The 72089-nt window shown below is 32.9% G+C and overlaps 1 long non-coding RNA gene across 1 annotated transcript; it reads right to left on the reverse strand.

Annotated features, from left to right (window-relative positions):
- Window positions 1-10766: 10766 nt before the first annotated feature.
- Window positions 10767-22392, reverse strand: LOC143080132 (uncharacterized). Its single transcript, XR_012979630.1, has 2 exons — window positions 22310-22392; window positions 10767-11145 (listed from the first exon to the last, which is right to left on the reverse strand). It is a non-coding gene; the product is annotated as an uncharacterized LOC143080132 (long non-coding RNA).
- Between the last annotated feature and the right edge of the window lie 49697 nt (window positions 22393-72089).

Consider the following 72089-nt stretch of genomic DNA (forward strand, 5'->3'; position numbering starts at 1 on the left):
TTTAAAACATGCTCCCCGTGTAACACGTGTCTGAATTATCCTTTCAAAGTGTTATGAATCTTTCAATCACTATTTTATGAAATATTTCTAGGTTTGCATATCAGTAGTCAAAGTGAATTAAACGTAGTTCTTAGTTGTGTTTTTTTTTTATATAGAATTAGAAGGTAAATCTACATAAGGGGGTCTCATTGGGGGGGGGGGGGATCCCACTTACTGTTTTGTCAGATTCCCATATCCCGCTTACACTATGTACATGAGCAATTTTCATTTTTTTGTCATTTCCGGGGTCCTGCAGAACCCCATTTCCCGTTTTCACGACAGACCTCATTTCCCGTTTTCATGACACAATAATTTGACTTTCACGTTTCACGCTTGCGAAAAATTGTCAATATTGGTCACGCTTAGACCCAATGAGAACCACACACTAGTCAGTATTTAACTTCACCCAAAAAGATGACTCAACTTCCCTCTATATTTAAAACCTGCATACTAATTTAACTAGCATTTGCTCCCCTTGAACACTATTTGGCCCCTTCCGTGTCATTTCCCTTTAAATTTGCTGAAAAGTCATACTTTAAGTCCATTTACAGTAACGGCTAATATTTGATTTTACCATCTTAATTTCAATTTTCATATTGAACACATTTGACCATTCAATATGAGTTCCCATGTATTTTTGTCATATATGAAGGAGGTTTTAGGTCATGTTTTCCTAAACTCCTTATTGCTATTTGTCTGTCTGGATTGTTAAAACCACAAAATCAAATATTGATGAATATGCAAGTTTTCAACAATCCCGGAACATTAACAAAGATGTGTGTGAGAGGGTGAAAATTACCCTTCTGATGTACTGATATTTTTAGCACCCCAAGTGAGAATCTAACTCAGGACTTTCAGCACTGTAGCCATCGGTCTTAGCCACAAGATCACGAACTCACATTTGATGAACTAATTTCTTCTATATTAACTGTACGTGCATAAATTCTGTATTATTTGATAACCAATCACATTCACGTTGCATGTTTGCATGATAATGGGTTCTGTATGAGTGAACTGTAGTGTATTGCAAAATTAATGCAAATTGTGACGTCAGTGCGCCTTCACGTGACATAATTATTTGTAACCAAACCGGCTTCTCATGTAATGTAACGGTTTATTTCGTCCTCTGTGATATTTTATCCTGAGGATAATTTGTCCCGGTAATTTTTTTCCAGGCATGGTATTTCATTTCACAGGTTGATTTTTCCCAGAGGAGTGAAAATCTATCAGATTTCTGTGTTATGCGGATAGTATGTACGGGTATATATTTGCCGTATTATATTTCACAGAACCGTGTGAAAAAGAGTCCCATTAACTACTATGTAAGTTACTCTCAATCAATATATACCTGACTATAATTATAAAATGTTTACAAAGGTAAGCAACTGTCTAGGGCCAGGTAAGGGAGGGGAAAAATTAGTATTAGTACTATTTCGCAGAACGATAAACAGATGCATAGACAGACCAAGGGGGTGGGGGAAATTTAGCTTATGACATATATGTAAGAAATCATTGAAGCTTGATGGGAGTGGGCAACCCTTTGGTCCATCAGAGCCCCCACACCTTTTTGAAAAGTTCTGGATCTGCCACTGAGATTTGCAGGTTTTCTTAGTAAAGATACCTTAAAATATCACAAACTGTGTGCTTTCCAGACCATAGTTTACATTTTTTTTCATATTTTGCCGTGTCAAAATGACCTAAATTTAAAGGACAGTATATAGACCCAAAAATGGTATATCACATTCTACACATCAAGATTTTAGCAGGAAAGACTGCCATTGGAGTTTTTAACCATTGTGACTTTTTAATTTGATCTACTCCACTAATTAAAGTCGTTGAAGTAGAATATTTAATGTAGGTTTGTCCACATTTTGGTATATATTAATACATGTTTAGAAATAATGTTGAGCCTGTTCCTAGATGCCTGTTATAGACTTCAATATTTATTGTTTATTGAAAATAAATGGAATCAATTCTTTCAGAAAAGTTTAATTCTATGGAAATGTATCCCCCCTTTTATAAGTTGAAAAGGCTACATAGAGGTCAATATACAGTCTCCAACAGAAAACCAAAAAAGGAAAAATAAAGTGAATTTTGGAGAATTATTAAATGTACATGCATTTGAAATATTTAAGATATATTGTTTCAATTTTTTTAGTTCTAGGTTCCACATAACTACCATTTTAGAAAACGATTTCAATGCTAAGTCTATTAGAGGGATATTTGATTTTCATTGGTTGTAAATATGGAATCTTATTCAGTGGCAAAGGAAATAGACACTGACAAGTCTTAGATAACATTTTATATAGTTTTGAATTTTTCTTCGTCAGTTGACTAAAATTAGATGGAGGTGTGTTCTAATTTCCAACAGAGGAGCAATCAACCTATATCAATATGTGCATGAAGCAAATTGATAGTTGCTAGATACTGAATGATTATATCCACAATAAAGGTTTAACCTGTGCATATATACTTAAAACAAGATAAAAAAGGCATGTCTTTTTCAGGACTTCTGAATCCAATCATGTAGTATGGAATGTTATTGAGATATGGTTTGGGTGGATGGATGGTCATGAAGGACCTGTAGTACAAAGTATATCACTGGATTTAGCTCTTTGTCTAAGTGTATTATTAAAGTACTTTGCTTTGAGCTCAGTTTATTGTTATGCAATTCATTCTTTGTGAAATTAAGATTTGACAGACAACTCTAATGGACAAGGATTTGTCAAAGTAGTATCATCTCTATGTACAATGTAAGTATTCAGGAGATAAAAGCATTCTATTTTGATTTGAACCATACATTTTATAAAAAAAAGTGGGAACAAATTTACCGGACAATGCTACTCCCACTACTAGCAATATGATGCTAGGTTGTTTTAATACATCTGTATTGCCTGCTGATGACTCGGCCCTGAGTGTAAACGGTCCTTCAATTAGGAGGGAAAAAAATTTTAAGGCCTATCCAGTCTAAGGGAGCTACCACTTGATTTTTATGGGGGGAGCTAGGATGAAATTTGAAAAAAAAGGCAGGACAGGATTTTGAGTAAAAAAAAAAGGCAGGATGAGTAACTTGGCCCAAAAAAAAAAGGCAGGATGACAATTGTTGTAAAAAAGTCAGGATAAGCTAAGAAAAAAAGAGGCAGGACCGAATAGACTGAAAAATAAAAAGGCAGGACAGAGATTACAACTAAAAAAAAAGGCAGGACAAAATTTTTCATCCTAGCCCCCCCCCCCCCCCCATAAAAATCAAATGGTAGCTCCCTAATCGATTTCTAAAACTATACTTCATTGTACATGTTCAACATTTTTATACAACCACAAAAAATTTGGGGTCGTAAATTGGTATCCTGTCCGAAAGATGGTTTCTGGATAATAACTTTATTATAAGTCAACAGAAATCAACAAAATTATAACACAACGTTTATAACCACAAAAGGAAGCTTGGGATTGATTTTGGGGGTTATGGTCCCTAAGGTTTAGGAATAAGGGGTACAAAGGTGCCCAAAACAAGCTTTAATCTAGTGTCGGTTTAAAAAGTTGTGTATAAGTATTTCAATTGTTCTGAAATTGTACCACAATGTTTAATACCATAAGTAGAAGGTTCGGATATATTGTGTGGGTTATGGGACAAACAGTCTAATAATTACGGACCAAAAACAAACATTTTTGTAAATTCAAGACCCTTAATTGGAGTTTGTCCAGAATGGTTCTTGAATTACCTAATACCAATGCTTTATGAAATCTTCTTTGAAAATTGGAGTTATCTTTCTTTGTTCAGTCAACTTAAATCAATTATACAATATACAATGCAATATTCACTTTATTACCAACTGATAAATTAAAGCAGTCATTAATAACCATTCAGTGATTGCAAGCACTTTCTAGGGTAATACTATGCCCTTTTACAAATGGAAAAATTATACATTTTTTTAGTTTCTGATCTCTTAACTGAAGTTTGTCTCCTCTAAATGTTTCTCATTTCAGAAATTAAAAAGAAAATTTCTTTAGATATTTTTGTTTGAAAGGATTAATATTCAGCAGCATAGTGAATTGCTCCTAACACAAAAGCAAAACAAATATTTAAGTTCATTAGACCACATTCATTCTGTGTCAGAAACCTAAGCTGTGTCATCTATTTAATCACAATTCAAACTCAGAGCTGTTTCCAGCTTGAATGTTGTGTCAATACTAGCCCCAACTGTTCAGGCTTCGACCTCTGCAGTCGTATAAAGCTGGGCTCTGCGGAGCATCTGGTCCATTCATTTGTTTATTTTTCAATTTGTGTGAATTAACATAGTTACAGTAAATGCCAATTACTGCACTTTCATACCACAACAAATATTGTATTGGTACATGTATCACTCAAATGTGTATCCATATAACAAAAAAAATGAAAAGGAATAATTTTGCATTACCTTTTGAATACTATGACTTTTTAGATATGTAGACATATTAAGACTCATTAGTAGATGTTGATAATATTGGCTTAAAATGCTTGAAATTCTATCAGATTACTTTTGGAGCAGTTATGAGTTTTGAAATTAGAAAGATCATATCATATGCAACAAGTGTAGTAAGTTTCAAGTTGATTGGAATTCAGCTTCATCAAAAACTACTTTGACCAAAAACTTTAACCTGAAACTCCCACTTCCATTTTCTATGTTCAATGGACCGTGAAATTGGGGTCAAAAGTCTAATTTGGCTTTAAAATTAGAAAGATCATATCATAATGAACATGTGTACTAAGTTTCGAGTTGATTGGACTTCAGCTTCATCAAAAACTACCTTGACCAAAAACTTTAACCTAAAGCGGGACAAACGAACGAACGGACCCACAGACCAGAAAACATAATGCCTATCTACTATTGTAGGTGGGGGCATAAAAAAATTAATAAATAACACTCATAATGCTCAGATTGGTTGTCATCGTGCAACATAGTTAATAACACCATATAGAAAAAACATAGAACTCATTTTGTCATAAGACACTGTCAAACATCCATACATACTATCCACACTTATCTGTGTCCACACTTGTTCTTTATAAATATATTTTTGACAAAATAGTTGACTTGGTGATTTGTCCTTTGTAGAAAAAGAAAAAGATTTAGTATGATTGTAAATGAGGTAACTCTTCTTCTGAGAGACCATATGTACAATTTGTTTAAAAACTGAATAGAGGAGTTTAGAGATTGACATGTTGAATAAACACTTTAGGATTGTGTTTGAGTGACTGCCTACTGTTATTCGCTTGTGCAATGAAATTCTACGCTGTTTAGATGAATTTGGTGTCCTATTTATGTTTTCCCTTTATATATTTTAGATTTTCACGATATGAAATCAAGCACAACTGTCTAGAGACGAATTATAGAAATATTATTGTGTATCAATTTCATTACATTGTCTTGTAGATTTGTTTTTACTATAAAATGTAACTTACTTAAACATTATGATCAGTATCTGATTTTGTATATCATTTGAGAGTTAATATATATTCTATTTAAAGGTATTTTAGAAAGTCAATGCGTACAATTTCATTTTATTAACCGTGAAACAGGTATATATATCCGCTGGCATAGATGATCAGCTAACTGCATGATTTGTTGTGAAATTAAAGTTACTACACACGTTATGAATCCTGTATTCATCTTCAAACTTCATTCATAAGATTTGTCAGCTGCAAGTCTGTTTTCTACATATATTTGTGCATTACATCGACACTGGGAAAAAAAGAAGTCCGCTGTGGCTAGCGCTATATATATAGATGTTAGTTAAACATTGTTAAAGATTATTATTAAAGAGAACATTCACATTAAAACAAAAACAGTCATTGAGAAATCGATGGAAAATGAAATCTGCGTATATTAGCATCTGAAAAACCAAAAACAGTGACCGAATTAAAAGATCAGGTTGGGAAAGTTAAGTTCATCGGAAAATTGATTAATATTTCGTGGATAAGCAATTATGGACTGTTAATTTGAAGATAATTTTATTCAATTTTATTTATTGTCATTTAATATTTTCAATGACCAAAAAATATATAAAACAGAATACGAAAAGAAGAAAAAAAACATTATTAAAGTCACAAATTATCATCCCATTTCTTTCATTTAGCTTCTATCAAGATGATGCGATAATGCTATTATCTATATACCAAAAACACAAAGGAGACTTTAACATACTTTTAAAACACCTGGCGCTTTTTTGAATTCCTTCTATCCCAAAATTGACATGTCCAAAGGTATTTATACATGCCACACAGCATAACTATGCCCAATCCTGAATTTGATTCTCTGTGCACGATATTAGAACCGTGGTCATTTAGCACAGGCACTTGTCTCAGAAAAATTTTTCCTATATACCTTATTATAACAAGGTATATAGGTACAAGGTGTTATAATAAGGTATATAGGAAATTTTTTTCTGAGACAAGTGCCTGTGTCATTTAGAGTCCGTGTGGTAGTATGATATGGATGTAAACATGCGCCATAGCTTTTGATCAGACTTAAAGCGTTTGATCCAAGTGCGACTTTAAAGCATTGTTTTCAACAACTAAGGAATCTTAGTCTATAACTATGCTTTTTCCATCGGAAAATAATTAAATCATCTGTAATTATTTTATTTTTTTGTCATTTTTTGTTTAAAGGGTAAAGAATATTTGTAATTCTACTCCGTCACATTCACTTTGAAAACTTTCGACTGGTATATTCACTGAAATCATTTATTTTTCACTGTAGTAATAATCGATGAAATTTGTTTACATAATTATTTGCATTTAATTTATATACGTTTTTCATGAGAAAGCTCAAAAACCAATTGATGATCACCTAACTGTATGATCTGTGTAGCTTTTCTTGTTCACTGAGTTGACAAATTTCATTCACAAGATTTATGTTACATTGACGTTACATGACCTTGGCAAATCAAAATATAATTCATATAATTTGAATTTATAAGAAAAGTTTAACTACATATCCAGAGTATTGTATTGAACGAAAATAGTACTTTTTTTTTGTTAGAAATGAGTAATAATTTCATGTAAGCAGTTTTATCACTACAGGCTTTTCAATCTCTTCACTGAGAAACTCTTTGTTCACTGTGATATAGAGATTTTAAAACTAAATTAAAAATTATCAATCTTTCTGAATAGAGAGAGATAGGAGACAGCAGGCGGATCAATCATACATATATATGACATATGATAGAAAATGTTGATGAAAGGAAATAACAATTAAATGAGATCGAATGTTTCTTTTTTTACAAAAAAAAAATCCGTTTATACATGTATGTTGGCTTTTGATTTTGTTGCACTTCAGTGTACCTGTTGTTCCGTTTCTGATGTCTCTCGGTTTGTTGTTTTTACACGGATTAGTTTTCACTCAATTGGTTATTGAACATCGGTATACTACTGTTGCCTTTATTATTTTGATATACAGTGCTGTTCAATAATGAAATGTGATATTACTTTGTTCTACGAAAACGTCATATGAGTACTTGAAAGATAAATGTATGGGAACAAGTTTGAACTCGCATATGCTTCCTTGTTTGAGGAGTCACTACCACACTACTTTCTTTGTCAACAAAACATCGAATATAATGAAATAAGAACAATCTGACCGTACTTGACTTCCCATTTTTTTAGTCCACGGCTTCTGAGGACATATATCCTTTTTTTGTTCAATCATTTTCACATTGGTTCTATATTTCCTTCTACTAATTAAAAAAAAAAAAAAAAAAAAAAAAAAAAAAAAAAAAAAAAAACAGTTGTTGGCATGACACGGGTTATGTTCTTCTCATATATTTTATAACAGTATGATACTAAACCCCTAACGGGAGGGATTGTGCCTGATATTCATACATGTATGATGAAGACATTATCTTTCAATCAGTTTAACTGAGGTCTGGAGCTGGCATGTCAGTTTACTGCAAGTAGTCTGTTGGTATTTATGTATTATTGTCATTTTATTTATTTTCTTTTTTACATCTTTTGACATCGGACTCGGACTTCTCTTGAGCTGAATTTTAATTTGCGTATTGTTATGCGTTTAAATTTCTACATTGGCTAGAGGTATAGGGGAGGGTTGAGACCTCATAAACATGTTTAACCCCGCCGCATTTTGCGCCTGTCCCAAGTCAGGAGCCTCTGGCCTTTGTTAGTCTTGTATGATTTTTAATTTTAGTTTCTTGTGTATAATTCGGAGTTTAGTATGACGTCCATTATCACTGTACTAGTATACATATTTTTTAAGGGCCAGCTGAAGGACACCTACGGGTGCGGGAATTCTCGCTACATTGAAGACCCATTGGTGGCCTTTGGCTGTTGTCTGCTCTATGGTCGGGTTGTTGTCGCTTTGACAAATTCCCCATTTCCTTTCTCAATTTTATAAGCCTTATGATATGATCCACCATATGCACGTTTCGTCTACATAAAGTACATACGAATCGTCAATGACGTAAAGATGTGAACATTTTGATATTCATCAAATTATTTTAAATCTTGCTACTTGTGGAGGGTCTTGATCATGGATGATATTCGGATCTCAGTTCTTACAAAATTACAACAACAAAAAAATCGAATCTCCTGTAATTAGCTTAAGCGAATAAATGAAGAAAACAAAAACAACAATTAATCAAAACGGGTATCCACAAGTCGACATACGATCGTCAGTGGTATGCACGCTATAATGTCATAAGTTATGAAGTTAAGCGACTCGACAGCACGGAAAAAACTTATTTAAAAAAAACTGTAGAAAATCTTATATGAAGATCAAATTTCATAAATAGACAAAAAAGACCAACCAAAAGCCATTTACATTCAATATCGAAGCACTAAACTTTGGACTGGCAAGTGGCAACTTCCTTCTGGTGAGTTTTGAAATTGTGTTCTTGGTATCAACTCTCTTGGCGACGTTCATCTTTAAATCATTTTAACTAACAGTAAATTTATGTAGTGTTTCTCTATAGGACAAGACAAACATTATGCGATGAAAGGTAGATAACTGTAGTATTATTTATAAAAGGTTTTTGTCGTTGATACTGATTTATTTATAATGTAGTTATCATATATCATATATAACAAAAGAAGACTATAAAAATGATCTTATATAATAGTATCGGAAGTTCAACTGACTACAATCATATTACATTCAACTGTTAGGAAAAAGTCTCTTATATGCTGGATTGAATTCATGGTATGGAAAACTATTAACAGATTATAAGAACGCTTGTCGTACCAATTCAGTATAACCTGATAATTGTAAAGCAATACCAATCATATTGTACGCATTAGCAATTTCATTCAAATCAGCTATGAAAATTGTTCACCTATAACACGTTCTAGATCTTTGAGGGAATTCTGACATTGTCTGACATGATTAAGATGATAATGACATAGCCACTTAAGGAAATAAGCATATGGTCGGGAATAAGCAAAATATCCTCCATTTATTCTTTCTGAAGTCAATTCATCAGGTATGAGTTCGCATTTACCATCAAAATCGATAAAGTCTACGAATAATATTTTACAGAGATAAGCAATATTTTTATTCTGCAATGCCTTCATTTTGAGCAATTGATGATGAATATCAACCATATCTCTTGGGCGATACAGTTTTTCTGGACTGCATTTAGATATTGCATAAACAATAACGTGTAAAGCTTTATCGTATTGTTTTGTCTTATAAAAACACGACGCTAACATCAGCCATCCCGATACAGCGTCATGATAAATATTCCGTAGCGTTAAAGTAAGACAGAATGTGTACTGCCTGTATTGGTATTTATTTTTACTACTCGAGCTGACCAGTGGTATCGTCTGGGCAAGTAACGAGCAGAACATTGACATGTAGTACGATATGAAGTGTTTTATTGATGAATTATCGCTTGAAACAATCTGCTGAATTCCTCGTTTCATTAAAAACACACCCTTCATTGCAATTGTACACATGTAACTATTTACAAACGTAAATAAATTCGAATTAAGTATTTTTTCCACTTCATTTACACGGAATGTGTGTGGTGTGACATAAGAGTTAAACTTTGATAAACGAAAATTAGATACTTGATCTGAAAATAAGATACATCGCCAACCGTAACTACGCAAGGTATATAGTTTCTCTAAAAGTATTTCCCGAGCAGGCCCCTCTATCTTGTTTTCAAACATGTTGTTTTCTGGAATAAAGTAATGCTGGCAAACTGAATACTCAACACAGTACACCAGTCTGCTGAAACAATGCATAAAACACGGTATAAGATTTTCAGGTTCCCACTCGGATTTGGGTAGTTCCTCCGACACCCAAAAAATTATTGTTTTTAGAAAATATGAACAGAGCAAATCTTGACATTTGGAGAAGGAAGCTATTACATCTTTCATAAGGATTTTTAATAGAGCGTAACATAATAATTGGGTATGTCTAAATGTATGCATTAAAAGTTTTTCACCTACTGAAAAAGATATTCGCCATTCTATATCTTCCTTTGGAGCACAAGCTCCTTGAACACCGATTGGTACAAAAAGTACTCCGTGTTTTATTATCATTTGTTTGACATTATAGTTGGGCCATGAGTTATTCGATCTACTTATCCACTGTTTTGCAATTGATATCCATGATTTACAATGAAAACAAAAAGCATGGTCAAACCATCCATCATCGTCGGATATACACGGTCCATGGATTTTCATTTGTTGACATACCATGAGCGTTTCTTTATATAACGCACTCGAACAATAATATTTACCGTTTATTTTTTCACAGACATCAAACACAAACTGCAAACACGCATGTTTTAGGAGTAACTGAGTGAAACCAGGCTTGACATTGTCCGTTTCCATTGAAAAATATGTTATACTTGTATTCAAATTTGGTTGTACATCTTCATATACTTCGATTCTTTTATGAACAAACATTAAATCTAGATCACTGCCTTTCATATCGAGTCCTTCTCCAAAGCTTCCACTAGTTATTACTGCTGCACGATTGTCGCATAACAAATTGTCCCTGGCAGTGTTCATCAGTCTGATTGTGTTAACATGTTCTTCTGATCCTACTATATTATGACACATATACCGATACAGCGCTATTGATATGTCTTGTGTTAGAGTGGAGTCTGTAAATACAAAAATAGATTAGATTAAACTGTCAATTGTTCTTGAACAATTGAGAGGTCTTTCCTTTTGTAATGTAAAATACATGTTCCAACAGACGTAGAATGTATTGAAAAGGTCAACGTCAACCTTAAAACGCTCGAAAACACACTAAAAATCCTTTCTATAAGGTTAAAAACACTAAATTCGCTATCTGGGACATGACCTTGACCTTTGACCTTTTGACCTTTGTCAAGGTCATTAGTCCCCAATGCCATTACAGAAGACCCCAAGGGTCTAGGACCTTTGGTTATATAGTAAAAGCTGATTTTGTCTTTTCAGAAACCTAAAACAGGGGTTATGCCCCTTATAGAAAGGTCAAATCTCTTCGGTTAAAATGTAACAAAGTTGCGCCGTAATGACCCAAACATTTTCCACTATTTAAAACTTCTGTAAGTATAATGGTTTCTGAGATTATCCCATAACAAGGTGTTAGGTCAAAGGTCAAGGTCAACATACAAATTTGACCTTGAGGTATTTTTCAAAGATGCATGAATTGATGATGATTGGTGAAGATCCTAGGTGTCTACGACTTACGGTTTCTGAGTTTTGGTGACCAACCGACATCGGTTAATTTTCATAGGGGCATAACCCTACCAATGAGTCGTTGAATCTTTTCGATCCAAATGTAACGAAGAACCGGGGTCTGGTCCTTAACAGATTTCACCCTTTGTTTTTTTTCTTACCTATTACGGTTACGGTGTTGGAACGATAACAAGGTTTTTGGGTTTCGGAGGGATTACTCCGAACCGACAAAATATTTCGACTCACAGGGTGAGTTCCGGATAGGTATTCATGACACCGATACAAAGTGTGAACATGAAAGCGACACGTCTTACGGTTACGGAGGCTAACTTCGTCAAAGTTTGGCGGAACAAAAAGAATAATAATAATAATAATAATAATAATAATAATAATAATAATAATAATAATAATCAGAAGAAATACAGTAAGGTCTTTCCCTTTAGTAAAAGGAAAGACCTTAATAATTAAACTGTCAATTGTTCTTGAACAATTGAGAGGTCTTTCCTTTTGTAATGTAAAATACATGTTCAATTAAACTGTCAATTGTTCTTGAACAATTGAGAGGTCTTTCCTTTTTTAATGTAAAATACATGTTCCAACAGACGTAGAATGTATTGAAAAGGTCAAGGTCAACCTTAAAAAGCTCGAAAAAACACTAAAAATTCTTTAAATAAGGTTAAAAACACTAAATTCGCTATCTGGGACATGACCTTGACCTTTGACCTTTTGACCTTTGTCAAGGTCATTGGTCCCGAATGCCATTACTGAAGACCCCAAGGGTCTAGGACCTTTGGTTATATAGTAAAAGCTGATTTTGTCTTTTCAAAAACCTAAAACAGGGGTTATGCCCCTTATAGAAAGGTCAAATCTCTTTGGTCAAAATGTAACAAAGTTGCGCCATAATGACCCAAACATTTTCCACCATTTAAAACTTCTGTAAGTATAATGGTTTCTGAGATTATCCCATAACAAGGTGTTAGGTCAAAGGTCAAGGTCAACATACAAATTTGACCTTGAGGTATTTTTTAAAGATACATGAAATGATGATGATTGGTGAAGATCCTATGTGTCTACGACTTACGGTTTCTGAGTTTTGGTGGCCAACCGACACCGGTTAATTTTCATAGGGGCATAACCCTACCAATGAGTCGTTGAATCTTTTCGATCCAAAAGTAACGAAGAACCGGGGTCTGGTCCTGAACAAATTTCACCCTTCATTTTTTTTCTACCTATTACGGTTACGGTGTTGGAACGATAACAAGGTTTTTGGGTTTCGGAGGGATTACTCCGAACCGACAAAATATTTCGACTCGCAGGGTGAGTTCAGGATAGGTATTCATGACACCGATACAAAGTGTGAACATGAAAGCGACACGTCTTACGGTTACGGAGGGAAATTTTGTCAAAGTTTGGCGGAACAAGAAGAATAATAATAATAATAATAATAATAATAATCAGAAGAAATACAGTAAGGTCTTTCCCTTTAGTAAAAGGAAAGACCTTAAATAGACGTAGAATGTATTAAAAAGCTTTAAAACACACTGAAAAACCTTTAAATAAGGTTAAAAACACCAAATTCGCTATATGGGACATGACCTTGACCTTTGACCTTTTGACCTTTGTCAAGGTCATTAGTCCCCAATGTCATTGCCGAAGACCCCATGGGTCTAGGACCTTTGGTTATATAGTAAAAGATGATTTTGTCTTTCCAGAAACCTAAAACAGGTGTTATGCCCCTTAAAAAAAGGTCAAATCTCTTCGGTCAAAATATAACAAAGTTGCGCCGTAATGACCCAAACATTTTCCACTATTTAAAACTTCTGTAAGTATAATGGTTTTTGAGTTGTTCTGATAACAAGGTGTTAGGTCAAAGGTCAAGGTCAACATACACATTTGACCTTGAGGTATTTTTGAAAGTCTCATGAATTGTTGATGAATGGTGAAGATCCTAGGTCTCTACGATTTACGGTTTCTGAGTTTTGGTGGTCCACCGACACCGGTTAATTTTCAAAGGGGCATAACCCTACCAATGAGTCGTTGAATCTTTTCGAATCAAATGTAACGAAGAACCGGGGTCTGGTCCTGAACAAATTTCACCCTTCGTTTTTTTTCTATCTATTACGGTTACGGTGTTGGAACGATAACAAGGTTTTTTGGTTTCGGAGGGATTACTCCGAACCGACAAAATATTTCGACTAACAGGGTGAGTTCCGGATAGGTATTCATGACACCGATACAAAGTGAGAACATGAAAGCGACACGTCTTACGGTTTAGGCTGCTAACTTCGTCAAAGTTTGGCGGAAAAAGAATAATAATAAACAGAAGAAATACAGTAAGGTCTTTCCTTATAGAAAAAGGAAAGACCTTAATTAAACTGTCAATTGTTCTTGAACAATTGAGAGGTCTTTCCTTTTGCAATGTAAAATACATGTTCAAATAGACGTAGAATGTATTGAAAAGCTTTAAAACACACTGAAAATCCTTTAAATAAGGTTAAAAACACTAAATTCGCTATCTTGGACATGACCTTGACCTTTGACCTTTTGACCTTTGTCAAGGTCATTAGTCCCCAATGTCATTGCTGAAGACCCCATGGGTCTAGGACCTTCGGTTATGTAGTAAAAGCTGATTTTGTCTTTTCAGAAACGTAAAAGAGGCTTTATGCCCCTTAAAAAAAGGTCAAATCTCTGCGGTCAAAATGTAACAAAGTTGCGCCGTAATGACCCAAACATTTTCCACTATTTAAAATTTCTGTAAGTATAATGGTTTCTGAGATTATCCCATAACAAGGTGTTAGGTCAAAGGTCAAGGTCAACATACAAATTTGACCTTGAGGTATTTTTCAAAGATACATGAATTGATGATGATTGGTGAAGATCCTAGGTGTCTACGACTTACGGTTTCTGAGTTTTGGTGGCCAACCGACACCGGTTAATTTTCATAGGGGCATAACCCTACCAATGAGTCGTTGAATCTTTTCGATCCAAATGTAACAAAGAACCGGGGTCTGGTCCTGAACAAATTTCACCCTTCGTTTTTTTTCTACCTATTACGGTTACGGTGTTGGAACGATAACAAGGTTTTTGGGTTTCGGAGGGATTACTCCGAACCGACAAAATATTTCGACTCACAGGGTGAGTTCCGGATAGGTATTCATGACACCGATACAAAGTGTGAATATGAAAGCGACACGTCTTACGGTTACGGAGGGAAATTTTGTCAAAGTTTGGCGGAACAAAAAGAATAATAATAAACAGAAGAAATACAGTAAGGTCTTTCCCTTTAGTAAAAGGAAAGACCTTAATAATAATCAGAAGAAATACAGTAAGGTCTTTCCTTATAGAAAAAGGAAAGACCTTAATAATAAACAGAAGAAATACAGTAAGGTCTTTCCCTTTTGTAAAAGGAAAGACCTTAATAATAATAATAATAATCAGAAGAAATACAGTAAGGTCTTTCCTTATAGAAAAGGAAAGACCTTAAATATGTGATTTAAAAATGAAAAAATATTTAAAATCATTTAAAACCAATTCGGATATACTGTATTGCAGGTTTGATTCGATTCGAGAAAAGGGTTTAGAAAAAAAAACAGAATTCAAAATTCCGAAAGATTTTTCAAATACAGATAATCTATTACTGTGAAGGAAAATCCTTAGTGCTTTGAGTAATGCAGAATTTTATAAACAGTTAATTTATGATTATGACCATAGCAATGATAATACATGCCAACACAGAAGTGCCGACTACTGTCATTGGTTACCAAATATCTTTACAGCTATTTGGTACAAACTAGCATAAGTTAAAAACAATTAACCTTATACATGTAGTAACATTTAATGAAAGAGCTGAACCTTATGTCGACGTAGAAAAAAATAGGTTTATCGACTGAGAGCGACAGAATTTAATTTCTAAACCAATGACATTTCGATCTCTTATTATCGCCATTTTTAAAAATTTGATTTTAACTATTCTTAAAAGTTTATGGAATTGAATTACAGCGACTCTTTGGTTTATTTAATGCACTGCATCATACATTTGGCCCTATCTCACAATATTTTGCGGTCATTTAAAAAAAAATATTGAATTTTAAAATATTATATTCGCTCGAACATAAAGACTAATTTAACCAGCTTACAGAACAGTATTATTCAAATGAATATCCTAAAAAGAAAAAAAAACCAATACAAATTTCTGTCCTGAGAGTTCTGTTTATACAATATTTGTTTGACAAATTTATACCGAATTTAGCCATAATCTAGAAGATATAACAATCTTATATATTTGAAATGACACATCATTCTGCAATAAGTGCTGTTCATATTTGTGATTTTTTTTAAATCTCTGAATTCAAAGATTTTCAATAGTAAAAGTGTTTATTCTTCTAAACTGGCCAGAGTAAAATAGGACTTGATATGTTTTGAGTTCAAGAATCTTTTATATCAACCATTAACCAATGAATGAGTGTGTATAAGTGACTCAATAATAAAAATACAAACATCGCATACGAATGGCAGTGAAGAACTCTATAGTTCACCATGGTCATGTAAAACATTCCATTAATCTAGGAAAAAAAGGAAATGTATAAATAACATTAAAGTTCTATTATTTTGTGAAAATGTGTTCAAATAGACCACTTTTAAGTTCATCCGTCACCGGAAAAAAAACTCGTCAATTATACGCGCCTTTATGACGTCTTTTAACAGATAGAGGGGATCGCCTGTATCCCTGCTCTATTAACGTTCACCAAGCGTCTTAGTTATCGTCATTGTGCAGGATAAACTAGAAATAGTGGTTGTTCTGTAGGTACTTACTGACAATTCCTTAATGACAGCAGTGCTGATTGTCAATTTTGGGAATTCAATTTGCCGAATAATTCGTACAATATAGAATTATAGTTTTCCAACCACTCGCTCAACATTGGAATGGAAGTGACGACGCCCCTAAACGCACAAATGACGTTCACTGAAACCAGAGTTTTTGACGGAAATGCATCGAACTCGAAAGTTGTCTATTGTCTTATCACAATGTATCAGATCATTATTGTCATCCACTAATAGTTAAGTCTATCAAATGAAGCAACAATAAATATGCTTAATATCTTAATACTTCAAATATATTTTATCAAGCTCTGAACAACATATATCCAGCTTTAAACAACATTTCTTAGGTTATTAGATACGCAAAGGGGAATAATCCTTAAAAATGTATTTATTGTCTCCCACATTAACTTTCTCTTCCATGTGTATGCAATAACTATTCCTTGTTCTGTTGTGTTGTGTTATTTTTTATTATCATGTCATTGTCATAACAAAAATTATTGATATCATTGTATGAAATTTAAAACCTGCCAGGGTTCATACTTGGATTAATAAAATGTTCTATTATATTCATCAGAATTACGACAAAATATGATGCATAGATAATCTGATTTTATGGACAGTAATATCGAATGTTGTCATAGATGTCGGCGATAGAGCTGACAATTCACGATATAACGAAGCCGCTATTTTTCTTGGCGTACCATTTGATTTTTTTTCTCACTTCGTTATACATTTGTATACTTGGTTGTACTTCCAAATGTTTGATTGGAAGTTGTTGTGCCATATTATGACGTTACTGATAGCTTCACTTCAGGTCTAATAATAGTGATAAGATAATAAAACAGGGATTGGTCAGGGTGAAAAAGCACAGGGAAGTACAATAGGAAAAAAAAATACAATAACATGTTTTTAAATTATGAGACTTGAGCCTACAACAGAAATTGGACGTTTTTTTAACCAGATTAAATGATTTATATGACATAATTAATGGGAATTACTTGTTGAAAATGAATCAATAAAGTAATATTCTTTTTTTTTTTTTTTTTTTTTTTTACCAACAAATAAATATTCTTTATTCTTCAAATTGCTTGTTACATCTTTACTTCATTGTCCAAGCTTCAATAAAGTATCCCTGTGAAATACTTTCTGAGTATCCAGGAAAATACACAGAATATAATAAAATATAATAAAACATTATTTTTTTTTCCCATCAATTATATTAATCTTTTTAACTTTATGAAAAATACATTTTGAGATACTGTTTTATTCTCATTCATAAACCTTCGTAAATCCTTTATAAACATAGCATACACATCTAAAAATTTCAGTTTTTGCTCGGATACATAGTACGACTTGTAAATACAAAAACCTATAATTGTCAAGAAATAATTAAAACCGTTATACCCTTGATCTGATATTTTGTATCCAAATACTATATGTTTTGCTAATATCTTGTTTTGAAAATTAATTTTTGCTAGAAGATAATGTACTTTCTCCCAAAAATCTTTCAAAAATGAACATGTAATAAAGAAATGCAAATAATCTTCTTCTTTTGTTTTACAAAAATTGCATTTATCGTTCTCAGATATTTTCCACTTTAATAGTAGCTGCTTTGTAGGAATAATATATTGAAGCAGTTTCCATCTGAAAATTTTTAACTTATTTTCCTTTAAAATTTTAAATATAAAATCGTATACAAATGACATCTGTGGTATGTATTCTAATTTTAAATATTTTGTCCAAATGTTGATACCGATTGGCTTTATATATTTTTTATCTACTAAAGTTTTATAGAGTATTTTATTGCTGATATCTTTTGTTTCAATTTGTTTATTTTGCCATCTTAATTTAACCTTACATATATTGATTATACTCTTAACGGAGTTTTCTTTTTTTAAAACTTGCATCCATTCTTTTGGGATGCAGGATTTTAACATCTTAAACTCTACAATCCAATTTGTTTTATTAATTAACTTTTTTAAAATAAAACTTTCGGATAAATTTCCTTCACGATCGAATATGTCGTTAATGTAAACCAATCCACTTTTAACCCAGCTCGGGAAAAAACAAGCATTTGTTGCGACATTTAATATATTTATTTCCCCAAATAATCTGTTTTCTAATATTAGAAAAGTGATTAGAAAATGTTGATAAACCTCCTCCTGTTTTAACCCAACTTGAAATTACTTGTAAATAAAAATCGGGTATTTTTGCAAGTCCATCTATTGATTTAATATTATCTAAATTCATGTTAAAAACAAGAAAGTTTTTACCAAGATTGTTAAAATATTTAGTAGGAATAATCTTCCAGTTCGGCATATTGGTTGTTGTTAATTTTGAGACCCATGAGGCTTTCAGTGCTGTAAAATAACTGTCAAAATCGATCATTCTTAACCCCCCTTTTTGGTATTCGCCAATAAGTGTGTTTCTTTTTACTTTGTCATTTTTTCCTTCCCAAATATATTTGAAACAGCAGCTTTCAATTTCTTTCAAGTAAATATCTGGAACTTTGCACGAAGTAGCCAAAAATGTAAATTTTGGTAATATTAAAGATTTTATGATCAATATTTTCCCAACCATTGTTAATTTTCTTTTTTCCCATGTTTTAATTAATGATTTCATGTTATCTATTTTAGGTTCCCAATTTAACTTTTCACATTGAAGTCTATCGTGACCAAAATAAATGCCTAAAGCTTTGACAGGTTTGTCTGTCCAGCGTATGCCCTCAATCTTATCTACGCTGTTTTTAAGCGCCCCAATCCAAATTCCTTCTGTTTTATTACGGTTTAGCTTCAACCCTGAGAAAGAGCCAAATGTTTCAATTATATTCATAGATTTAGATATATCTGATTTTGAACTGCAAAACAGAGTTGTATCATCAGCTAATTGTGATATTTTGATGCTATGTGTTTTATTATCTATAGTAATACGAAAACCTTTAATGTCTGAGGTTTGCCTCAATCGCTCGGCCATAATTTCGACCTATAAAACAAAAAGTAGAGCCGATAAACGACACCCTTGACGGATTCTTCTAGAGTTTTCAAAAATTTCGGATACCCATCCATTATTTATTACACACGTCTGTATTCCCTTATATAATGTTTCCACCCATGATATGAATGATTCATTAAAACCAAAATGTTTTAGAACACCTAACATAAATTCCCATTCCAAAGAATCAAAAGCTTTTGTAAAATCAACAAATATTATAGCCCCATCTATTCCGTTTGATTCTGCATAGTCCATTATATCTTGAATTTGCCGTAAATTAAATCCAATAAATCGATTTTTTACATATCCAGTTTGATCTTCATTAATCAATTTAGGAAGAAATTTTTTTAGTCTCTGTGCTAAAACATGAGATAGTATTTTCAAATCTACATTTAATAATGATATTGGACGATAATTGTCTAAAGATAATGGATCATTTTTCTTGAATAATAAAGTAAGAACACCCGTTCGTTGTGTATATGAAAGAAGTTTTTCCTCATGTCCCTTATTTAGAACTTTTACTAACACTGTTTTTAATTTTTCCCAGAACGTCTTATAAAATTCTAATGTTAAACCATCTAGACCCGGTGATTTATTTAACTTCATCGTGTTAATAGCTTTAGTACATTCATCTATAGTAACCTCCCCATCACAAATTTTAAAGTCATTTACATTTATCTCCCTTTCCATAACAGTATCACCTACATATTTATGCAGTAGATCCTTATCTGGAGCCGTGGTTGTATATAATATTTTATAATAGTTTTTAATCATTTTTAAAATTTGTTCTTGATTTGTTGTTACCTCGTTATTTTCATTTTTGAGTTTGTTAATAGATTTTTTTACCTGTCGCTGTTTTTCTAATCCCAGAAAATAAGAATTATTCTTTTCCCCTAGCTCTATCCATTTCTCCCTTGATCTAATTTGAGCCCCCTTTGCTTTATATTCATAAATTGTGTCTAATTGTAATTCTAATTGTTTTACATTATTTGTAAGTGTTTCATCTTCGTTTAATTGTTCATCTCTGATTGTCGTTAAGTGTTCTAATTCGCTATCTAATTTTCTTGTAATATTCTTTACATCATGAATTTTAGTGTTGCATTATCCCACATCATATATCATTTATGATGGCAATATTCTAAACTTTAAACAAGAGGTTTCCATCAGCCTGAATCGCTCACCTGGTAAAATTAGGTCATTTTGATAATTAGTTTTACCTTGATGCAATCAGCTATATTTCTTACTTTGATGTCGTGTATGATCTTATTTTGCTGATCATTTCAACTTTTGAAACTGTCTTTTCACTAAAGTTTTCGAAAAAAATACAAATCATTGATATAAATCATTCACTGGAAATATGTAAGCAGTCGGTTGACCATTCTTGTAATTTCGTTTTCATGCAATGAAATTCTGTAAGTACTATTATGATTTATTTAAAGGGGCACTAGTTGTCAAATTCATGTTCACCAATTTAAATCAAATTCTCATATTTGATTTATAACAATGTTAAACATCTATCCAAACTATTAAAAGTCTAAAATAAGCAATAAACAGGGCACTGGCATGAAAATACGTAGCTTCGTTTCGTGTGTAATTTAGTCAAGACGCCATATAATTTACCATCGAATTGACCGCTTAAGTCATCTGATGACCATATAAGCGATGCAAACATAAATATAGATATAAATGGATTAGGTAGCAATACACAGTTAGGAGTTTAGTTTCGCATGTTGGTCCCTGTGGATTTTTCAAATAGGAAAGTTATTGTGTAATAAAATTCATTTTTAGACAGATAAGTGCTAATTTAGCCTTCAAAGATGGTTTATAAGTGCATCAAGATGATTTTTTACATGTTTTATGGGCTGTTTTTGTTTGACAATCCGTATTTTCATAGCTAGACCGGCCATCGGTCCAGAAATTAATGTACTGTTTACAAACACTCTTTTTCTACACGAAGTTTTTGACGCAATTTTTCAAAAGAATGAGACGAAAGACTATGATTTTCATTGGATTTGCTGAATGATATATGTACACAGTTTCAGAAAAGGTATTACTTCAAGCGATTGAAATTCTACTTTTAGCCAAATTTTGGGGAAATATGTGACATCTTCCCCCCCTCCTTTTTGCAATATTTTATAACAAATAAATGCAGATTGTTGCCATGGATACACCCAAAAGAAATTATATTTTACCATTTTATATACTGGATATAAAATCTATGGAAGATTCTGATTACATACATATGCCCATATATGACACAAACAGTTAGCTTGCTATTGCAAGAAAGCAATGAAAAGGGGATGGTAAAATTCATAAGGGCAAATTTTAGTATTTTTTCCTAACTGTTTATTGCTACCTTATGCAAACTCGTGCTGTTGGTATTCTGTTCCTTTGAATAACTTTACACATATAATTCGCGTGTTGTCCATTTCAAACTAAGGGGTTAAATTGAAGTTCACATGAATACGGATTCAATGAAGTAATTATTCACTTGCAAGTGAATAATTCATAATCAATGTATTTTGGGTTATTTTGACAAAATTGAACCATACTGGCTGCTTAAAGCGAATTATTAATTCACAATTTGACTTTTATTAATAATTGAGCAAAACTAATATATTCGATTTTTTATATATCTCGTAGCTAGTGCCCCTTTATAGAATTCAGTTTACATCGAATTATCCATAAACAAAACCTAGGAACAAATAATAATAAAAATGAACATATAATGTATCAAATTATACTAAACTAAAAGGATTAACTAAGAAATATCTATAAAATATGACATACCGGCCATATCTGTTGACTGTCCGTAAAATCAACATGATCTTCTTCCGTTTTTGATTTTAGTTTCGTATCGGATTGACGTATTTCCGTCCCTCTGCCTTTCCTCTATATATAATCCATTTTAATAGTTCCGGTACTTGTTTCACTTTTATTATATTCTGTACGTGAAATAATCATCATACCTTTAAAAAACTTGTAAATAACACATATAAGGGAAATAAAAACATCGAATGAGGAATTCGTGCACTAGCTATAGATATCCTGGAATTTGATTTCGGAATAACTTTTTTTCGATTTCGAAACAAATTGTGTTCAATAACACACAACTATGTTTGTATACGTCTAAGTTACAGATAGTAATTCTATAACACATATTTCAGCTATAGGATCAAACATTTTTTTAATCGAGACAGTTATGTATTTCCTTTTTTTAAATTTCCTTTTAACCTATGGTAGTACAAGTTTTGTCACTATCGGAAATGAATTATTTATTAAGAAATTCATAATCAAACAACTCATTTGAGTTTAATGTACTTTTTTAATTATAAAAGATTTCGGACATTGATGTTTATATTCATGCTACCTTTGATAATTTTTGTTGAGGGTGGATACAGTTACATGTTACTATTTTTTTTAATTTTTTTGGGGAAAATCTGTTTCCTTGAAAATTAACTTGGTTAAAGAAGATTTATACAAGTTTTACTATTATAATTTTTTTCCTAATTTGTGCAAAAACGAAAGCTTACCATTTAAGTCATTGAAGCATGTAACAGTCCGAAATGAAATAGGCAATGTTACGAGACGAGTGGTTAGTCCCAGAAGTAAAAGGTATAATTTGGGTCAACATTACTTTTAAGCATGTGTTATGTAATTGTTTGAATAATAATTCCTGCCAACCCTGATATCGAGTAACAAACTGATCATTATAGTAGCATAACTGGGTAAATGATTATGGCAGTGGTAGTGTACCAAACAAAGCAACCTACGCATTGGTTTCAATAAGTCGAACAAGAAACCTAACTTCAGTGTTTCTGATGTTCTGTTGTTTTTTCTTTCTTTTTATAGTTGATGTGTTTCCCTCTGTTTCAGTTTGTGGCCCGGATTGTTTTCTCTCGGTCAATTTGTTACTTTTCAACAGCGGTATATTCCTGATGCCGTTATTTACATTTCGATTAGCAAATATTTTACCACCTGTCGTATTTGAAGACCAGGAGATGGCCATTATTGTCTATCCTAGCAACTCCTTCGAGATGTTCATGAAAATGTAGTCTATTTTGATACTGCCCCACGTCTATGTAAGATATGTGTTATTGATTATCTTTAGTTTTACTCTATTATTATTTTTAATAAACAAATGGTGTCCTTAGTTTAAAAAAGAAGTGGTATAATTGCCAATAATACATTTGTTGTCCTTTATGTTCTTTCTGTTAAGTTGTAGATTTTCACGATTTGGTTTCAAGCACAATCGACATGCAACGAATTATTGAAACGGTTTTATGGTGTATTTCATTAAAGTGTCTTGTTTATTTGTTTGTACTATGACCTGTAAATAGCTTACTTGAACACTGCTGATGAGCGTCTGATTGTGTATATCATTTTAGGGTTAATATACATCCATTTGAAGGTATTTTGAAAAGTCAATGCGTACAATGTCATTGTTTTTATGTGAAATAGGTAAATACATCCGCTGGCAAAGATGATCTAACTTCCTGATTTGTTGTGAAATTTAATGAAGTACACACGTTTTGAATCCTGTATTCAACATCAAAACTTCATTTATAAGATTTGTCAGCTGAGAGTCAATTATGTACTTATGTATACTTTGGTGTTACACTAGGAAGCATTCAGTCTCCTGTAGCGATCGATATCGATATAGGTTATATATTGTTATAAAAGAGAACAAACACATTACAACAAATAGCATTCATAATGAAATAGATGGAAAATTTGTACAACCTTGTAAGGATCTGTAAACTTGATAAATGTTATATTTTAAGACATGGTGATCATGTTTTTTGGATGACAGGTTCATCGGGTACATTTAAAGATACTCTTTTTCAAATTGTGACTAAGTTTAATTGTATAGCCCAGTATATTACTTAGAGAAGCTTTTTGTTAAAAGTTAAATAAAAAATACTGAGCTCGGACGAAAATTTCAAACGGAAAGTCCATAATCAAATGCTACAATAAAAAACTAAAACATATTCAATGAATGGACAACAACTGTAAAAACGAATATGTCTCTAGTACACGGATGCCCCATCCGCACTATCATTTTCTATGTTCAATGGACCGTGCAAATGGGAGGAAATCTCTAAATTGGCATTTAAATTAGAAAGATCATATCATAGGGAACATGTGTACTAAGTTTCAAGTTGATTGGACTTCAACTTCATCAAAACTACCTCGACCAAAAACTTTAACCTGAAGCGCGACAGACGGACGGACGGACAGACGGACGAACGAACCGACGTAATACCAGAAAACATAATGTCCATAAATGGGGCATAAAAAACCAATTGCAATTATTTACGACAAATTGTGATAAATTAACCTTACAGGGAAATTACTCCTGACGCAGTCAATAGACAATTTTGATCATGATGACTTATTTGTAGAGCTTACTCTGCTAAACATTTTCGCTTTTTACAATTTATCTCTATCTTATACTATATTCATACAAGATAATGACCAAAACCTCAAAATTTCATTAAAATTACCAATTCAGGGGCAGCAACCCAACAACTAGTTATCTGATGCGTCTGACAATTTAAGGGCAGATTGATCTTGACTTGATGAACATTTTTAATCAGTCATATTGTTTCTAAATGCTTTGGTTTCACAAGTATCCCCCAAACTACATTTCACTCCCAAGTTCTATTTTAAGCCAAAGCGGCCAGCTTGGTTGTGATTGATGAGGTCATTGGAAACATCTTTTAAACTAGGAACCCTAAGATGATTCAGACCAAGTCTGGTTTAATTTGGCGCGGTAGTTTCAGAGGAGAGGATTTTTGTAAAAGTTAACGGACGACGACGATAGACGTCGACGACGGACGAGTGACACCACGTGATAACAAAGCTCACTTGGTCCCTGTGGGCCAGGTGAGATAAAACCCTCATCCGAATAAGTAGATAAACTTATCATATACACAAGGATTACAATTATATAACGCGTTACAGGAACAATCGATTGATGCTCAGCAGCTATGTACTGTGTATTTTGAATATAATGTTATAATGTTGGTTTATATCGAAGAATTAAACTGTAGATAGAAGAGTCTTTAACGGTACTCTTTTAAAAACATACTAGATCAGACTTGACATAGCAGCTTTAGTTCAAATCATCTAGTTTTCACTGTAGTAATAATCGATGAAATGTGTTAACATAATTATCTGCATGTAATTTATATACATTTTTTTAATGAGAAACCTAAAAAACCAATTGATGATCACCTAACTGTATGATCTGTATAGCGTTTCTTGTTCATTGAGTTGATAAATTTCATTCACAAAATTTATGGTACAATGACGCTATATAACATTGAAAAATCGAAATATAATTTATCTAAATTACATTTATTTGAAATACTTTATTAACCGAGTATTTTTTATGACAAAGGTAATATTTTGTTTGAGAGAAACGATTAATTAAGAATTAAATGCAAATATTTATTGCCGGATAAACATGATAAACTTTAAACAATAAGTTTAGGACATACAAAATAAGTAAACAATGTATGTTTTGCATTTTTTTGCGATTTTCAAAAACATATATAATGATTACATTAGATTCCATATCTTCTTAAAACAGATTGAATGTCTTATTGTTGGCAAACACTTAATGCTTAAGAAGGACTTGTAAAATAATCACCATTAAATCCATTAGGTCATTTAATTGAGACTTCGGAGTCGACGAGGCTCGGCTAAACCAAACGAAAATGAAATATCTGATAAGTCAAATCCATAAACAAGTTTTATAATGGTTCTTAGTACGGGGTTGAGATTTTTTCTTATTCACGAGAAATTAGGGTTATTGTCTTCCTTTCTACTGGATATGGCATGGTATTTTTACTCACCAGTTATGTCTTTATCAATGTCAACCGACCGAATTCCAAGAACGTGTTTAAATTCAGTATTTTTATATTCATTATCTAAATTATTTGTCAAAGCCAATTTATTGATCTTGTTACATGAACTTGTAGTAAACGAGTTCTCTATGGTAATTAACCTGACACATTTTTATGAAATGAAAAATATAAAAAAAAATGTGAAAAACAAAATGACGATAAAAAAATGAGTGGAAGAAAAACAATTTTAAGTCTTTTCAATGACATTAGTGATACAAAAACCCATTATGCAATCATGTTTGTATCAAGATATTGACCACATTGAAAAGTTTGCATCTTACTGAATAGAGAGCGAGAGATAGAAAACAATGGGCGAATGAACAGGGGCGTTTTTCTAACAATCTATCACTCATATGGCATGCCAATTAAACTGACGTTTTCGGGAGGATATGATTGTTAATCCCCTAGTTTCAATCACTTAGAAATGATTGTTACATTTCTTTTGTCAAGTTCCAATTTCTTTGCTGTCCATTTAACTTCATTCTAGTCGGCTCAACATTTACGTGGGTAAACTGAATCTCCTGATATGAACGTAAGCGAAAGTATGAATAAAACATGGCCAACATTTAACCAAAAAGAATATACCGCAGTCAACATACTGTATTCATGGGTAGAGAAGCTATTATGTCATAAAATACAAAGAGAGAAAATAAATATATACAACAGCAACTAACTGATATTAAGATCAAATTCAAATAATGGAGGGAAAAAGCACCACCTAATGATGACATTTATATATCGATGTACATAGCTTTTGACATGCTGGACATGCAGGTAAATGTTTCCTCTTGATAAATTTGGAGTGTGGGTCCTTGGTGAGTTCTTTCTCTGCGATGTTCGCCTCAAATTTCATAATAATTCGCTTAATTTAAGTGGTGTTTTCATACACCCAGACATACATAATATGGTCGAAGGTAGACAACTTGACTATTCCCTTTAAAATAATATGATTTATCGTTGATACTAATTCACTAATGATTTTAGATACCATATATTACATATAAAAAGAAAACAATAAAATATACTCACATGATAAAACCGGCAGTTCCACTGAAAGCAAAACTGTTCTATCCAATTTTTTGGAAATAGTCTCTGAAAGTTTTGATCTTATTAACAGTTTTGCAATATTTTAACAGATAGTATGTACGCCTGTCTAGCCAATTCAGTGTGGCCTAATAACTGTAAAGCAATATATAATAAAAGATATGACTTTGAAATATCAATACAACCTGCTATGTAAATAGAGAATATCATATGGCTTTTTCAATATCGCATCCGTATCAACTCGAGACACCAATATAATCCCAAGAGCTCTGCTCGAGGGATTATATTGGTTGAGGGTTGATACGGTGTGTGATATTGAAAAAGCCATATCATATACACTTTATTATATACATATACCTCAATTAGATGTTTTTTTATGTGACATGACGTCATACAGATAAGGAGGTTTGAAATGACGTCATACAGATTATAGGTTTGACATGACGTCATACAGATTAGGAATTTGATAAAGCCTTTGCAACAGGGACTGCAGTCGATGACGTGACGTCATACAGATTAAAGGTGTGATAAAGCTTTTGCAACCGTGCTGATATCGATATCATCACGGGTGGCTGATACAGCATGCTTTCCATTGATTGTATTACACTTACAATTTATCTGTATTTACTACTAAGTATATAATAAAAGTGTTTAACTATAACCCTTTGTAGATCGTCGAGAGTATCCTGAGATTGTCTGACATTATTGAGATGATAATGACAAAGAAACTTCAGGAAATACCAATATGCTGGAGAATAAAAATAATCATATTCTAGTTGTACCAGTTCATCAGGTATCAATTCAGAGTTATTACCAAACTTTATGTCATCTACAAACAATATTTTACACTGATAAGGAAAATCCTTCTTCTTGAACAATTTCCTGTTAAGCAATTGATGATGGAAATAAACAATATCTCTTCCTCTATACAGTTTTTCTGGACTACATTTAGATGTAGCATAGACGATCACGTGTAAAGCTTTTGTCTTATAAAAACACGAAGCTAACATCAAACATCCAGATACAGCGTCATGGTAGATATTTTGTAGTAGAATACTTAGACAGGATTTGTACTGCCTGTACTGGTATCTATTATTACTGTTCGTCCTGTTCAGTGGTATAGAATGGACGAGTGATGTACAGCACATTTCATGTCGTACGAGATTAAATATTTCATTGACGATTTTTCGGACGAAACAATCTGCTGAATTCCTCGTTTCAGTAAATTATTTTTAAACCTTTCATTTTGTACAACTTATATAGACGCCATCTTATTTGCAAGCATGAGAAAATTAGACACAAGAAATATTTTCACATCATTTACACGAAATGAGTGCGGCTCAATATGAAAGTTTAACATTGATACGCGAAAATTGCATATTTGATCTGAAAATAAGATGCATCGCCAACCGTAACTACGCAAGGTATATAGTTTCTCTAAAAGTATTTCTGGAGCAGGTCCCTCTATCCTATTTTCAAACATGTTCTCTGGAATAAAGTAATGCTGACAAACTGAATACTCGACACAATACACCAGCCTGTTGAAACAACGCATAAAACAAGATATAAGATTGTTAGATTTCCACACGGGTTGGGGTAGTTCCTCTGACATCCAGAAAATTATTGTTTTTAGGAAATATGAACAGAGTAAATGTTGACATTTGAAGAACATAGCTATTCTATTACATCTCTCATAAGAATTTTTAATAGGGCGTAGCATTATAATTGGGTATGTGTAAATGTATTCATTAAAAAGGTGTTCACCAACTGAAAAAGATATTCGCCATTCTAGATCTTCTTTTGGTGCACACAACCCCTGAACTCCTATTGGTACAAATAGTACTCCATGTTTCATTATTGTTTGTTTGACATCATAGCTTGGCCATGAATTGCTGGATCTTGTTATCCATCATTCTGCAATTGATGTCCATGATTTGTAATGAAAGCAATAGCCATAGTCAAAGATACTATCATTGTCAGATATGCATGGTCCATGGATTTTACTTAACACCCGACTCAAGAACATTTCTTTTAATAACGCACTTTAACAATAATATGTACCGTTAATTTCTTCGCAGATAAAAAAAAAACAAAAAAAAAAACAGACTACAAACACGTTTGTTTAAGAATTAACTGAGTAAAACCAGGCTTTACATTATCTGTTTTCATGGCAACATATGTTAAACTTGCATCCTATCTTGGTTTTACATCTTCATCAACTTCGCATCCTTTCTGAACATGCATAAAATCTATATCACTGCCTTTGCGATCGAGCCCTTCCCCAAAGCTTCCACTTGTTATTGTTGTGTGACGACTGTCGCTTACCCAATTGTCCCTGACAGTATTCATCAATCTCATTCTTTTAACATGTTCTTCTGATCCTACTATATTCTGACACATAAACCGATATAGCGCCGTTGACATGTTTTGTGTAAGAGAGTCTGCAATTTCCAAAATATTACTATATGTAATTAAAGAAATGAAAAATAATGTATAAAAAGATTTTAAGCGCATTTTAAAAAGCAATTTGAATACATTGTATAATATTGGAGTTTCCTTGTTGCAGTTCATGAGGCAACTTATATGTGACACTCATGAATTACACTTATATTTCTTAAAACTAATTAGGATCAAAGAAACGGCACAGAGCTCTGAACTAACAGAACTGTTTATATATATATTTTCGAAACGAAAGCTTATTTTTATAAGCTAGAGTTAGAGGAGGGGATAAGGTCTCTGCGCAATGCTAGGCGGTGTTGTCGTAGAAGTTAGAAATAAAAAGTACAGGTTCCAGCCCCGGCGCCGGGGAGGAAGTTACGAATCAAATCTACTTTAACATCGTTAGGTTGATTTTCTAGGCACTTTATACATATTCTAACGCCTGGTATTTCTTAATCATAAGAAATTCGATGGACAAGGTATAATTTGCAGTTGTCACTACACATAGGCAAAGATATACATAATTATATAAATTTACAGTGATTGTATGCTTCTAAAAATAGATTAGCATCCTGTAATTATACTGAAGAGATGAGTAGATGATCATTTCTGTACACTAAAAAGAATACTTCGTGTATTGTATCAGAGATCCTTGTTTAATTCCTACGACAAGGTAACACCTCCCGAAACGAAAGCTTATTTTTATAAGCTAGAGTTAGAGGAGGGGATAAGGTCTCTGCGCAATGCTAGGCGGTGTTGTCGTAGAAGTTAGAAATAAAAAGTACAGGTTCCAGCCCCGGCGCCGGGGAGGAAGTTACGAATCAAATCTACTCTAACATCGTAAGTTGATTTTCTAGGCACTTTATATATATATATATATTACATCAAATCTGAACGGTTTGCTTAAAATCACAACTGTGTTATTAATAAAGGCAACAGTAGTATACAGCTGTTCGAAATTCATAAATGGATAGAGAAAAAAACAAATCTGGGTTACAAACTAAAACTGAGGGAAACGCATCAAATATAACAGAACTACGACACAACAGAAACTTGCATATATCTGTTAATTCTTTTTTTTTTGAATTACCGTTTCAATGTCTTTAATGACTCTGTTCATTAATAAAAGAATTGATGACTATACAGCAACAGGACAGTACTCTAATAGCAAAAATCAAAAGACATGAATAGGGTAAAATGTATGTATATACAGTCTTTCACAATAAACAGGTGTCTTAATAATACTGTGGAATCATTTATTTTCGTGGGTGTACATTTTCATGGATAGAGAAAAAATACACTTCGTAGGATACGTAAAATTGTGATACGCTGTTTCGAAAATTAGAAAATTTGTTTAGATTTGTAATTCGTGGATCTCTGTTTAAAATGATAATGCTCCTTCTAGGTTTAAGTGTTTATTTCAAATTTCGATTTAAGCGTGAACAAACACATGAATGCTTTTTCGTTTTACAATATATAACTTTTCTTGTCAGAATTTTGCTATGTTTTTAAAGCCTTTTGATGTACAAATGTACCACTGGTTCAATATTTTTCCTAATACTGACATAATAAGCAGTTTTTAGAAAATGAACAAAAGTAATAACATATGAATAAACACATCTACTTGAGCTACCTTATTTAAGACGTTTTAAGTCAAATGAGTAAAATTTAGTGTCCCCATCATAAACAATATTACCTTATAGCAATGTATTGTACTTATTCTTTTTGATTTTTAAAGGGACATAAACAGTAAAAATCATGTTCACCGATTTGATTTAATTTCTCATATTTAACTTCTAACATACTAAAACGTACATCCCAATAAAAAAGACTCAAAAAATAATTTTCGATGGATGAATACGATTATAAGTTTTAAAACTTTTTGTGTATTTTAGTGCATATAATTAACCATCGTGTTGACCTTCGAAGAGTGCCGACGGTCAAATAACTTGATATAAACATAAACATAGATAAAGATAGATAGCGATTCGTGCGATTGTATTTCTCTAGTTCTGTTTGACTCCATATTAAAGCCGAAAAAAAATATTTAAACCATCCTTTTTCACCTGTATAAGAATCTGTTTTAGCGGAAATAATCAGTAAAACAAATGGTTTACCCTTGATTCACTTTCAAAATTGATATTCTTAATGACTGAACGCTTAATTCATGCCATCTCTAGCTAAGGGGTTAAATAGAAAGTCAAATGGATGCAAATTGAATGAGGTCGAACTATTCACTTGAAATTGAATAATTTATCAACGCTGTTTCTTGAAATTGAACCAAAAAAGCGCTAAAAGCGAAATTTTATTTCACTATTTCACATTCATTAATGATTGAACAAACAAAATCGTATCTTTTTTTTTCATATCTCGTAGCTAATGCCTCTTTAACCACCAAAAAGTCAAATAATGATACAGTTATAAACGGCTTGCATATATTTCCAATTTGTAATAAAAAAAGAGTAATATCTTACTGATATTCTAAAGATTTTATTGTGTATTTAATCAAAATACTTTTATGTTCTATTTCAAAACATCTGTTATGTTACCATGCCTATCCAAAGTCACCACTATACTAATATAACATAAATATACATGAAAATAAACATCTGCCTCGATACACATGTCTCGGTATAATTTTTTGTTGAATTCGTAAATTCGTAGTTTTCTGTAACCTTAGGAAAAAGTAAAATCACAAAAATACTGAACTCAGAGGAAAATCAATTCGGAAAGTCCATAATCACATGGCAAAATCAAATAACAAAACGCATCAAAAACGAATGGACAAGAACTGTCATATTCCTGACTTGGTACAGGCATTTTCAAATGTAGAAAATGGTGGATTGAACCTGGTTTTATAGCTAGCTAAACCTCTCACTTGTATGACAGTCGCATCAAATTCCATTATATAGTCACCGATGCGTGAACAAAACAAACAGACATAATAGGTAAAAATGTCAAAAATAGGGGTACAGCAGTCAACATTGTGTTATCATCTCAATCACTATAAAAACAACAAATGTAACGAAGAAGCACAAAAAGGCATACATCAAATTAACATCCTCATTTTGATTATATTATACGATTATATTTGTCTATGTAAAATGCACCCATCAAGGAAGGAGGGTATGGGTACTGGTGTAAAATTGCGCGTTTGAAATTCGCACAGGTAGACATGAAATAATTTTGTCGTTCAAAGTATGTCGGGATGCATAAATACAGTCACGCAAAATAGATATAACAAACACTGACTTAGCAGTTAAAGTAATAATAATAAATAAAATAATAGTGTGGTTCAAAGTATGACGTGATACATAAGTACAGAGTCACGTAAAATGTATATCACAAAAAAAGTTGGTTAACAGTAAAAGTAATATTAATGAATAAAATAATTTTGTCATTCAAAGTATGACAAGATACATATGTACAGAGTCACATCATAAAATAATTTTGTCATTCAAAGTATGACAAGATACATAGGTACAGAGTCACATCATAAAATAATTTTGTCGTTCAAAGTATGATGGAACTAAGTTAACGATATTGTTATACCACGATTAAGAATGAATCCACAGTAAATCAAACTATATACTGCAACGAGTTCTGAATTACTAAGAACCTATACCACTAAATACTAAATTTATTTGCTGTGTACTGATTGATATTTATGTCTCTAATTTTATATGAACTAGATTTCAATAACAACGGGTTATTGATGTCGATCAGATAAGTTAAGCTTTCATCTGCCGATTTTCGTGAGTATTTTGCTGTTATATCATTGTTCTATGTAAATGGGAGGGTTGAGCACTCGAAATGATGTTTAAAACCACCTTTTTATATATATTTACATGTCCAGAGTAAGCAGCCACGTAAGTATTGTCGTTATCATTGATTGCGGTCCTAAAGTATTGTTTTTCGTTTAATTCTTTTGTTCACAAATAGGTCTCATGATTTTTTATTTGAATTGTGTAACAATATGTCACGTCGGTACCTTTGCAGTTTATATTCATAAATGCTTACATCTTCGACATTTGGTCTTTGGTGGAAAGTTGTCTCATTGGCAATAATACCACATCGTTTTTGTATTTTAACAAAAATGAATTACAACAACAGTACTACACGTCTGTCTGTCCATTTTAGCTAACACTTTAGATGTAAACAAAACTACCGAAACACATCTGATTCACACCACCTCTAGAATAGGTAGTTTCACAATAACTTTGAAACCCGCTTTCATTGCTGATAAAATAGATGTTAATAATTTAGAAAGAGGTTTCGTGGAGCACTTGGAAGACCCAGCAATATACCGTTGTTTGTAAGGACATTTAGTTTATGTATTCAATACAGTGATGGAAGATCCAGTTCTTCATCTTTGGTTGAAATTCTAAAGGAACATAAAACAGAAATGATGAACATCCAGGATTTCCTCTTTGGTAAGTGGCGTGAGGGTATATAATGAGTTTCCAAAACTGAATAGGCAATACCTATTTCGTTTATCAAGCAGTTAATGTAATGAGTTTTACACACAAAAACGATGTTGTTTGGGGTTTTATCTACGGGGACAACAACATATTTGTCATGGAGGTAGGATAAGTGTTTTTCCGCTGCGCATTTGGGTCTTTAAAGATTGACGTAGCATGGGCATTGATAGACCAATTCTGATTTGTATCAACGACCTCACCGCCCTAATACAATCGGAAAGAGTGTCTACGTCTTCCGTCTCGCGCTTAGTCCATTGCCTGACATAATCCTCGACTGAATCCCTCAAAATTTTGATATTGTATTTCCAATTGATTAATTTAGGCTCACGTTATTTCGGACCTTTCGATAACACATTTCGCAGGGAAGTGTTATTGACAATGTTGAGGTCAGCCGGATTATATTTGAATTGGGAACTAGCAAAAGTGCAATCAGGAGGTTTAGACTTGAAGTCGTTAATATTGAGATCCTGCAAAACGTAATTGAAAAGTTTAGTTGCAATAGGTTTGTTATAGGTATAAGAAATGATTGGTACAGACTGGTCTTTGAAATAAGGAGGCATTTTCGATTGAACTAATTTATTAAGAAGGATATTGCCTAAGTTGACGCCATCGAGACCTTTGTTGGCAAAGGAAATATTAAGAAAATACACTTTCTCTTTTTCATCTTTTCCAATGCGGACTGGTTTGAAAAGTCTTTTCACTATCTTAATGTAAATTTCTTCTACATTCGAGCATCCATATAAATACACCTATAAACTAAATTATGATAATATAAATTGAACATGTGATTTATCTCACTATAATAAAGAATATGTCTGCATGTAATAACTTATATATACCTTCCATATTGCAATGGCGTAGCTTAGGTTGAGGCAACGAGGCAATTGCCTCGGTGAGAAAAAAAAAAGAAAAAAAAAAAGAAAAAAAAAAAGAAAAAAAAAAAAAAAACTAAACTTTTATTATCTAATTCGTTTACACAATTTCAACCTGAATAGTGCGGTGACAGAAGTGTAAAAAGTCGTCTAGATCGCCAGTTTAATCTCCCCAAATAACACACGGCTAAAAATGGTCTTAACTTAAAGACAAATATGTCTTCTTTAGTTTTTGCCCTGTCGTCAGAATTTCGTACGGTCACTTTTTTCTAAAAAGTCGTTTTAATGACTGGTAGTTTATTGGAGAGTTTCAACCCCCCTTTTTCAAAATGAAAAAAATGGGTATGTTTGCTTACATTTAATTGAAATAGTTTTTCCTGAAGCTATTTTTACATGCCAAAATATGCAATTCAGTATTTTATTTTCTTCTAATCTATAAAATTTGTGAAGTTCAGACTATTTAAAATTGAGGTAATTTTAATTGCAAATTCAGACTCAAACTTTAGTTTCTTCTTCATAGTAGTAATAAAAATTATCCCATAATATTTTAAGCATATAGTATTTAATAAAACTATTCAGTGATAAAAATTTCGGAACCAAAATATGAAAAAAAACTTAAGAAATCAATGGAAAAAGAGTGGAGTAAAAATCTTCAATTTCAACACGGAACTCAATCACTTGCCTTCCGTCACATTTTGTGTATTAGTCAATAATTTGCTCTCAAATGATATATGAAATTACTACCTTTTTCGCTATTATATACACATATTTTCAATTAAAGTGCACTGATATATGTCATATACTTTGTTTGTATATGTTTATATTCTATGTTTTTTCGTTATAAAACATCAAATATACTTTGTCAGAAAAGTCTTATTGTAAAATCAAAATAATGACGGATAGTTTCAGTAAATATTCCGTGATATGTCAAGTCCTTTGCAACTTGCTCGATTAAGTCCAAAGAACAAACAAAAGTCGTTAAATTTTATGCAGTGAATAAAAAATATACTACAAAAACCTCGATTGAAATTTTAAGTCAGTTTACCAGTTTAGGGAAGTCGACTTTTGTATCTGCATTGCATAAAAGATTGGATGAAGGGAACATCAAGATGTTTCATGCGATAGCTGTTAATTTGAAGAATTCAGTGCAGGAAGTTTGACGACATACAATTATCTGACTGTTGTCCCTCAGTTTCGGGTATTCAGTGTACACGTTCTAGAATGCAGTCGTTCATCTGGAGCGCTTGTATACTTTGTTGCAACAAAACATTTAAGAAAGATAAAAATTTACTCAAGTTTGAATCAGATGAGCGCATTAAAAATGTTTTATCCGTGTCAGATAAAGTTAAAGTTGAAATAGTTTCCCGTCCATCTTGTAAACTTCAAGCACTCTGTCATTTTGGTTGCATTACAAAATATTTGCTAAAAACGAAAAAAAAAAATCCAAACCCGTGGAAGCAGATATTTCAGAACACGATACTGCTTTTACTAATTCTATTTTGGCTATTGACAACGATTTAATGGTCATTCCTCATGGCACCGTTACTTGATAAATATAGATCATTTCTTCAGGCTGATTCTAATTTAAAATATTCTACATGAAAAATGCAGTCTAAACTCATTTATTTCTATAGAAATTCAGTTGTCAAACAACTTCAACAAGTTCAAGGCAAATATAACATATTATTTAGTAGCAAATTAACTATTTTAGATGCCATATAAGCTTCTAGTCAATTGAAAACTGACCTCAAAATCTCAATGTCAAACTGTAATAGACACAAATAACGGACAGATATTTAATTCCGCTGCAAGTTTACTTAGAAAAGACATAGAAACTCCAAAGAAGACTACCCAACTTTGAATGAATTGTTTCTTCCTTCTTAATTCAGTCAATGCATTCGTATTTATTGCAATTCACTCTATGGTTACTCAATGAAAATGCATACAGCCAAGACTATTCTCAGGAAATGGCACCAGAGAAATTGTGGAAATGCTAAGCAATTGTTGAGGCAATTTTACTCCTTTTCATTTAGGATTGGCTTTACAAATGTACCATGAGTTTGGTTCAAAACACCTTGTTGAAACATTGAATGCCAATGGATTTTATGCTTCTTAAAATAAAGTGCGACGCTATCTAATGTGTTGCCAACCATGAAATTGAGCGAATTCAAGATAGTATGTACTTCTCGTATGATGTTTCCCCAGCATCTTTGCAGACAAGCATATGGATGTCATCACACCTTCCTAAACCCCCTTATAGATCTCTGTTAAATCTTGGATGAATTGATAGGGATGGTTTGGAGCTGGTAATTTTCAGGAACAAATGTCTTCGGACTTCCTACAATACCTTGTCTATACTTGTAAAGAAAAACTCAAAATAACGTGTTTGTTTTGAGCAGAACCTTTCATGTGCAGACCTGTGGCCGTGAGTGAATTGTGTAGAAATATTAAAACATGTCAAAATGTTAGAAATTATTATAAATTAAGGAATGTATCTCCCTAATGCAAAGCTCTGATTCATTTCACTGATTTGGCTATACTTTTTGGAACTTTTGGATTATAGCTCTTCATCTTTAATATAAGCTTTGGATTTCACATATTTTGGCCACGAGCATCACTGAAGAGATATGTATTGTCGAAATGCGCATCTGGTGCAGAAAAAATGGTATCGTTATTGTTATTGTGACAGTTGATGAAAATGAACATGATGGAGATAAGGGTTGATTTGGTATAAAGCTTGTTGCACTGGTACACACGAATCCAGTCCCGAGGTTAGGGGATTGTTGGCGTGCCCTTAAAAAAGTTAAACCCCGCCACTATCTGTATGTGTCAGTTTTAAGTTACGAGACGGTAATGCAGTGTTTGTCGTTTGTTTCTATATACTATATTGGTTTCTTTATTATTTATTTTGTACATTAATCAGGCCGTTAGATATTTTGTTTGTTTTACATTATTCGTTTCTGGAATTGAAGACTTTGCAGTATGACTTTTACTCATTGTTGAAACCCGTACGGGACCTATAATTGTTTTATGTCTCATTTGGTCTCATTTGGAGAGTTGTCTCATTTGCAATCATAGCACATCTTCTTTTCTTATATGGAATACTTTTGAAGTCTGTGGTACGTTGCAAGGGAAAAAAAGGGGGGATATAGTTACAAAACCTATAATGTAATAGATAGTAACCAGAGTTAATTACACAACAAAAGATAATACTATGGTAGCAGTAATAATTGTGAAAAAAAACCAAAAAGCAACGAGTAGTCTATAAAAAACCTGAAGTATCCGCAATTCAATTTGAGGTCATATTTGACTGTAGTGTTCTATGGCTTTGGTTTGATACCTCACCCAATATGATAGTTTAAAAAATAATTTTAAAGGATTGTCCTGCATGACACTTGATTTTTACCTGAAATTGATATTTTTCTAAGGTTTAGGTGCTCTTAACATTTTATAGGTTGAAAACTTGATTTTTGAAGTTTTGTTTATATAACGTCGTTTTAGGACTTTTTTTGATAAAAAAAATCTCAATGATTAAGGTTTATGTATAATAACAAACATTACTAAAGCCAAAACAGTATCATTTGTATTTAGGTAAAGTAAGAAATAGAAAAAAATGTCAAAATTGAAACCCACCCAAATTTTCACAAATTTTTACATATGACCTTTGACCTCAATTTAAAAAAAATGTGACCATATCAAGTCCTGACGACAGGCATATTCTTATAGTACATGATTTCCTCTTTCCAATGATATATTATGTAGGTGTGTGTTCGGTGGGGAGATTAAATTCCAAAATATCTGCCTTCAGTCACCGCACTAGAAGCAGCAGACTAGAAATTAAACACTTGTAAATCGACTTGTATAAATAATCTCTGAGGTTTTGGTGTCGGTATTGATTCGTAGATGGATAGACGGTATCTTTTGTGAATTAAAGCCTTTTTGAAACATTTCCCTCCCCTAATTGAAAATCCCCTTTGCGGTGGTTTTCAGTATTCAAAGTAGAGTCAAAGAAATCGACACAATAATGAATTGAAGCTTAGGGAGCTACCATTTGATTTTTATGGGGGGGGGGGGGGGCCCAGGGTGAAATTTGAAAAAAATAGGCAGGACAGTAGTTTTGAGTAAAAAAAAGGCAGGATGAGACAACTGCCAAAAAAAAAAGTCAAGACGACAATTTAGGTTAAAAAAAGTCAGGATAAACTAAAAAAAAAAAAGCAGGACCAAACAGAGTGAAAAATAAAAAGGCAGGACAGAGATTACAGCTAAAAAAAAATGCAGGACAAAATTTTTCATCCTAGCACCCCCCCCCCCCCCCCCCTGAAAACTGAAAATCAAACATCAAATGGTAGCTCCCTAACAGATTTATTTAACCCTACTGCAAGCAAAGTCAGTAGAATAGATCATGATGAAGATGCTGATTCAACTCACGAGACTTCAAGTTCTCCGATCGATTCACCTAAATTTGAAAAAAAATAGGCAGGACAGTAGTTTTGAGTAAAAAAAAGGCAGGATGAGACAACTGCCAAAAAAAAAAGTCAAGACGACAATTTAGGTTAAAAAAAGTCAGGATAAACTAAAAAAAAAAAGCAGGACCAAACAGAGTGAAAAATAAAAAGGCAGGACAGAGATTACAGCTAAAAAAAAATGCAGGACAAAATTTTTCATCCTAGCACCCCCCCCCCCTGAAAATCAAACATCAAATGGTAGCTCCCTAACAGATTTATTTAACCCTACTGCAAGCAAAGTCAGTAGAATAGATCATGATGAAGATGCTGATTCAACTCACGAGACTTCAAGTTCTCCGATCGATTCACCTGTCCATTCAGGTAAAACATTAAAATTACTATTAGTCCTAAAATATTGAAATTTCTTGTAAATGATGGTATGGATGAGGTAAATAGACTTGCAATGAATGTAAAGTTAGGAAAATAAAATTATGGGCAAAAAGAATTATAAATGAATGTTCAAACCCTCATATAACCGGCAGTATGTAGTACTAACATATGCAACTGAAACATCGATCGTTGTGTGTTTACCCTCCCCTTTGTCTTCAACCTTAATTACACAGAGTTTCATTTACTTTGATACTAATTAAGAAATATACAAATTTATAGATATCAATCAACATGCAGACTTGCACAATTTACATTTTTGCACCAGACATATTACTACGATATAGTTAGCTGCGTTTTGGTGAAGACAGTATGATGACCTGAAGATGTTGTATAGTAATTTGTGTCGTTTCAATGTGGTTGCTGTCTCATGGACGTATATAGTGTCCCATATCTCCTTTTACTCACTGCATGGTTATTTGAGTATACCTTCAAATTATATCATTCATAGCGTAAACCATTTAATCGTTATCCACTCGTCAATCGTTTTAAGACATTTAAGGTTTTGCCGGAAACTAGCGGTTTAAAACTCTCCACAAGAGACCAATATGACACAGAAACTAACAATTATATGTCACCGTACGTCCTTCAACAATGAAGAAAAAGAAAAAGCACATGCATAGTCATCTATAAAAGTCTATGTCATCCGAGCGTCCGTTAGTTCACAATCGAAATTAGGGAACTGATATAATCCAAAGTTACAATGAAATCATATGTAATGAGTGTAAACTTTAGATTTTTGGTTCATAAATCTTTAGTTTTGTCAAGACAACTGAAAACTCATTCTGCTCTGTTCTTTTTTTATGACGGAAATGATACTTTATTTCACACTACGCATCTGATCGTTTGAATGTTTCTACTGGCTATACATCCGATTATCCATGATATCACTGATATCCTTTACTAAATAACACCTGACCCAGAACAGTTCCTTCGTTGAGATAGCCCAGAATCAACGGCCTGTTGGACCTGTTTGATTTGTTCAATTTACCACGACTCTTTGCTTTGCTTACCTGGTTTCCTGTATAAATATAACTGTTTGATTTTGATTAAATGGTTTATATGGGGCTTTTTCAAAATATGAAACTAAACATAGCTGTAAGGTGTCCTTAACGATTTTTTGGCGCAATCCTTGATGACAGCACATAGTTGCAACTGCGGACATTAATGTAAATATAGAAAAAGAAGATGTGGTATGATTGCCAATGAGACAATTCTACATAGAAATTAACAACTATAGGTTACCGTACGACCTTCAACAATGAGCAAAACCCATACCGCTTAGTCAGCTATGAATAGCGCTGAAATGAGAATGTAATCAACAATTCAAACGAGAAAACTAACGGCCTAATTTATGTACAAAAGAAATGAAAGAAAAACAAACATGTAGGGGGCGTAGAGACCCCCCTTTTGCTTGGACTTTTTTTTTTTTTTTTGTAAATTTATTAATCAGACTAGACGACGTATATTTGCCATTTCCCGTGTATTTAATTTTTATGTGACAATTCTTCATTTATAAAAAGATATTTTTCGCTGGTATGTACTAACTGAAAGTCATGTGATTCACTATGGTGGAGTTGACCAGTGCGTCGAAAAAACGTCACTCAGTCATTTTGAAATTCAAATTACTGTCACAAATTGCTTAGGCTGAACATGACAATCTTAACACCTTCAAGGCGACACAGGATTGAGCAAAAAAGGATTGACTTCTATATCATTATTCCACCAAACAGTAATACTATATTAGTACATTCTCATGAAAAAAAGTTCCTCAGTAATATTATTTACCTACGAAAACATGTTTAACTCCTAACACCCCATGATCTGCATCCTATTTCAAAATAACAGTTGAATAATGATCCCCAGTCAGTATAAGCTCTAAATAGATTTAAAGTCTAAAGTACGAACCATTTGATTTGAGAGATAAAAAATTGGGTCTGATTTTTGCATTAAACAAAAATTCTGGCCGTATCTGGATTGAAAACAATAATCTTTTCCATATTTTTGCTATTAGAAACGAAAATCCAACAGAATTATTTAGCATTAAATAAACATGATGAATAAAAACAGGCGTATTTTTTTTTTTGGCCGGGGTTTGCATGTCTGACCGGAATGTCTGTTTCTCCGAACTGATATGTTGAACAATTGAACAAAGACCAGACTGCAACCTGCCTGCTGGAAGTAGCCTTTATGTCTACATTTTTCGACCGTCATTCATAAATTCGTTGTCATTTCAGACTCATTTGCAGCTTTTGGTTGATTCTGAATCCCTCACTTTCCCGCTTAATTTTGTTGGGTGAAACATACCAACCAAACATTTGGATAAATATTGCTTGTTTGTCTTTTTTAGCTCGTGTCCGTCGTATTGTATATTTCATCGAATACCCCGACTTATATCTTGTTTACAACATGCACTATGTGAGGTTATGATAACTAAACTTACAACAAACCAGCGAGAATTGTCGATGTCTTTTTTTTACTGAAAAGTCCTACATCAAATTTATCAGTACATAGTTTAAATCCGTACTATCATTTTATGAAAGACAATTAATTAATAGGGAGAATACAGTATCGAAAATGTCAAACCCTTACACTTTTCAGGAACTACAAATATACATGACTCACGCCAGAAATCATTTTAAAAGTGCATATCACACTTATTTCATATTTTTTATGCAAAAAAGGTCCCAAAAAAATATAAACCTTCGCCCCCTGTCCAAAATCCTGGATCCGCCCTGTACATGTAAACAAACGACAGACACTGATTTACAGGCTCCTGACTTGAGACAGGCACATACATTTACATACAGAATGTGGCGGGATTAAACATATTAACAGGATTCTAACCCTCATCTAACCTGGGACAGTGGTATAACATTTTAACATAAGAACGAACTATAAAAATCAGTTGAAAAGGTTTAACTCATCAGATGGAAACAAATACAAGTGGACGTGGCCGGGTACTTGTACATCCCAATAACAAAAAGTCACTAAGTACAGAACTGAGAGTACTCGCAGGTAACTGACAGCTAGTTCAAAGCCACTAACAACTAATAAAAAATCATGCATCTAAGACGTGAAGCAGTGATGATATTATTATAACCTAGACGGTAACGCATAATGTTGACTATACGATATGTTGCAGCATCTTGCAGAGAATGCATATTTGATATACTTAGTTAACGGAAATGCACAAATGTCTCCTGTTCAACTTCGTTGTCTATTCATCAGGTATCAAGCTGGTATTGATGATTGTTGAAAAATTGATGAATAATAATATGATAGCTGCTAATTCATTTTATATTTTTAGGTCTATTTTTTTTTACATTCTATGGCCTATTTCTTCTGGCCCTTATACTTTTTATGTATTGAATCCATATTCTAATTTTGTTCTCGCCCATACTTAAGTTATTATGTCTTTTCATTTGGATGTAACGGTTTATTTTAGTGGTACATATTTAGTTGATGTCTTCTTATTTGATACAACTACAGTGAAATGTTCATTCAATGTTTTTGCTCTGTCATGGTCATTTTCTGCTGGTACTAAGACCTGCTTTAGTCTTTAGTGGTATACTTTGAGAGAGTTCTTTTTTTTTTTAAACTGACCTGGCCCTTTTAAGTGAGCTTTTCTCGTCACTTGGCGTTCGTCGTCCGATTTCGTCTTTGTTAACTTTTACAAAATGTCTGTCTCTGAACTACTGGACCAAATGTTACTAAACATATGTCTTTTAGGGAGTCGCCTGATAGTTTTGGTTAATCTTTGCAACAATTACCATTGGTTTATCTAGTTTAAAAACTCATTAACTGTGTTGGATAACCCTATAGCTACCTGTCAGCCAAGTTAGCCGAAATGGCTAAAATCAAAACATGGGGATAAAATGCAAGTGCTGTCTATTAAACAAGAGTGCACACACTGAAATGTCTAGCCTTCTTTAGTAATCATTGATATTATGTTGATAGTCCTAATTATAAAGCTTTATTACAACTGTCACATAAACTTAACATTAACCAAGATAGCTAAACAAAGACCAATGAACCATGAAAATGAGGTCAAGGTCAGATGAACCATGCCAGGCAGACATGTACAGCTAACAAAGCTTCCATACAACAAATATAGTTGACCTACTACTTATAGTTTAAGAAAAATAGACCAAAACACAAAAACTTAACACTGTGCAATGAACCGTGCAATTGAGATCATGGTCAAATAAAACCTGCGGGACTGACATATAGATCATAATATATTTCCATACACCAAATATAGTTGACCTTTGGCATATAATATAAGATAAAAAGACCAAAACTTAAAAACTTAACTTGACCACTGAACCATGAAAATGATGTCAAGGTCAGATGACATCTGCCCGCTAGACATGTTCACCTTACAATCATTCCATACAACAAATATAGTAGACCTATTGCATAAAGTATGAGAAAAACAGACCAAATCACAAAAACTTAACTATAACCACTGAACCATGAAAATGAGGTCAAGGTCAGATGACACCTGCCAGTTGGACATGTACACGTTCCAGTCCTTCCATACACCAAATATACTAGCCCTATTGCTTATAGTATCTGAGATATGGACTTGACCACCAAAACTTAACCTTGTTCACTGATCCATGAAATGAGGTCGAGGTCAAGTGAAAACTGTCTGACGGGCATGAGGACCTTGCAAGGTAAGCACATACCAAATATAGTTATCCTATTACTTATAATAAGAGAGAATTCAACATTACAAAAATTCTGAACTTTTTTTTCAAGTGGTCACTGAACCATGAAAATGAGGTCAATGACATTGGACATGTGACTGACGGAAACTTCGTAACATGAGGCATCTATATACAAAGTATGAAGCATCCAGGTCTTTCACCTTCTAAAATATAAACCTTTTAAGAAGTTAGCTAACGCCGCCGCCGGATCACTATCCCTATGTCGAGCTTTCTGCAACAAAAGTTGCAGGCTCGACAAAAACGCTATGAATAAAAAAAACCTGATGTGAAAAACATGTCTAATCTGACATCGGACTCGGACTTCTTTTAAAGTGAGTTTTACTGTGTGTATTGCTTCATAAGTGTTTCTTTATTCTACATTGGCTAGATGTAAAGAGAGAGTGTTGGGATCTCACAAAACATGTTTAACCCTGATGCATTTTTGCGCCTGTCCCAAATCAGGAACCTCTGGGCTTTTTAGTTTTGAATATTTTTGTAATCTAATCTCATTTATATGTTTTGGAGTTTATATTTAGTGTGACGCCCATTTTCACTGAACTAGTACACAATTTTATTTAGAGGCCAGATGATAATCATACCACCTCCGGTGCATGATTGTCTCGCTGCGTTGAAGACCCATAGGTGGTCTTCGGGTGTTGTCTGCTCTTTGGTCGGGTTGTTGCCTCTTTGATATACTCCCCGTTTTCATTCTCAATTTCATTAGAATGTTGAGCTCTACCTAATGTCCATTCGCCTGCTATATTGAAATATATGATAAATAGATAGACACTTTTAATAGCAAAAATTACCAGCAAGCCAAATCTATAGATTTTCATAGTTCTTTAATTCCCGCCCCCTTAAATTCCGTCTATATAAAAGCTTCTTTCCGTTTCCGTTCCGTTTTCCATTTCCGCAGTTTAGCAACACCCTGTTCAATTACAGTAAAAGTTCTAAAATGCAATTTATTGTACAAAAATAACTTCATTTCATTATCAAAATTGTTGTTAATTGAAACATTTTTTTTAACCATTTTTTAATTCGTTTTAGTGGCAATGTTATCATTAACAATGCTTCAATATTATTATACAAGTATTTTATCATATTTTATCCAAAAAATGAAGCTGATTTTCCGAGGTTGAAGGTTTTGCAATACTTTTTTCCATGTGTATATTAAGCCAATTATCTTGAAAAAAATGTATAATAAAATTATCATAAACTAGTTATATGGACAAACTGAAATAACATGGGCTGATTATTTTGTTTTTATATATCACACTGATTTTCAAATCTAAAAAGAACACCGACATGGGTGTTAATTGCATACATTTGTAACACAAAAAGCCTACTTTAATTTATATGAAATGTTGATTGGAGAATTTATCTCATTTAGAAAAAAGTCAATCCATTTTTTAAAGTCTTTTTTTTTAATTGGAGTTTGACCATTGAAGTATTATATCAATACATGTATAGTTCTTCCCTAGTTTGACAAACGTAAGGAAGTGGTTTTGTGCATAACATATATAAATATATTACGGATTACAAATGTGTCGAGGTTTGTGATTGGATAACAACACAGAGATGTCAGTATATATTCAGGAAACTGCCGGGGTATATACGACGTTTTTATTCCCAATTGGAACCTCAAACACGTCATCATAACACCGGTTACTATGTGACGTAGTCAAAAGCTATCAGACTGTCAGAGGCTCACAGAGGGAAAATAATGACGTGCTTCAGTCAATAATACATTTTTGATACAAAATCACGCATTTTACACTTTTAATACTTAAATTTAATGTTAAAAGTGTTATTATAAATTATTACATACACGATAAAATTATGTTCACAGCAAATTAGAAAATCCTTCACGTATGCCGAACATATCAGGTTGGGTTTTTCAATATATATGTGTTGTCAACGAATACCTGCACTGGAAAATAACATTAAGTCAGGGGTAATCCGTAATATATGTGTAATTCAGGTCTCAGAAAGGGTATATACTGTGACATTCCCGGCTTAGGGCTTATACTCTTCGCCTTCGGCTCAGGGGATATAAACTCTAAGCCGGGAATGTCACAGTATATACCCTGTCTGAGACCTGAATAACATATAATATTACGGATTACAAATGTGTCGAGGTTTGTGATTGGATAACAACACAGAGATGTCAGTATATATTCAGGAAACTGCCGGGGTATATACGACGTTTTTATCCCCAATTGGAACCTCAAAAACGTCATCATATTAACACCGGTTACTATGTGACGTAGTCAAAAGCTATCAGACTGTCAGAGGCTCACAGAGGGAAAATAATGACGTGCTTCAGTCAATAATACATTTTTGATACAAAATCACGCAGTTAACACTTTTAATACTTTAATTTGATGTTAAAAGTGTTATTATAAATTATTACATACACGATAAAATTATGTTCACAGCAAATTAGAAAATCCTTCACGTATGCCGAACATATCAGGTTGGGTTTTTCAATATATATGTGTTGTCAACAAATACCTGCACTGGAAAATAACATTAAGTCAGGGGTAATCCGTAATATATGTGTAATTCAGGTCTCAGAAAGGGTATATACTGTGACAGTCTTCATTGGTCATGTTGGTCTTACAAATGTGCATATACATGTACAGTATATATATATATTTATTGATACCTCTCAAAAGGCAATTGCAAAACATTGATACAGATCTAGAGATACAATATAGTTATTAATAACAATAAATAAATAAATAGCTTACAACATGCATACTATATAAAAATACCTATAAAACTAACAATGGTTAATAAAAAAAAATACATTGTATACATGGTACATAAAGTATATTTAAAATTGAGAATAGAAATGGAGAATGTGTTAAAGAGACAACAACCCAACCAAAGAGTAGAAAACAGCCGAATGCAACCAATGGGTCTTCAATACAGCAAGAAAATCCTGCACCTGGAGGCTTACAATCATAAATATTCTGATCCCTAATTTGATGAAGAACAAAAAAAAATTTGTTGTCAAGCAGATGACAAAAAAAATATTCTGCATCCAGTTTTTCCCCATAACTTAAAGTTTTAAATCTTGAAAAAACAATTTAATTGATAGCATGGAAAAAAATTTAAAAAAAAAAGTGTTTGTACTTTGCGCAATTTTTTTCTAACTCAGACAAGAAACTGGCATTACCCCTCAGATGAAGTAAAATGGTTGCTCCCTTATGGTTTTCCATCATGTTATGTTTTCATGATGCATCATCTACATTGTAACATTGTAAACTTCAATAGGATCATAGGAATTTTCGTAATATACAAATAACTTGTTTCTGTACTTGTCAAAGCATATACCGCTGGGATGATGTAGACCATCTGCTTCCCTCAACAAAACCTGTGCAGAGCTATCCTTTTTGTTCAAGACATGAATATTGTTTGATGTCTTACCACAAATGTAAACATTTCCTTCTGTGTCAAGAACAATTCTAGAGACATCTTTCAAATCTTGTGTTTGGTATAGACAAACCTCCTCACCATAACCCTTCATACAATATAAATGATCTGCAATTGCATAATACACATCGTCATCCCTACCAACACTAAAAGCTTGAATCTGACCACCGGCCATTCGAAGGGTCTTCAAATACTGGACATCATGACCATTGATATCCATTACAATAATTTCACTTTTATAAGCGATATATAATTTACTGCATGAGGCAGTTATAAGATTACAACCTTTTGCCATCTTCATGATATTTTTGCAATGAAGTGTACCGGTACCATCTTTTTCCAGGAATAGAAGTTTTTTATTGTCCACTAATACAACAGCTTTACTTCCACCAGGAACTGCAGTGCTATCTGTTGGTGTGCCTGGAATTTTAATATCACTTATATAACCTCCAGTATCATTAAACAAAAACACCTTTGAAGATGAAAAAAGATTAAATTCAACAACAAGAAGATGACCAGCGTCCGTTATTGATACACTGTGTACATATTTTTCAGTCTTTATTGCCTCGCCAGGTGTTGCACAAATTGCTGATATTTTCATCCCTTGTACCATGTTCACATTGTATGGTGTTGACTTCATGTTTACTTTTCCAAATAGTAATTCCATTTTAGAACACAATTCAACAGGATCAGTGAGTTCCATTTTCAAAGAATATGCCTGCATGTTGTAAGACATTTCTTTCAGTTGCTGGTCCCTTACGTTCTTGAAAGCTTTCATTCTTTGTAGTAACATGAATGCTTGTTTGTCTGATCCTGTATTCAGTATGGAAGACATTTCGTCTAAGAACCAAGTGGCCTCTTTTCGTCCATCTTCTGCAACTGTTTTGTCTTTCATCAATTGATCAAGAACGTCTTTTTCTTGACTTTCAACATCTTTCAATAATGTTTTATCAATCATTTCCTCAAGGTATCTAACTAGTTCTAGTCTTATTTCAACAATTTTCTTTTTTGCTGAAGAAACCTCGTTTGAAAATATCTGTTCAATCGTCTGTTTATTTGCAAGAATAGCACTGAAACTTTGTAAAATATTTGTAATATCTGTTTGCAGACTGTGGAAATTTTGTGAACTTTTTGTTCCATTGGAAGCAAGGTCGATAGGAACTATATCACTATTACATGACTGGTGTGAACCAAGACAAGCATCACATAACATAATATCATGTTTCTTGCAATAAAACTGTATTTTAACTGATGGGTGATATACACATGTTTCAGGTGTTTTAAGGATTGTTCCTTTGTTTTCTGTAGCATATGAAGAAGAAGCATCATTTCTTATTTCTGTTAAATAATGATTTCTTGTTAGTTTTAAAGATTGATGATGTTGGACACACCCTGAACACAACTGTTCCTCACAAACAGTACACCATTTGAGAGATGGATTTTTATTTCCTCCTTCTAAGCAAGGACCACATATAGCTGGCATGGCATGTCCCGCCATGATTTATATAGTTTAGTTTTACCTGAAAAATATAATAAATTCTAGTTTATCAGACAGAAGGCACAAACATAAAATGCGAATTTTTTAAAGAATAATTGATTGGTTGCAAAGTATAGTTAAATTATTGCAGTCCATAATTTGGCTAAGACTAATACTACCATTATAAACTTTGCCTTTTATAATATCTTAGCCGAACAACACATTAACAAATGAACAATATTAAAGAAAGTCAATGAACCTGGACTATTTGTAATTTAGAGCTTGACATATATATCATGTATACAAGCACAGCTACTTGTAAATGATGGAGGTATAGTGATATAAGATGTCTACTTTGTTCCTTTTTCTATTGGGTATCGGTAGCTGTCTGATGAATGTTTTCTACTGGTTATCAAGAAATATGTCATATAATTTCAAACAATATTGGGAAAGTACACTGTTTCAAACAAAATGGTAAAACTTCCACCGATGAAGGAATATCATTACTTGTTCATGGCTATTTCTATGATCTTTAAAGTTACAATACTTGATATGTTGATCATGAGTTTATGATATATATATAAAACATTTAAAAGGTTAAATATAATCACATATTTATACAGACACAACATGAAGATGTACTTTATATGTGTTATATGTACATGCATATGTACATTGTACAATGAAGTTTTCACTATTCAAATAGGTTGTTGATTACACTAGCAATGAATAGTTATCGTTTGTATAAACATGATAAAACAGCTGTTTTGACCTGAGACATTGATGTTTTTAAACAAACCAAAGTGTTTATGTTGAATTAATTGATTATGTAATGCCACTTTCAGCACCATTGTGCATTCAGTTTTTATTTGCAGTGGAAGCCTAAGTGCCTGGAGATTACATCTTAAAAAGCAGTTGGAAATTCCATTGGATCACCAGTTAATGTTATACACAGATAGAAACACATAACATATTCATAATTACTTTAAATATCAGCACAAACGATGTTAAATCAGCAAATTTGTGAAAGCAAATTTATATCAAAGTCTAAAGATTTGCACAACAGTATTTATATATAATAATAAGATGGTAATATACGAAGATCTTTAATATTAAATAAATGGGGAATGTGTCCATAGGCACACAGATGATAACCCTGCTAGCATATAACGTTATAAGGGGACATAGCTCAATAAGTGTAAAAGTGAAGCTGCCAAAATCATGAAAATTTGAAATTAAACAGAGTTTAGTGGTTATAAGCATTATATATACATTTCATTAAATTTAGTTGAGACATCCGTGTACTTGGGACACATTCTTGTTTCATATGAAATAAACAGATTTTTTTCTCAATATTGCAAAAATTAAAATTGCATGTTAGTCTAAAATGACAAAATCGCATTAAGAAATGCATGCAATAATTTCTGAATTTGAAAATCATTAAAGATTATCAAAGCACCTATGTTCATATGGTTTTTGTGGATCCATATTAGGATAGATGACGGACTTTTTAACTGAAGGTTGACAACAACTTTTGATGAAAGGGGGAAAATCTGAATGGCAAAATGTAATAATTGGAGTGCTCCAAGGTGTACTAGGACCTGTTCTTTTATAATATTCATAAATGATTTACAATGTTGTAGTCTATAGTAAAAAAAAATTGCAGACGATACCAAAATAACATAAGGACCTAAGAGCTATGGTTCCGCATCTACTTGATGACCAGTGGCAGATGCAGAACTTTGTATAAGGGGGGGGGGGCTGCTGACTTACATAAGGCATGTAAGGGGGGCCTGTTCCTGTCATGCTTCAGAAAATTTAGTTGATCTCTATGGTCCGCAAGTAGAAAAAAAATAACATAAGGACCTAAGAGCTACAGTTCTGCAGCTAGTCATCAAGGAACCCATGGCCATAATTGGAAATAAGTGAAAACAATGGATGTAACACTTCTTTTCATTTAAGACATTTTCACACCCTATTATTAATGATTAGAAGTTATTTCTTCAATCAAAGAGCTGATAGCTCTGAGGTGGAAGAAGGTGAATAAAAGGTAACCTGAATTACCACAAAAGCAGCCCCACTTACCAAGGCTGCTTTGATCCATTATCGTTATGATGTATTTTTTTTTCTTCAAACAAGAAAAGGTCATAAGTACATGGATTTCCCATCCGTACATTCATTTTCTATGTTCAGTGGACTGTGAAAATTAGGTAAAATATTTAAATTGGCAGGAAAATTAAGAAGATCATATCATAAGGAACACATGTGCACTAAGTTTCAAGTTGATTGGATTTCAACTTCATCAAAAACTACCTCGACCATAAACTTTATAACCAGAAGCAGGACGAATGGACAGACCAGAAAACATAATGCCCATAAATGGAGCATCAAAATAGTAAGGCTTGTTACATACCCGCCAACTTTTGAAAGTTCCCATAGGGGTTTTTAGTGCACAACAACAATTTTAAGGTTACAATTTTAAGCGAAGTATTTTGCACGATCTGGATTGTCTAGAAAAAGTGTCATATTTGTATGATGAACTTACATGCCTTTTTCTTAAGTCTGTTTGCATGATTCTAGTTATTAAATCGGTAGAAGAGATGAAGCTAGCAGATCAGTGTTTATTTTCTTGCGTAAGAATATTAGATGCTTGTTGAAATTTCCAATTTTGAATTATGCACACAAAGATGGACCTTTAACAGGTTGGGAACAACACTCCAAATGAGGGGTAACCTTATTGGAAGAACATTACAACCCACTGTAAAAAATGAGCACATTTTATTCATATTATTTGATGAAACTTTCCCCCAAGAACAATGCATCTATTAAGTACTAAATGGTCAAAATATGTCAAAAGAATTTTCTGTTGTTTCTAAACTTATATCTTCTTTATTAACTTGACCCCTCATTTAGAAAAGTTGTTCCAAATATAAGAATTTTCCCACTTTTGAGTTTAATAAAAATCTTAAAAATGTTCTTTCTTTTTTTCAACAGTAAAATGACCCCTTGTTTTAGGAACAGTCCCTTATTTAAGGGACACCACTCATAATTAGGGGGGGGGGGGGTCCCAACCTGAATACAAAAATAAAATATGTTACAACCAGTATTATGTCAATAAATTAGTGACAAAAAATACTATTTACTATCTTTATCGTGTTTATGGTAGTACAGTAGACTCCAGACAATCGGATACCCAAAATTTCAGCTAAAAATATCCGATTACCCGATATATTCAATTAGACGATGAATGTATGTTCAATGAATATTCTACAATAATAAGTAGATCTATTGCTTAATATGTGAAAGGGCTGAAGGATTGATGGAGTGATTTTTATCAGTTATATCACCACGATGTTTGCGAGAAAAATTATCAGCTGATTATGTAGCTAATGATCAAATTTGTTTCCACTTGCAGTTTTTAAATCCTATATTTATTAAAATCAATCAAATGTCCTGAAATATTTATGTAAATTATTATCTTCCATCCATAGTTTGTCTTTACTTGTTTAGTAAACAAATTATTTACATTTTCACACAGGTAAACTAATTTGGCTATAAATAGATCACAGCATGTCTGAGTAGAATCTCTTATCCAAAATCGTAATTGTTATAATTTTATTTCTTTAAATAATCAAATTTAAATTTATGAAAATAATCATGATTGATAAAATATTATTGCATAAAGTTTACGCTGTCAGAGACTATTTATGTTTAGGTCATGGTTCTACAGGCTTCTTCACATATTTGTAAACAAACCAATATGGCCGCCACACGTGATTACCTTTGCACATGTGAAAAAAATATTTCTGACAAAAGTCAGATTTCTCTTGTCAAAAGGGATTTATATTTATATTGCAATAAATTATTCAGAAGGAGGTACATTCAGTTTCAATTATATTTCTTATTCTATGAGCATTTAGAGTTTAATCAAATTCTCCCAACAGTAACGTACTGCTCTTGTCAACTGAGTCTTGAATAATTTTATAAATAGATTCAAACCATTTGAAGTAGGCGGGCATCTAATTCACATGACAAGGAAAACAATGAATAAAGACACCAATTTGATAAGAAATAGATCCTTTTTATTTATTAAAAACAAAATCTTCTTGTCCTCAAGATTGCAAATTCGTAACTTCAAGGGCGAACTTGTAAACAGGGCGAGTTGTCCCGATACCAAATCCACGCATGCGTACTACAAATATATACAGTAAAAACATCCGGTTACAAGTAAACAAATAACGTTCATGGATTTCATGTGGATGAAATGAAATCTATTAATTTACATAAATAAAAATGTCATATTTACGATAGTGATTGTTTTTCAATCCTAATTTACAAATTAAATGATTCAGAAGCTTAATCATGTGCAAAAATCGGTGTCAGGAATCTTAAGTTGTTATGAAATTGTAATACACAGAAACGAATGCGGCATACGGAGGCTCAATGAGTTTAAAGTCGGTCCCATAGGTCTTCAGAAGACTTGACGTCTTCTTTCACCAAAAACTGTGGAAGCTGTTAAAATTAGTATTGACTGTCATTGGGAGTCAGTTAAATGTATGTATCAGTTAACATGGTTAAGGGCATACCATACAGTTTTGATCCCGTATTTACATTATGATAAAAATTTCCATATAGACTATTTTTTACCTGATTAAATCAAATATGTAAAAAAAAAAGGCAGTGGCTATTTTGTCGTCTCCGACAAATAAGCCTCTTTAGGTGCTTTTTAACCGGTTCCGGCAAAATAGCCTCCTTGGCGCTATATTGCGGACTCTGGCAAAATAGTGATTTATATAGAGTTTTGCTATTTTGCCGGTCTTATTTCAGATTTTTAATCAGACTTTATGGACACCATTTATGCACAAATCACATATGTGACTAGATGTCAATAAATTGTTCGTCTCTACCTTGCCTTCCAGATCTGGTTAATCCACTTTTGGTGAACGACACTCATTAGATTACATGTAAAAATTAATTGTTGGATATTGGAGCACTTTGAAAACGACAATTATGTAACACATTTGTAACACATTTGTAACAGTGGAACGAGGACTATACATTTTAAACTTTAAAAATAAATATATGGTGCAACTAAAGTATTCAGACTAATAAAGAAAAATGTAGAGACAATGCATATAAATATAGCTATTGTCAGCATATCTTCTATGAATGTTAAATATATCTGCAATTTTTGAAAAAGTGATCAGTGCAGACGCAAAAGGAACATTGCAGTCAATCTTAAAAGTATTATGTGCACTTCATGTCTGCAGTGGCAGCATCTTTCTTATACCAGACTAAAAAAATGTACCAAAAAACATGGCACTGGTTTTTAACGCCTGTAAACATGGTAAAGCATTTTTTTTTTTAATTTTTATTAATGTTACTTTTTATTTCAAATTTATAGGATATTTCTATTAAAGGTTTAATTTAAATGTCGATGTTTTGTATGGGTTTGAATGCTTTGCATGGAAAATCAATTTTAATATGCAAGATTTGTATAAATGTTTTAAAGAAGACAAATTTGTATAGAGATTTCTATATTTTCTCTATTCTTAATTCATTTACTACTATTTTAATATTAATTAAGACCGGCAAAATAGCAAAACTTTATATAACTCGCTTTTTTGATAGAGCCGGTGTCATATGGTATTTTGAACCCCATGGTAAATTGACCCTGGGGTCAAAATACCGCTATGGTAAATTGAACTCCCCCCCCCATTGTAAATTGAACCCCCCCCATTATGGAAAATTGAACCCCCATGGTAAAATTGAACCCCCCCTGTTTTTTTCATCCTAGATGATTATTAGAACATTTTAAATTATTCTAAAGCTTATCATAGATTAAAAAATCATTCATACAAGAAGGGGAGGTACATTTTCCATGCTTGATTAAAAGAAATATCTTTACTTGATATAAGTGCTCTGAAGTCTTTACCAACAAAATGTCATTCAAAATACTTATTGACACAATATAACTAGACCATATGTAGCTTGAATGCTTTAATTATTTGTAATTATAACATATGTATATATAAGGGTAGTTTTGATTTTCCATGGTAAACTAGAGGCTCTAAAGAGCCTGTGTCGCTCACCTTGGTATATGTGAATATTAAACAAAGGACGCAGATAGATTCATGACAAAATTGTGTTTTGGTGATGGTGATGTGTTTGTACATCTTACTTTACTGAACATTCTTGCTGCTTACAATTATCTCTATCTATAATGAACTTGGCCAAGTAGTTTCAGTGGAAAATGTTAGTAAAAATTTACAAATTTTATGAAATTTTTTAAAAATTGACTATAAAGGACAATAACTCCTTAGGGGGTCAATTGACCATTTCAGTCATGTTGACTTCTGAACATTATTGCTGTTTACAGGTTATCTCTATCTATAATAGTATTCAAGATAATAACCAAAAACAGCAAAATTTCCTTAAAATTACCAATTCAGGGGCAGCAACCTAACAACCAAATGTCAAATTCATCTGAAAATTTTAAAGCAGATAGATCTGGACTTGATAAACAATTTCTCCCACTGTCAGATTTGCTCTAAATGCTTTGGTTTTTAAGTTATAAGCCCAAAACTGCATTTTACCCCTATGTTCTATTTTTAGCCATGGCGGCCATCTTGGTTGGTTGGCCGGGTCACTGGACACAATTTTTAAACAAGATACCCCAATGATGATTGTGGCCAAGTTTGATTTTATTTGGCCCAGTAGTTTCAGAGGAGAAGATTTTTGTAAAAGATAACTAAGATTTACGAAAAATGGTTAAAAATTGACTATAAAGGGCAATAACTCCTAAAAGGTTCAACTGACCATTTTGGACCTATTGACTTATTTGTAAATCTTACTTTGCTGAACATTATTGCTGTTTACAGTTTATCTCTATCTATAATAATATTCAAGATAATAACCAAAAATAGCAAAAATATCCTTAAAATTACCAGTTCAGGGGCAGCAACCTAACAACGGGTTGTCCGACTCATCTGAAAATTTCAGAGCAGTTAGATCTTGACCTGATCAACAATTTTTCCCCCATGTCAGATTTGCTCTAAATGCTTTGGTTTTTGAGTTATAAGCCAAAAACTGCATTTTACCCCTATGTTCTATTTTTAGCCATGGCGGACATCTTGGTTGGTTGGCCAGGTCACCGGCCACATTTTTAAAACAAGATAACCAAATGATGATTATGGCCAAGTGTGGTTAAATTTGGCCCAGTAGTTTCAGAGGAGAAGATTTTTGTAAAAGATAACTAAGATTTACGAAAAATGGTTAAAAATTGACTATAAAGGGCAATAACTCCTAAAGAGGTCAACTGACCATTTTGGACCTGTTGACTTATTTGTAAATCTTACTTTGCTGAACATTTTTTCTCTTTACAGTTTATCTCTATCTATAATAATATTCAAGATAATAACCAAAAATAGCAAAAATTTCCTTAAAATTACCAATTCAGGGGCAGCAACCTATCAACGGGTTGTCCGATTCATCTGAAAATTTCAGGGCAGTTAGATCTTGACCTGATAAACAATTTTATCCCATTTGCTCTAAATGCTTTGGTTTTTGAGTTATAAGCCAAAAACTGCATTTTACCCCTATGTTCTATTTTTAGCCATGGCGGCCATCTTGGTTGGTTGGCCGGGTCACTGGACACATTTTTAAAACTAGTTAACCCAATGATGATTATGGCCAAGTGTGGTTAAAATTGACCCAGTAATTTCAGAGGAGAAGATTTTTCTAAAAGATGACTAAGATTTACGAAAAATGGTTAAAAATTGACTATATAAAAGGGCAATAACTCCTAAAGTGGTCAACTGACCATTTTGAACATGTTGACTTATTTGTAGATCTTATTTTGCTGAACATTATTGCTGTGTACAGTTTATCTCTATCTATAATAATATTCAAGATAATAACCAACTAGAGGCTCTAAAGAGCCTGTGTCGCTCACCTTTGTCTATGTGAATATTAAACAAAGGAAGTAGATGGATTCATGAGAAAATTGTGTTGTGGTGATGGTGATGTGTTTGTACATCTTACTTTAATGAACATTCTTGCTACTTACAATTATCTCTATTCTTGCTAAATGTACTTACAATTATCTCTATCTATAATGAACTTGGCCCAGTAGTTTCAGTGGGAAATGTTAGTTAAAATTTACAAATTTTATGAAAATTGTTCAAAATTGACTATAAAGAACAATAACTCCTAAGGGGGCAATTGACCATTTCCGTCATGTTGACTTATTTGTAAATCTTACTTTGCTTAACATTATTGATCTTTACAGTTTATCTCTATCTATAATAATATTCAAGATAATAACCAAAAACAGCAAAATTTCCTTAAAATTACCAATGCAGGGGCAGCAACCCAACAACAGGTTGTCAGATTCATCTGAAAATTTCAGGGCAGAAAGATCTTGACCTGATGAACAATTTCACCCCATTTCAGATTTATCTAAAGGCTGCGGTTTCAGAGTTATAAGCCAAAATCTACATTTCACCCCTATGTTCTATTTTTAGCCATGGCCGCCATCTTGGTTGGTTGGCCAGGTCACGGGACACAATTTTTAAACTAGATACCCCAATGATGATTGTGGCCAAGTTTGGTTTAATTTGGCCCAGTAGTTTCAGAGGAGAAGATTTTTGTAAAAGATAACTAAGATTTACGAAAAATGGTTAAAAATTGACTATAAAGGGCAATAACTCCTAAAGAAATCAACACATTTGTAGATCTTACTTTGCTGAACATTTTTGCTGTTTCCAGTTTATCTCTATCTATAATAATATTCAAGATAATAACCAAAAACAGCAAAATGTCCTTATAATTACCAATTCAGGGGCAGCAACCTATCAATGGGTAATCCAATTCATCTCAAAATTTCAGGGCAGATAGATCTTGACCTGATAAACAATTTTACCCACAGTCAGATTTGCTATAAATGCTTTGGTTTTTGAGTGATAAGCCAAAAACTGCATTTTACCCCTATGTTCTATTTTTAGCCATGGCGGCCATCTTGGTTGGTTGGCCAGGTCACCAGACACAATTTTTCAACTAGATACCCTAATGAGGATTCTGGTCAAGAATGGTTTAATTTGGCCCAGTAGTTTAAGAGGAGAAGATTTTTGTAAAAGATGACTAAGATTTATGAAAAATGGTTAAAAATTGACTATAAAGGGCAACAACTCCTAAAGGGGTCAACAGACCATTTTGGTCCTGTTGACTTCTATGTAGATCTTACTTTACTGAACATTTTTGCTGTTTACAGTTTATCTCTATCTATGATAATATTCAAGATAATAACCAAAAACAGCAAAATTTCCTTAAAATTACCAATGTAGGGACAGCAACCTATCAACGGGTTGTCCGATTCATCTCAAAATTTCAGGGCAGATAGATCGACGAAGACGGACGCCGGACGCCAAGTGATGAGAAAAGCTCACTTGGCCTTTCGGCCAGGTGAGCTAAAAAAAGATAGCCAATATATACATAGTAAATTAGATAATCTGCAATACTATTTATCAACTAGAGGCTCTAAAGAGCCTGTGTCGCTCACCTTGGTCTATGTGAATATTAAACAATGAACACAGATGGATTCATGACAAAATTGTGTTTTGGTGATGGTGATGTGTTTGTAGATCTTACTTTACTGAACATTCTTGCTGCTTACAATTATCTCTATCTATAACAGTACTTTCTGTGGAAAATGTTATTGAAAATCTTCAAATTTTAATAAAATTGTTAAAAATTGACTATGAAGGGCAATAACTCCTTAGGGGGTCAATTGACTATTTTGGTCATACTGACTTATTTTTAGTTCTTACTTTGCTGTACATTATTGCTGTTTACAGTTTATCTCTATCTATAATAATATTCAAGATAATAACAAAAAAACAGCAAAATTTCCTCAAAATTACCAATTCAGGGGCAGCAACCTAACAACAGGTTGTCAGATTCATCTGAAAATTCCAGGGCAGATAGATCGTGACCTGATCAACAATTTTACTTCCTGTCAGATTTGCTCTTAATGCTTTGGTTTTTGAGTTATAAGCCAAAAACTGCATTTTACCCCCATGTTCTATTTTTAGCCATGGTGGCCATCTTGGTTTGTTGGCCCAGTTACCGGACACATTTTTTTAACTAGATACCCCTATGATGATTATGGCTAAGTTTGGTTAAATTTGGCCCAGTAGTTTCAGAGGAGAAGATTTTTCTAAAAGATTACTAAGATTTACGAAAAATGGTTAAAAATTGACTATAAAGGGCAATAACTCCTAAAGTGGTCAACTGACCATTTTGGTCATATTGACTTATTTGTAGATCTTACTTTGCTGAACATTATTGTTGTTTACAGTTTATCTCTATCTATAATAACATTCAAGATAATAACCAAAAACAGCAAAATTTCCTTAAAATTACCATTTCAGGGGCAGCAACCCAACAACGGAATGTCCGATTCATCTGATAATTTCAGGGCAGATAGATCTTAACCTGATAAAAACAATTTTACCGCATGTCAGATTTGCTCTAAATGCTTTGGTTTTTGAGTTATAAGCCAAAAACTGCATTTTACCCCTATGTTCTATTTTTAGCCATGGCGGCCATCTTGGTTGGTTGGGCGGGGCACCGGACACATTTTTTAAACTAGATACCCCAATGATGATTATGGCCAAGTTTGGTTAAATTTGACCCAGTAGTTTCAGAGGAGAAGATTTTTCTAAAAGATTACTAAGATTTACGAAAAATGGTTAAAAATTGACTATAAAGGGCAATAACTCCTAAAGTGGTCAACTGACCATTTTGATCATGTTGACTTATTTGTAGATCTTACTTTGCTGAACATTATTGCTGTTTACAGTTTATCTCTATCTATAATAATATTCAAGATAATAACCAAAAACAGCAAAATTTCCTTAAAATTACCATTTCAGGGGCAGCAACCCAACAACGAAATGTCGGATTCAACTGAAAATTTCAGGGCAGATAGATCTTGACCTGTTGAACAATATTACCCCATGTCAGATTTGCTCTAAATGCTTTGGTTTTTGAGTTATAAGCCAAAAACTGCATTTTACCCCTATGTTCTATTTTTAGCAATGGCGACCATGTTTGTTGATAGATCAAAACTCATGTCAGTCAGCGATGGTCATGTCACGTTTTCGAAAGTTTTTGAAAAAAATCTATATTTTTTATAACATTTTGGTTTCAAAATATGACATATCATTTTATATTTCAAATCTGAGATAATTCCTTTGAAAAATAAAAAAGTTATTAGCATTTTTATTTGGTCCTGTCATTGTCGATGTTGGTCCTGTCATTACCAGAATTGGTCATGTCACGTTTTCTAAAGTTTCTTACAATTTTTTTTAATTTATTTTTTTAAATCTATATATCAAATGATGAAATCTTATTATGTTTCAAATTTGAGATCAATCCTTTGAGAAATGAAAAAGTTATTAGTATTTTTCATTTGGTCCTGTCATTTGGTCCTGTCATTCGGTCCAGTCATTAGTGTAACCCCCCGCCTTGCCAGACGTCATAATTATTTGGACTAGCCGTATGGCAGTAAGCCAACGACAACGCCCCTTTTCTACAAATTCCTTGATCCGCATCTGTATTCCAAATGGCTTAAAATATGTTTTAATAAAATAACTGTGATACTTAGTAATTATTATTTAGTTTCTTACATTCAAATCATAATTTTTAACATAATTCTCTTCTGTCATTGATCATGTTGATTACATTATAACGGGAAAGTATGTAAGGGGAAGTAAACAAAGATAATATGCTAGGAAAATGTCATTCAAACTTCTCGGTGTTAATCAATAATTTATAGAAAAAAGAAACAAGTTGCTTTCTTTAAAAAAGAAATGCAATCGTAAACCCAAAATGCATGTTTGGTATTAAATATTAAATATTTTTTAAGAAAAGAGTTGGTTTCTAGGCTTAATTACAAATTAATAATTTTTGTGCTTATAAAAAAAGAAATGCAATACGTGAAATCATCCCTAGGTTTTTGGTGGAGTTCGTGTTGTTTATTCTTTAGTTTTCTATGTTGTGTTGTGTGTGCTTTAGTTTGTTTGTCTTTTTCATTTTTAGCCATGGCGTTGTCAGTTTGATATGGATTGATGAGTTTGACTGTCCCTTTGGTATCTTTTGTCCCTCTTTTAATAGCTGTTTTTATTGGAATTTGAGACACACAACAGCCTGTGTTTGATTTTGCCTTTTCCACCTGCCTACCCGTGCCCACTCTAGCTATAATCTCTTTTTTGTAAAAATATTGATTACAAATGCTTATCTGCTTTTTTCAAGTGATTGTACTTGCATGTTTTTTTTTAGATTAAACAAAAGAAACTGCATGCCCACTCCTATGGGTGAGCAGAGTGGACAAGGTAGAATTTTTGCCCACCCGGTGCCCACTCCTTTGGTGGGCCGGTAGACAAAGCAGAATCCACCTGCGCTGTAGTGTATGTTCATAGTTATTTGAACAAAGAAAATTCACAATTATGAAAATTGTAAGGTGTTCCTTTTATATTTAAACATGTTCTTTCATTAACTTTTACAGCTTTTACATTAATGCTAGCAAGACAAATCTTTGTTTGGCTTGCTTGCTTTGTTTGTATCAATGTTTGCTCAAGCATGGTAATTGAGATAGGCGGGGCTTCAGCTTGTATACATCATACTTAAATTTTATTGGACGTTATGTTGGAGGTTAAGGTCACTAAATTTTAAAACATCACAAGATACATATTCTCACATGTTTCCTTACCTGTAAATATACAATACAGACAGGATTCTACTTCGTCGAAATTATCTTCCTATTACGCCAGTTCATTTTCACAATCGTAGAAACGGAAGACAATTATTTTTTCAGAGATCCAACTTAAAGACTGTCAAGCACTTTTAGTAAAATAGCTATTCGAACACACCTACTCTGATTTTGTGATCCACTGGATAGGTATTTCACTTGGCCCCTATATTTCATCTTTTAGTACTGTGATTTTTTTATGTTATAGAGTCAACCTGTAGCTTTGCTATATAAAATGATAGAGTCTGAAGCGAGATAATGTATCAAATACTCTTGTTTTGTACATTTTCAAGACAAAATATTCATCTCAAACACACCCTAACATAAAAAAGGTGCACTCGATTTTCTCTTTTCGATACAATTGTTTCCCATTTAATGGAAAATTTCTTGAGTTGCATAATCGAAGGAGAGACATGGAAATAACTGACTGAACTAATATATTGATATGTTATAAGTTTCTCAGCCTCATACAAGAAAAAAGTTTATATTTTTCTTTCATTGACAAATTATTGTATTTTTACAGGTGAGAAAACATGTGAGAATATTTGTCATGTGATGTTTTAAAATTAAGTGTCCTTAACCTCAGACATAACATCCAATACAATCTAAGTATGATGTGTATACAAGTTGAAGCCCCGCCTATCTTAATTACCATGCTTGAGCAAACAAAGCAAGCAAGCCAAACAAAGATTTGTCTTGCTAGCATTAATGTAAAAGCTGTAAAAAGTGTCTTTTACATGGTATAGTTACATTAATGTTTTATGGTATGTATGTAATATTTTTTAAAACAGGTATATTCATAAGCACATGTTTTAGTCAGAAGCATGTTGTTTGAATTGTTATAACAGTGTTTTGGTACACTTAGTAGGATGCAGTTCAAAGTAAGCCAAATATTGAAGGCTGTATTATAACCTATAATTCCTTACTTTAACTACACTGTATCTTACTGGAGAGTTCTCTTTTGGTATTCCTACCACTTTACAAACACATTTTCTCTCTGCCATTTGATTATTTCATTAGACATGTTAGAATAATCTAAATATTTAAATTGAACTGAAGTAGCCTTGTAGGTTTCTTATATTGACCTATCCTTCTTCTCTTATACTAGTCTAGTCATTTGGGTGCACTGTATAACCTACTGATCACTGAGATGGTTTGTATTGAAAGAAAAAAATGTAACCTGTAAATTGACATTTTGCCTAATTGTACCACATTAAGTCTTGAAAGGGAGTTGTGTCAATGACATTCATACCACATCTTCTGAATTTTAAAGCGAATCTGTTTTGAATGACAAATTAATTGATTTCCAATATTGATTTTTTTTTAACTCAAACCAGTTGAATCTAGAGAAAGTAATCTCCAATTATATATGTCATTCAATATCAAGGTTCTAGGTGTTTCTATGTTTGTTCAGTGTGAGCCAAGGCTTCGTCCGTGTTGAAAGACGTACATTGACATATAATGGTTTATTTTCTTAAATTGTCATTTGAATGGAGAGTTGTCTCATTGGCACTCACACCACATCTTTCTATATCTCTGTATCAATTAAAAATAATTTTATACTCACTTACTGTCTTGTTAACTAATTAATTAGTACAACAACCGATTTGTTTTTGCAAGGCTAATTTAACACCACAAAGAAACACATACAACCCATACACCGTAACGATTATATAAGACATCAGAGGAAGTTCAGTTTACACAGTTATGAGAACAGTACTAACTGTTGACCAGGAGCTTTTAATTAATTTATAGAGAACGCGTTTATATCAGTACATTATCAAAATGATCAAACAAAGCTTTGTTGCTTTTGATAAAAAAATTAAAAATATCATTAATAAAACAAACTTCAAAATTTCATAAAATTATTTTACATGCATAAAAAACCTAAATATCAAATTTATACATAATCTATAAAAACCGAAAATTCATTATCTGATTGTTTTCACAAAAAAATAATTATTTTGTTTTTATAAAGAGGAACATTTTAAAATTAATTACTACAGAAGTGATAATTAGTTCCCTGGCTAAGGTAACTATAAATAGAAAGTATTGTGGCTAAGGTAACTATAAATAGAAAGTATCTGTTCTTATCTCTATCTGCATCTGTTATCACTCGGTATCTAAAAATTTCATATTCAATATCTATTTAATTACATTTTTAATAACCAATTTTTTTTTTTATTAAAGTTGCAATATTTAATCACAAAAAATAACTGTAATTTAATCATATGCAAGAAAGACTTCCCTTTAATTTCAGTAAAAAAATAAATAGCTTGCTTTTTACATCATGTACATCTTCCCTAAACTTAAAATCTAAAATAAAATGCTATTTTAAAAGATTTTATTTTTAATTATTCTCGTTCAGAATATAAATCGCATTGTTTACATGAAATCTTATCTCATATCTTAACACAGCTGGTTTCAACGTTTGACTCTAATTAAAATACACGCATGTAGGTTAATATTAGCAGCTTGTAATCGTGTGCAAGGAAATATCATATCATAATAAATTTCAGATCATACGTAAAATATCTCTATAGCAACTTAAGATGCTAATGCTTATTCTACAGATTAGTAAGCTATTGCGCATGTATTTGAAAGGTGGTCATAGAAGCTATTGCGCATGTATTTGAAAGGTGGTCATAGAAAGAACAGAAGTGTTCCGAATAACATCCGGTGTTCCGAAAGACTACAGATATCGTCCAATATATACTGCGTAAACCCTCAGGGGTTTACGCAAAAAGTCGTGTTTTTTTGGTAGCCTGGGATTTATATTTATTTACAGTTTTAATTCGACAAGCTCAAACCAGCAACATATTTATAAAAATTTGCCTCTGCTCAAACGAATATAAATTATTTAATAAATACAGAGACATAAACATGTATACACACAGATTGTTATTGTAGCGCTAAGATCAGACGTCCAAACAATTTGTTTGAAAAAATAATTAGAGAAAATGTGGATCCTGTCATCCTTACCTTACCTCTGTATCTTTAACCCCCTTTGTAGAGGAACCATACGGTAGTATGTAGAACTTGTGATCTTTCCTATATACAGTGATGTGGTCACCAAATATGTGTTGCAGTGATCTATTTACATAGTGAAGTCCTACCCACACACAATTATATTAAAATTCCTTGTTATATTTACAATGTTACTGTGCTGATTAAAAGTCGTCACGTACTTTAAAATTCCTCTCTTTCTTTATATATATATACACTGGTTTCACATGTGTCCCCCTAACCGATACTAGATGCATTCTTTAAAAGTTAGTATGAGTCTTTAAAGTATCAACAGCATTATTCCATAATTGCAGTAAAAACGGTAAAAAGATAAAAGAATGAGTGCCTCTTCCTCATGGATTAGAAGCTGTATTATAAAGTATTATCAAAAAGTTATATTCATTTCTTCTAAAAGGTCCTTTGTGTTATATAATTCATGTATTGCTTAAAATTCCGTTAGCTATATATATGCTAAAATAGGTTCGTTATTTTCGCTCTGTAAAATTGACTGGTGAATGTATACAAATTTTGTGGCAAATATATTGTTCCTTCTTTTTAATGTGGAAGCGGTTATTCTTTCCCTTTTTAAAGTCATAATTATTGTAATTATCATCCGCATACTATCTTATAGCGGGCTATATGTAACGGATATATCAAGCGTCTAGTTTGGCGTTCTACTTTTGCTACACTGGCTGGAGAGAGTTTCATTGATGTTGCTACCGGTGTGATGTCCAGAATTATTTGTAACTTTTCATTGTCCAATAGCTCATTAAATTGAATTCCAAGATTGTTTAGTATATCAACTGTTTCTAGAAATATCTTGTTCCTAATATTTCGGAGTTGTACGCAGTGTAATATGAAATGGGTCACAGTTTCATCATCCTTTGAGCATAGTAGGCACTTCGGATCGGTTTCATCCTTATACATTTGTATTCGCTTGCTTTGTAGAATATATGATCCAATAAGCAGTTTTAGTTTAACTGGTAGTCTTGCCTTATCTATTGCTGAGTGGCAGTTAATTCTGAATAGAGGATGAATTTTACCTTTTTCCAGGTTTTCCGTTGTGAGATGGTCTAGTCCTTTATATAGTGGCAACAGTTGCACTATTGATTTGCTCCAGTTATTATGCACTGTTCTCTTGATGTTTGAGATCCACAAGGATTTTTTGACGGGGTTGTCCAGTTACCATGTGGCTTCTTGCAGATTGAACTTCCTGAGCATATGTTTTACGGCGACAAACCAACTAGAACTTTGGTTGTTTTTAACGATAAGTTGTCGTCTAGCTAGCGATTTTTCCATACTTTATTCAGGCTGATTATAGATGTTGTTGAAGAGTCCAAGTGCTCGAATATGTAGTTGGGCTTCTATTGGCAATATTCCGGTTAAGATGTTAATAGTTATATCTGCTACGCAAGTTGGTAATGACAGTATTTGCTTGAGTAGCTTTTTTTGGAAATTTTTATTTAGTGCGAATGAGCTTGTTGTAGGTAGTATTAGCTCCAAACCATAGAGAATCACTGGGGATACATATATTTTGTACAGATGCACCATTGTCTCTACATCTAATCCATTATAGCCGTGAAATCCTCCTCCGAGGCACTCCTCACTGATGACATTTCATGTTGGGCCATGGTAAATGATGTTGATACAGGGTCCTGTTTTCGCTTCCTGTTGGTAATGTTAAGGACTACGCTTTTTGTAGGTTGTAATTGGTAGCCTTCCATGTATGCGTAATCACATGCCATGTTTATAAGCAATTGTATTTGGCCTGGTTCCTCGCTAATTAGTGCGACGTCATCTGCACAAGCAGTACTGTTTACACTTATGTTTCCAATTCTGTATCCTGCATCAGTTGTTTCATACATCTTTAGTAGCTGGTTGATGTATACTTTGTAGAGATTGGTGCTAAGTAGACATCCTTGTCGCACTCCCTGGTTTACGTCGAATGGCTGAGAAATGTTTCCTTCCCATTTAATAGCACTTTTAGCATTTTCGTGGAGATCTTTGATCAGTCCCCAGTGTCCATTGTCGATTCCTGCCATAAAGACCCTCCTGATCATATGACTATGGATGACAGTGTCAAAGGCAGCTTTTGCGTCTAAGACATGTAAGAGTACAGTTGGAAAGTTGTATTGTTGTCGTTGGATTCTCTGTAACTTTCTTCAATTGTCAGCGCCGAGTTCATAGGTGACGATCCTGCAGTGAAACCTCTCTTTCTTTTATTTTGTGTTTCTAGTACTTTGTTGTTCGTATGCTCTTTAATGACTGTTTCGATTATTTTGCCAATGACTGGTAGCACTGTAATTCCTCTATAGTTGGTAGCTTGCTGTTTTGTTCCTTTATTTTTAAAAACCGGTGTCAGGAGTCCCATTTTTAGCGATGCTGATACACTTCTGTGCTTGAAGATACATCCCACAAGTGTGACAAACGTTGTTTCTATGTCAGATCCTGCATGGGTAATATGTTCAATGGTTATGCCCTGGAAATCTGCCCATTTTCCTCTGTTTATCAATCTGATGGCGTTTGTAATTTCGATGTGCGTGACGTTTCTGATGTTATTACGTTGCACAATCCTGTTTATACTCTGAATATCATCTTCAACTTGGTTATGATATGCACTGTCTATGTCCTCTGGTTGTTGAATGTTGCAAGACTTCTAAAGTGTTCCTCAAATCCTGTGATGATATTTCCAATCTCCATGTATTTGACTCCGTTAACCTCTAGCTCCGTGATTACAACATTTCCTTTCTTCCTGTTGTTACGCACGAGTTGGTGGAACATTTTTGTATCTTTTACTCTTGTTTCTAGAATAGTTTCCTTCTCCTTGTCTCTTATTTTAGCAATCTCTATTCTTACTGACCGACGAAAGTCCTTCTTTGTTTGATTTTTCTCCTGGAGCACTATGTTGCTTTTGTTGTTGGGTCTCCCGTGATGTTTCCAAACATTTATATTTTTGTCTTGCAATTTTCAACGCTATTTGTATTTCAGGCGTCCACACTTTTAATTTTGGCTTTGATTTGAATTTTGCCTTTGATGAAGATGTTAGGTTAGCTGTTTCTCTTCGGAGTTCACATAATTTGGATGTAGCTTGCTCAATTTCTGTTTCTTTCATATTTTCTCTTAGTTGGAGGCTGTCTATATGTATGTTGATGTGAGCAGAATACCATTCTTTGTCTACTTTGTCCCAGTTAGCTCTTTTTGCAATTTTGCTGCTAGTTTGCGCATGACTGTTATTTAAGCTTTCATAAGTGAATTTGGTACTCATACGAATTGGGTGATGATCGGATGTGTTTTCTGTCACGTGGTTGAGTACTTGTTTGTTGTCAGATTCATTTTCTGGCAGGATATGCAGAAAATAGTCTATTTCTGATGATTGCTGTCCGAGTGAGTTAACAAAGGTTTTTTTCTTTATTATCGTATTTCAAGTTGCATTCCTTTATGAAATCACGGAGATAGAGGTTGCGCTTCGTGCCTGTTTGTTTATTTAGATCTTCATTTAGGTCGCCTTCAAATAATATGCTCAACAAGACTCGGTATTCTGTGGTGACTCTGTTTAGCTTCCTTCAATTTTTCTGTAGGTTTTTCGGCTTTCTTTTGGACAGATGGTTTTGTCCCAAGAGCAAGCAAAAATCTAGAACGGCAAATTTATTTGATTGTAATAAAATTATTTGAGATCACCACTATATGGCTTACCTTTGTAAATGTGTAGTCTTACTAGTACTCCGACAGCTATTGTAAGTTTCAATAGGAATGGACACTTCCGTGTAAGTAATCTGTATATATTTTAAAATACGACGTTTGTTTCTTATTTTTCATGTCAGAGGTTGTGCTTCCTTCATTAAATAACAACATTTTTGCACATAAATGTACTGTGACAGGATATTGACAATGACAATGATAACGTATTCAGTTGGTAGAAATTTGATATTATTGTCGTTATATTGACTAGGTACCCAAAACGATAAAACGATACTAAGTTACAATGCTAGCTCGCCATTTTCACAAACAAACATGTTATTTTCCTATCTTGGCAAACTACCAATTTGTTAGAGGTTGATTAAATGATTATTTTATAGTGTCGATAAGCTTAGCCGATTTAATCAATACAAATCAAAACTTGTATACTACACGAATGAGCTCTCAGATTCAAGGTGAGAAGCGGACTTTAATATTTTAATCATTCAAACAATACACTCTAAAACATCAAGCCAATTCATATCAATATATTAGTACATCTATCTCAGAAACCAATGATATCATACAGTGACAATAAGGTATTCATCCATGTGCTCTTCATCACGCGTCGAACTGAAATAAACGCATACATGTGATTTCGGTATTACTAATAAATAAATTTCAGTTCCGATTCGACAAGCTTCACCGAACATAAATTATTTAGTAAATACAACTGTCTTGTATACAAATTAACTCTCCAAGTGAGTAGCACACTTTCTGAAATGACATAGACGATAAAATAAACGGCCATTTTACTACAAATTTTAAACCAAGATTCTTAGAAACGATCATTTTTTATCAGAATTTTTTTCTGAATTGTTTCATGATCCTTTTCGGTATTTGAAGCCCAACTATCGTGTTGGTTATCTATAAAGGCAACAATAGTATACCGCTGTTCAAACTCATAAATCCATGGACAAAAAACAAAATCGGGGTAACAAACTAAAACTGAGGGAAACGCATAATTATAAGAGGAGAACAACGACACAACACTACAATGTAACTAACACACACAGAAACGGACCAAGCATCAGACAAAATCTACCATATCTTCAAACCAGCACAAGCCGCAGCTGTTGCTCAGCCTGCTCGTAAACTATGCAAACCAAATTTGTATCTGGCTTATACTACTTATACTACTGTTGCCTTTATTTAGACAGATAAATGATACAACAGATACAATTAGGTCTGCTTCATATCTTAACTTCCATCTAAATATTTAAAATGAGAGTCGATTAACAAAACTTTACGACAAAAGAGAAGATTTCAGCTTCCCAATTGTGAACTTTTCATTTTTATGTAGCAACATTCCAGCAGCGCCTGCATACGGAGTATATATCTCCCAATTCCAATTGAAATGTTATTCCCGGGCTTATATTTCCTTTCATGATTTCCTTGATGGAATTTGATGCAACTGTCATACAAGTCAGAGGTTAAGCTAGCCTTAAAACCAAGTTAGAGGTAGACATTGTTATCCATTCGTTTGATGTGTTTGAGCTTTTGATTTTGTTAGTTGATTGGGGACTTCATTATTAAGTTTTCCGCGGAGTTCCGATTTTATGTGATTTACTTTTTATCCCAAAGATTATAATGCCTCTTACTATTACCCCTATTTGACATTTTTACCTATTATGTCTGTTTGTTTTGTTCACATATCGTTGTCAATATATTGGAATTTTATGCGACTGACATACAAGTGAGAGGTTTAGCTAGCTATAAAACCAGGATTTATCAATAATTTTCTATATAAAAAATGCCTGTACTAAGTCAGAAATATGACAGTTGTTATTCATTCGTTTGATGTGTATGGGCTTCCAATTTGAATTTTCCTCGAAGTTAAGTATTTGTGTGATTTTTCCTTTTTTTCTCTTACAATACAAGTACAGTCTGGCTCTTGTATACGCTAAAGATCAGTCTATGGAAGAAGTGAATCAATAAAAACGTTTCTTATATCACAAAGCGATATTGTTTAATATCAATTGTAAATATGCAGACATTCCATGCGGAAAATGTTGTTTTCGCCAACAAAAAATTAAGAAAATACTAACTTTAAAAAATATTGTTCAAATATAAACAACAATTGAGTCTAAATATACATTCAGAAGTTAGTTAAAATCAAAAGTTTATGTCCGTGTAACATTTGAAGTGCTGTGTTTTTTCATTTATACAAAAAAAAAACAAATGCTATTAATTCTAATATCAATGCAATACTTTTAAAATATCATATTTTACCTACATGTATATAGGGAAACCAACTTTTTCTTTATTATTCTGATTTTTTATGTATCGTCTGAGTTGTTGTAACCATTTTGTTTTCTATACATCATATTTTGCCGCATTTTTTGCTTTCCCCACATCCTTCCCTTTGTCTATATTATTATGATATTCTCCTGGAAAGTGCTCTTTTTGAATAAAAGGGATCAACGAACCCATTACCTTACCTTTAAGATAGATCAGTAAACATGGGCATAATTATGGGTGATGATTCAGACTAGTGAACACATTTTACAGTTCAAACAAGGCAATGCCGAGCGTGGCATCCCCTCGTATGTAACATATTGGGGACAAATATGGACACTATATTTGTTTATGACACATGCAGAAAATGGTAAATTGAATATGCATATTTGATACATAAATTTTTTTTTAGAAATCAACCAAAACATTCAGTAACTGGAAATACCTTTAATATTGTCTTTAGAACCAGCAGGTAAAAAAATGAGCAACCAATTTCCTGTGTATT

This window comes from Mytilus galloprovincialis, chromosome 6 (assembly GCF_965363235.1).
Source record: "Mytilus galloprovincialis chromosome 6, xbMytGall1.hap1.1, whole genome shotgun sequence".
Taxonomy (NCBI): Eukaryota; Metazoa; Mollusca; class Bivalvia; order Mytilida; family Mytilidae; genus Mytilus; species Mytilus galloprovincialis.